This window comes from Colletotrichum siamense (genome assembly GCF_013390195.1).
Source record: "Colletotrichum siamense strain Cg363 chromosome Unknown KSG_Cg363_contig05, whole genome shotgun sequence".
Lineage (NCBI taxonomy): Eukaryota > Fungi > Ascomycota > Sordariomycetes > Glomerellales > Glomerellaceae > Colletotrichum > Colletotrichum siamense.
Genome location: NW_023501018.1, coordinates 1,424,194 through 1,481,052, shown reverse-complemented (window position 1 = coordinate 1,481,052; position 56,859 = coordinate 1,424,194). Strand labels below are relative to the sequence as shown.

General features: G+C 51.0%; 13 protein-coding genes across 13 annotated transcripts; 6 read left to right on the top strand and 7 right to left on the bottom strand.

Moving 5' to 3' along the window:
* Nucleotides 1–3,304: 3,304 nt before the first annotated feature.
* On the bottom strand, nt 3,305–4,966 carry CGCS363_v008021 (uncharacterized protein; the record flags this gene model as incomplete). The annotated part of the gene is made up of 1 exon (XM_036639870.1): nt 3,305–4,966. One exon carries the CDS (start codon nt 4,964–4,966, stop codon nt 3,305–3,307), a length of 1,662 nt encoding a protein of 553 aa, XP_036493975.1.
* A 1,731-nt stretch (nt 4,967–6,697) lies between these two features.
* Nucleotides 6,698–8,402, top strand: betA-6 (Oxygen-dependent choline dehydrogenase; the record flags this gene model as incomplete). The annotated part of the gene is made up of 2 exons (XM_036639869.1): nt 6,698–6,980; nt 7,027–8,402. The coding sequence occupies 2 exons, from the start codon at nt 6,698–6,700 to the stop codon at nt 8,400–8,402; spliced, it is 1,659 nt and encodes a 552-aa protein (XP_036494896.1).
* Nucleotides 8,403–8,522: 120 nt separating this feature from the next.
* On the bottom strand, nt 8,523–12,649 carry Pm20d2-3 (Peptidase M20 domain-containing protein 2; the record flags this gene model as incomplete). Its single annotated transcript, XM_036639868.1, has 10 exons — nt 8,523–9,367; nt 9,421–9,564; nt 9,623–10,007; nt 10,932–11,273; nt 11,339–11,531; nt 11,575–11,669; nt 11,726–11,851; nt 11,902–12,239; nt 12,292–12,395; nt 12,447–12,649. The coding sequence occupies 10 exons, from the start codon at nt 12,647–12,649 to the stop codon at nt 8,523–8,525; spliced, it is 2,775 nt and encodes a 924-aa protein (XP_036494290.1).
* A 636-nt stretch (nt 12,650–13,285) lies between these two features.
* GOR1-1 (Glyoxylate reductase 1) lies at nt 13,286–14,353 on the bottom strand (the record flags this gene model as incomplete). Its single annotated transcript, XM_036639867.1, has 1 exon — nt 13,286–14,353. One exon carries the CDS (start codon nt 14,351–14,353, stop codon nt 13,286–13,288), a length of 1,068 nt encoding a protein of 355 aa, XP_036494291.1.
* Nucleotides 14,354–15,111: 758 nt separating this feature from the next.
* On the bottom strand, nt 15,112–17,125 carry CGCS363_v008017 (Lactose permease; the record flags this gene model as incomplete). The annotated part of the gene is made up of 8 exons (XM_036639866.1): nt 15,112–15,298; nt 15,355–15,842; nt 15,892–16,125; nt 16,176–16,317; nt 16,375–16,527; nt 16,588–16,704; nt 16,762–16,843; nt 16,903–17,125. The coding sequence occupies 8 exons, from the start codon at nt 17,123–17,125 to the stop codon at nt 15,112–15,114; spliced, it is 1,626 nt and encodes a 541-aa protein (XP_036495052.1).
* A 2,852-nt stretch (nt 17,126–19,977) lies between these two features.
* priB-2 (Protein priB) lies at nt 19,978–21,907 on the top strand (the record flags this gene model as incomplete). Its single annotated transcript, XM_036639865.1, has 6 exons — nt 19,978–20,092; nt 20,153–20,294; nt 20,356–20,662; nt 20,730–21,023; nt 21,088–21,474; nt 21,539–21,907. The coding sequence occupies 6 exons, from the start codon at nt 19,978–19,980 to the stop codon at nt 21,905–21,907; spliced, it is 1,614 nt and encodes a 537-aa protein (XP_036495053.1).
* Nucleotides 21,908–24,745: 2,838 nt separating this feature from the next.
* CGCS363_v008015 (Bifunctional solanapyrone synthase) lies at nt 24,746–26,429 on the top strand (the record flags this gene model as incomplete). The annotated part of the gene is made up of 4 exons (XM_036639864.1): nt 24,746–25,069; nt 25,132–25,832; nt 25,887–26,098; nt 26,158–26,429. 4 exons carry the CDS (start codon nt 24,746–24,748, stop codon nt 26,427–26,429), a joined length of 1,509 nt encoding a protein of 502 aa, XP_036495050.1.
* Nucleotides 26,430–30,049: 3,620 nt separating this feature from the next.
* CGCS363_v008014 (uncharacterized protein) lies at nt 30,050–30,388 on the top strand (the record flags this gene model as incomplete). The annotated part of the gene is made up of 1 exon (XM_036639863.1): nt 30,050–30,388. The coding sequence occupies one exon, from the start codon at nt 30,050–30,052 to the stop codon at nt 30,386–30,388; it is 339 nt and encodes a 112-aa protein (XP_036495051.1).
* A 656-nt stretch (nt 30,389–31,044) lies between these two features.
* Nucleotides 31,045–32,595, bottom strand: tpr (Thiol protease; the record flags this gene model as incomplete). The annotated part of the gene is made up of 1 exon (XM_036639862.1): nt 31,045–32,595. The coding sequence occupies one exon, from the start codon at nt 32,593–32,595 to the stop codon at nt 31,045–31,047; it is 1,551 nt and encodes a 516-aa protein (XP_036495048.1).
* A 3,252-nt stretch (nt 32,596–35,847) lies between these two features.
* Nucleotides 35,848–37,311, top strand: argH (Argininosuccinate lyase; the record flags this gene model as incomplete). Its single annotated transcript, XM_036639861.1, has 1 exon — nt 35,848–37,311. The coding sequence occupies one exon, from the start codon at nt 35,848–35,850 to the stop codon at nt 37,309–37,311; it is 1,464 nt and encodes a 487-aa protein (XP_036495049.1).
* Nucleotides 37,312–38,579: 1,268 nt separating this feature from the next.
* On the top strand, nt 38,580–39,461 carry BNA7-1 (Kynurenine formamidase; the record flags this gene model as incomplete). Its single annotated transcript, XM_036639860.1, has 1 exon — nt 38,580–39,461. One exon carries the CDS (start codon nt 38,580–38,582, stop codon nt 39,459–39,461), a length of 882 nt encoding a protein of 293 aa, XP_036495046.1.
* Nucleotides 39,462–45,194: 5,733 nt separating this feature from the next.
* On the bottom strand, nt 45,195–46,341 carry ERG26 (Sterol-4-alpha-carboxylate 3-dehydrogenase, decarboxylating; the record flags this gene model as incomplete). The annotated part of the gene is made up of 2 exons (XM_036639859.1): nt 45,195–45,803; nt 45,880–46,341. 2 exons carry the CDS (start codon nt 46,339–46,341, stop codon nt 45,195–45,197), a joined length of 1,071 nt encoding a protein of 356 aa, XP_036495047.1.
* Nucleotides 46,342–47,884: 1,543 nt separating this feature from the next.
* On the bottom strand, nt 47,885–50,229 carry ccr4 (Glucose-repressible alcohol dehydrogenase transcriptional effector; the record flags this gene model as incomplete). The annotated part of the gene is made up of 2 exons (XM_036639858.1): nt 47,885–49,101; nt 49,149–50,229. The coding sequence occupies 2 exons, from the start codon at nt 50,227–50,229 to the stop codon at nt 47,885–47,887; spliced, it is 2,298 nt and encodes a 765-aa protein (XP_036494966.1).
* Nucleotides 50,230–56,859: the final 6,630 nt, after the last annotated feature.

The following is a 56,859-nucleotide window of genomic DNA, read 5'->3' as shown; positions in this document are numbered from 1 at the left end:
TTTCTCTTACTCTAATATTTTTAATCCTCTATAAACTAATTATAAAGAATCTTACTAAGTAGTTCTTTAAGTAGTTCTATATTATTAATACTAACCTATTTAGTTATAATAGCTTTTACTTATTTCTCTATATAATAAGATTTAATCTTATAATACTTCTAACTTAATATATAGTATTAGTTAAACTTCTTATTACTTAAACTATTCTTATATCTCTAGTATTTTAAATAAATATATATATAGAGAAGTTATCTATATATTCCCTCCTTCTAACGCTTAATATTTATAAGATTATTAGCCTTATAATTAATTACCTCTTATATACTAGCTAAAACGCTTATTTAGCTACTTTTTTAAAATATTTATATATTAGTTATTATACTACTAGAGATTAATATAATATTATATTACTACTTAATAGTAAAGTAGATTTTACTCCTCTCTTTAGCTTATTTAAAAGAGGGGATAATATTAACTTATAGAATATTTAGCTAAGTAACCCTTCTAGTAAATAAATAAACCTAAGTAAAAATTAATATTAGTTTAGATATATTAGTAAGCTTCTTCTAAGTAATAATAATAATAATATTAGCTTTCTTTATAATATATAAATAAGCTACTTCTATTTTAAGTTAAATACTACTATCTACCTCTTAATCTCTATTATTTATATTTAATATAGAAGTAATACTAAATCTATTATATATAATACTCTTAATAGTTAGATTAAGAATAAATAAACTATTACTTTTAAGTATTAGGCTATAAATAACTTAGATTTATAGTAGAGTTAGTTCTTTATTACTTATATTATCCTCCTTTTTAAATATATTATAAAATAATATAAATATATTATTAGTATTATAATAAGAAGTTATAAATATATTATCTATAAATTAAGTAGTTTAATAAGGGGTTAAGTTAACTAAAGTTAAGTTTAGTTAAAATAGTAATATTAATAAAAGTAGAGTACTTTAGAGCTAAATTATATATAGTAGATCCTTTTTTTACTTCCTCTATATTATTATTACTTTTTAGTAAGAAAATACTTTTAGAGCTCTTTATAATAATAAAAAAGCTATAAGTATATACTTTCTTTATAATATAGATTTAGCTACTACTAAATTATTAATCTTAGGTCTAACCTTAGTAATAATAATTTCCTTAGTAGCTTCTTTAATAGTAGTAGCTTAGTAAGCCCTCTTAGTAAGTATAATAATTCTAATTAATAGTAAAGTAGAGTATTAAAAAGGATCTCTAGTAATATCCTATACTAATTATTATATATATTATTATTTCTATATATTATTAGTAATAAGTAATAGATAATACCTAAAAAGGTTATTATTTACTTACTAAGCTATATAGTAGTATTTAGGAGGTATTATAATACCTTTAAATAATAAGATTTAATAGAAATAGATTAATTAAAGCTATTAGAATAGGTTAATTACTATACTATAAATATCTATATAGCGTTAGGTAAATTTTTATATATATATAGGGATTATGCGTGCGTAATTTCAGCAAAAAGGGGGGGCGGACGCTGTCAACGCAATGGAGTGTAGAACTAATCCCTTCACACAAATGCTCTGGCCACAATCCACAGCGGGGGCCATCTGAAGTGGAGTTCCACGCGTGCTCAAAGTCTGGCACGCGGCTTCGCGATGCCGCTCCTTATTTACTCGGTGACAACTTCGGCCGGGAAGCGGCCATTGTGGTGTCAAAATAGCTTAAAAGGAGGACCCTTTTCGGAGTACGAGTCCAGCTGGGCGGTTCTACGCAGTGAGCCGAGTGGGATCACGCTAGTTTTGACGCTACGAGCTTTCTCCCATGTGAGAAAAATCGTTTCCTTCTCCAGGTCGCCCGCTGGAGGACCATCCGATTGCGGCAAGGCGAGTTTCGTGGCAACTTGATCGTCTTCTTTCGGAAAGGTGTTGATCTTATCATGTCATCTGTGACTAAATCCTAGCGAATGTGGAATACCTGGCCGCTTCTCACCACCTAGCTGAACTCCCCACACATGACACCCTCAACATAGCACTCGCCGACCAGGATGTATCAGCCTTCTACCGGTCTCAACACGAAAGGAATATCCGCGCCTGCCAAGGCAACCACCACATCTCCTGATTCCATCCCATCCGGGCCAAGGTCGATCCATCCGTCGTGGGTGGAAAAAGCTGCTGACATGCTGTTCTGTAGACCATGCCATGAAGCCTATTTTGAAAGGGTTTCCAGTGCTTGATCAGTTCCTCAGCCGAGCCAAGGTCGTCGCCCGGCATGCTCCAAGCTGTTTGACCTTTGTCCGCATTCAAATCAATTTGGAATACGGCTCCGTAACTCTTCGGTGCGCCTTCAAGACTGTAGGCGACCTTGTCGTCGATAAGGATACGCTAAGTTGCCTCTCGAAGAGGTTTGTCAGGGCCAGTTTTGAGGTGACAGTGCCATGAGTACTCTGACGCCATGCTTCCCTCTTCATCACCAGCTCAGCCCAACCATGTTCCCCAGTCGTAGACACCCCGGCCCTGAGGTACACCCTCAGAATTGGGTCCTAGTTCACACGCCAGCTGGCGTGATGTGGGTTTCGCGCCAAGCCATGTCCCACATCTTGACGACGTCAATGTTCAGCCCTATCATAGACAGCACTCCCTTCTGTTGCTTTGAATGTAACGCTGGAAGCGATCCAAAAGAAGCGTCGTATATCAAGCCCCGCGGATACAGTTCCTTGACCAGCTGCTCCGGTTGAAGAGTTAGACCACGACTCCACGAACATGCCCAAAATCACGTATCGACGAACAATTGACTTTGGGCCCCCAATTAAACTGGAGTATGTGGAATTCGTACAAACTTGAATCGCCTGAAGCTCGGCTCACGGCAACTGACTGACCTGCCAGGACGCTCAGTCGATGTTGATCCGCGATTGGATATCTGGAGACCTCGTAGAGGGGGTCTTCGTAGAGGTCACCAGCGGGCTTATCATAATCGACAGGCAAACGGCTGTTCCTATATAAACCCAATGTGTCATGTTTGTTAGATAAATTCCCCGATGCCCGTGAAAAACGCAGAATATTTGCGCTGAGATGCTTTTGTCTGATCTATGTACAGGGGCCTGGCACCCCCTCCAAAAGATTGTGCCCGTCGGTAAGGAGGCCGATCACGATGCGGTCGAGCAACCGCCGCGGGCCCACTACCACAGCGTGGCAAAACGGGTCTGATCATTCCTCAAGGACAATGTCAATAAGGCTGCGGATTACGGAATGACTATCCAGTCTCGAGGCTTTCATATCTTGTGCTCGACGCTACCCTAAGCCTGGCCTAATAAAAGCCAATCCAGGTTGAAATTGCCATCATCGTCTTCCTCTTCCACCTCCTGCTTAGCTCTCTTGATTGAACCCCAGTTTTCCGGCCGGTATCCAGATACTTTCCTCTGTGCGGTGTATTCGTCCGCCATTGTATGTATAACACCCTCATCCTCTTCCGCCGCCTTCACCCATCCCCAGAAGTTTGTTTCAGACATGCCTGTCTTGTCTTCATTCTCAGTGCCTCTCATGGTTTGATACTCACCGTAGTCCTCCTCGTCCTCCGAGACCTCTCCGACCTCCTCGATCACAAATCGTCCGCCTGTCGCTGGTCCATACCCGTAGGGGAAGTACTTTGACGCCTTCGCCAACACCGCCTGCTTTGCTCTTTGTCTCTCGCCTGCGTACGCAGAGTTCAAACCCTCGTTAACGTTGATCCTGTTGTTGGCCGCATAGACCCTGGGTTTCCACTGGTATGGGTCCATCGGCAAATCTTGAAAGTGCGCGGCGTTGTCAGCGCCCCAGTCCAGGTGCAGCACATAGACGGGAATAATCTGTGCTGGGTCGAAGACGATGTATTCGAGCTCGCGGTTCGCCACGTGTGACTCAGCACCCTCATATGGCTCCGACTGTGTGCGCCAGTTGTCCCCGACGAACATCTGTCGCGCGCGACCCATGATGGTGGCGCACACAATCAGTTTGAGGCCGAAGTACTCGTTCGGCGACGTCGGCCGCGCCCAAGAATCCGTGTAGCTCAAGGCAAAGTCGGCGCTGGGCGAACTGTAGATGCCGCGACCGTAGGTAGACCCACAACGAACCTCGTGCAGGTTTCCATCGTTTCCTCCTTTGTCGCCCTTTGGCACGCGCGAGCCCGGCTTGAGGAAGCCGTGACGGACGATCGAGGGAACGAAGTGGCGCTGCGTGCCGTGAAACGTCATGTAGGGACGTGTGAAATGCTCAAGCTTGTCCTCGAGACGGGTGTGCTTTGCGCAGCACTTCGGAAGGCTTTTGCGCTGGCGGATGAGCTTTTCGCGCAACCGACCTCGGCAAGCATCGAAGCGGGCAGCTAGATCGCGCCGGATGACACACTCGACGTGAAGAACTCGGTAACACGAGGGAATCGACTCGCAGATCTCCCTAGCCGACCTGCCCAGGTACTCCAAGGCGATCTCGTTGGTAGTAATCGCCTGGACAGCCTTCTGTTGAAATTGGTCCGAAGGAATGCGTTGCGTTTCGTTGGCTTTTTTGTTGGCTCGGTTTCGTACCGCCTTTACCAGAGCATCCGTCTCTTGGGCCATCTTCAAGACCACCTTGGTCGCCTCAAAGATTCCGTACGTGCTATTTCCCCTATTAAGCCATTTCTCGACGCAATTCGTCTCGGCCGACTCCTCGATCACGCAGCGAAGGGTAGCACGAAGGCCATCTATGTCCTTGCGCGAGAGGGTGAGGTTGATGAGGTCAAAGAGAGGTGCCGTGACAGGGTAGTGAGTACCAGCTGTGACCTGAAGTATGAGCTCTTCGTAAGTAAAGCAGAGTACGTCGTCCATGGGTGAGGATAATCGGTGGTCGTTGCTGAGTAAGCCAGCGTCAATGAGAGCGTCTGTTTCTTCATCACGAAGGAGAGCCAGCTGAACGATATCTTCTTCAGAGAATTCGAGATCAGCCATCCTGGTTTCATTGGCGTGGCCTGAATTCGCACGATACGGACAGCCGGTCGATGTGGGACTCTGGGAGGGGATGAAGACGTTTATGAATTCCCACAGCTAGCGTGGCGCTAGTTGTTCAAGAGAATAGTTGACAAAGCCGAGAATCGAAGATGCGAGCTTGATCGATAGCAATGCCAATGCAAGTTCTTTGACCAAAACTTCCACACACGTCGCTGTCGATTCTCGACTCAAGTGGAACCCAGACGATCTTTCTGCGGTAGGCGGCAACGGTACTGATTGATGTAGCTCTTGGGGACTGGCTTGTTCAGGAATCCTAGAATGCAGCTCAAAGAAGATGTGTCAAGTCCCTGGACGTTGTTCTACGAAGTTTGTCAAGCTCTGAGATCCGGGATGGTAGACTTATACGCCGGTTTGATTAGTCGCGGTTGTCAACAAGTGATTGATGTGATTCATCTGAGGCCTTGTGGGGCTGGCTGTATTTCACTGTCTGCCACAGTTGTGCGCAGTAGTGCTGCTCTGAAGTGTATTTAGTCTATGACTCTTCAGCAACAAAAGGCCTGTGCTCATGTTAAATGTTTGAATGCGAGGTTATTCGTAAATGTGTTTCAAGCTAGTAACGTGCTAGAAAGGTATAGCGCACATAGGATGACTGCCTATTTTCGGTGAGCCCAAAATAGTCTAGGTCAATCCTCCGCTTACTAAATTCAGATTAAGACAACCATATTGAACAACGGACTGTATATATTTGTCGCGTTAACATATGCTGATCACTGAAGGATTTTGCTCGAACTAAAATGAACCATTCCCATGTCAGTACGTACAGATGCTTTTGATGTGACGAAGAGCTTCCAACACAAGGTCGTATCACGGGTGGGTCATACGAGTTCTGGGCCCATAATCCTCGGCGGTAAGTGGAGATTGGATTGAGCTATGCCATCGGCTTCAGCCCAGATCGAGGTTGAGCAACCGCTTCTCAGGGGGTTGAATGTCAAGGTCATTGATTCAGTAAGGATAATTGAATGAATCTGCGGATCATCATGTCAACAGATTCACAGAATACAGCCCCTCCAACACCAAATCTGCAGTCACATTCTCCCCCGAACGATCGCCTACGATGACCTCAAGCGATGATGCTGTGTGGGACTGACTTGCATTATCTGCTCCCCAACCAAAGTCTTCATGCCAAGTCTTGTACGGGACTGTGTCGTAGTATGCAGTTCCCTCAAATCAAACTTGAGAAGACATTTCAGTGCGCACTTCATGTAGGTAAAGGCGGCAGCCTGAAATCCGGAGGAGCTTACTGCTTGTAAGCCCGGAACACCATCAATGTTTGGAATTATTACCATGTCACTTTTCGCAAGTAGACGCAGAAAGCGGACCCTGCGCCTCCGGTTCGGAAGACGATCCATATTCGTCTTCTAAAGCCTAGCTGCAGATCCACAGCCTGCAGACTCAGCAGCTACCAACACCAGTAGATGCGCCCGGGGAATCCTCAGAGTATCATCCAGGCAAGCGGTCCAGTGGGCTGACTTCTTGGCATTGAATGCGAAATTTGAACAACTCACCGATGGTATACTAGGGTAGGTAGGGTTCGCGTCTTCGTATAAAAGCTCAGGCTCCCTCAAGAGTCCTATTTTCTGTTGGCCATCGCGATTCTTCCACGTGGTCTGACTTCACCGGGATCCCCTCTCAATTCGCACATCTCGTCGGGAGCCGAGTGTGGGAGTCACAATGCTGTCCAATGTTTGGGATTATATCATCGTCGGCGGTGGCCTCACCGGCTCAGTCATCTCAAGCCGGATGCTGGAATACAACAGCTCTTTGAGTGTCCTGCTCATCGAAGCCGGCGAAGATACTCGAGCTCGAACGGACATCTTATATACCAATGCCACTAATCTCATGGGTGGGGAGCTTGACTGGCAGTACCCGACCGAACCAGTCGCAGCACTTAATAACCGCACACTTGTTTTCAATCAAGGCAAGGGCCTCGGCGGTGGCGCTACTATCAATTCTTGTAAGAGCACATCTTGATCTTCCGGAGTGTCAATTGACGATGTTAGGTGGATACACACGGGGACCTCGAGTAGACTATGACGAGTGGGCTGAACTCGTCGGCGACGAGCGTTGGAGCTATGAAAACCAGTTGCCTTACATGAAAAAGGCCGAAGACTGGTTCAACAGCAACAACACCGCCCAGCACGGTAACGCTGGGCCTCTTCACGTGGCTTCTGTCTCTTCGACCGGTCGTGCGTACCCCTTGCGTGATGTTGTTGCCAGCGGCTGGGACCAACTTGGGGTTCCTGAGCTCCCAGACCTCGACAGCAATGCGGGCGACAACATCGGGCGCGCTGAGCTGACCGAGACCCGTCGCGATGGCATTCGTCAACTGACCCCTGTGGTGTATCCTCTCGATGGTATCGAGGTTCTCACCCAGACGCTTGTTGAGAAGATTCTGCTTTCCAGTGGTGTTGACAATGGAGAGCTGCAAGCTACTGGCGTCCAGCTTGCCAATGGCACCCAGATTCTCGCCAACAACGTTATCTCAGCCGCTGGTGCCTATCGCTCTCCGCAACTCCTTATGTTGTCTGGCATTGGTGAAGCGGCAGCATTAGAGAAGCACAACATCAGCGTGAGATTGGATCTCCCCGAGGTCGGGAGAAACCTGATTGACCACATGTCGTTCTACCAATATTGGAAGCTCAAAAGCCCGGAGAATGGTTACGCACTCGGATCCAGTAACCCAATTTTTGGCCAGCCCGAGTTCAGCACGGGGTACCCTATTGATTGGGTGACATCAACGGGGGTGGATAAGACTGGTCTTGCTTCTGCCATCGAAAAGGATGAAGGAGTTGCCCCAGACGCTGCATCTCACTCTCTGCTCAGCGCCAACCGCACCTTCCTCGAGAACTTCGTCATTTACCAGGCCTATAGTCCTTCCAATCCCTCTGTTCCGATGGACGGTTCGCATATCTACACCAACATTGTCTCTTTTCTGCCTACATCTCGCGGAAGCGTCAGTCTTGCATCCGCTGACCCTGCAGATAGTCCCGTCATCAACCTCAACTATCTTGATACGGAGGTCGATCGTCATGTCTACCGAGAAGGGATCCGTCAGATGACGAAGCTGATGCTCGATACTGCCTTCGGAAAAGAGTACATTGTTGGAGAAACTGCTCCTGACAACACCGAGCCAGTCTCGCTGGATAACACTGACGAGTACCTTGACTCCCGTCTGGCCGAAAGCGGCGTCACTACATGGCACCCCCACGGAACCTGTGCGATGGGCAGTGTTGTCGACTCCAATTTCAAGGTCAAGGGCGTGAAAGGCTTAAGGGTTGTCGATGCGTCTGTCTTACCCGTCCCCGTTGCGGCTCATTTGATGGCACCCCTGTACGCCATGGCGGAACAGGCTGCTTCTATTATTACTGGCAATTGACGAGAGGCACGGGCAGAAGTTGACATGATCCAAAACGGATGTAATAGTACTATAGTTAACCGATGTCTAAGCGGATATCCAAACTTTAGAATTAATAAACTACCATTGGCGTCAAAAACACTAGAAAATAGCGCGACGTCTTCTGCGCTTCTCCTGCGTAGCTTCAAACTCCTCCTTAATTTGGTCCAAAAGACCGTCAACAGTCAGCACATCAACAGCAACACCAGCAATACCCTTGGCAACCATGATGGCCTTGTCAAACGCCGCTCTGCTACCAGCAGCAACCTCAAAAGCCGCAGTGTGGGGACCGCCATCAGGTACACTTCCGTTCTCGTTGGTGATGCCGAAGAACGGGCTGATACTAGGGAAGTCATGGCTCAGGTTTCCCTGGTCAGTGCTTCCACTGGGCTCACGCAGCTTGTCGACTTCGGCGTCAGGGACCTCGCCGCCAAGCTCAGTGAAGTACTTGGAATACGAGCTCGCCAAGAGGTCGTTGCTGACCATGTTGTCGTAGCCGTACGGCCTCATGGTCAGATTCAGCTCGGCGCCAGTTGCCAGAGCGCCGGCCTCGAAGCACTTCATCACGCGATCGGTCCACTCCTCCAGAGCAACGTTGTCTGCGGAGCGGATCTGGAAGGAGGCTTCAGCAAGGGCGGGAATGACATTGATGCGAGAGCCGGCAGAGCTGATGATGCCGTGGATCTTGTCGGTGGACCGCGTCTGCTGACGGAGTAGAGCAATGGCGTTGTTCGCAACGATGAGGGCGTCTTGAGCGTTGATACCCTCCCAAGGGGAGGCAGCGGCATGAGCCTCCTTGCCGTAGTACTCAACTTCGAAACGGTCCGTGGAAGTGGTGATCATGTAAGGGGAATCGCCGCCGTTGGTTGGATGAGTAATGAGGGAAATGTCGATATTGTGATCAGCGAAGGCACCGGCTTCGTGAAGCTTGACCTTGCCGCCGAGACCTGAGAATGATCAGCTTCGTATCCAGATTTCGACTTTTCAAAATGCATCTCACTCTCTTCAGCGGGCGTTCCGAACAGAATGACCTTTCCAGGGAGGCTCTCAGCACGCATGATCTCAGCGGTGGCAAGCGCACCACCGACGGATGCAGTCGCGATCAGGTTATGGCCGCACGCATGGCCGAGACCAGGAAGAGCATCTAAGCCGAGGGTCAGCATAATCCTGATGATCATTGTTCCAATTGAGTGCCCACTTACCATATTCGGCATTGAAAGACACGATAGGACCATCTCCGCTTCCCTCGAAGACAGCTACGAAGGCAGTGCTGATGTTGTAGATGGACCTGGTCACGTTCCATCCCTCATGAGCCTCCATGAAATCGGTCAGGAGTTTATGCGCTTCCACCTCCTCATATCCAAGCTCCGGATTGTCGTGGATCTCCTGGTTGATCGGCCACAACTCATCGACAATGGAGTCGACATAGTCGGAGATGGACTGAAAGTACGGGCTGATGTCGGGGCTCGAGCTGTTGGACTGGCGGGGCAGGACAGAAGATGCTGCTGCCGAGCTCGCGCCAAGAGCCAAGATGAGCTTGCTTGAAAGACCTCTGATACCCATGCTGTCTGACTTGACGATGACGTCCTATGTGTTCTTGAAGACAGAGCTTGACGGAAGGACTTCAAAACCAAGTCAGACATGGTAGACGGTCGCCTCTTTATACAGCATTTCCCATCCAGACTCGATGTCTAATCAATAAATGTCATGATTATCTTCTCCTCCAAAATACCGCCCGGGCAGACGTGTAATACCGCCGATGAGCGGATGACGAGCATCATGGCCCTCATTCTAAAATCTTGGCCCTCGTGGCCTTGAACCGCTCGTCGGCTCTTCGTCGATCATTTCAATTCGTTGTTTATCCCAACGGTGGGTAGTGCGGGGAAGTGTCAAACTGCTCTGCCAGTCAAATGTGCGACAGAAACCCAGTGTCGCGGCCCTGTTTACTTGAACGGATGACTGCCAAGAACCCAGCCAGCAGTTTTGATGCTATCCCCACCTGCAACCGGGGCCGAGGGACTTGGCGGTAGAGATAGGTATTTATTCCCTCGCACCACTGCCGCCGACATCTGTCCCGACATTCTTGGCTCCGGGAACGTGGTAGACACCGACCGGAATACTCCATGCGAAAGAAACAAAAGCAGCCGATGTGGGTAGTTTGCCGTGGACAAATCTCCCCACTGTGCTCCTGTCCCCCTCCGCACCGCCATGGGGAAATGCTGGGGGACGGGGTCGACCCTGGTGAGTAAGCTTAAAAAATAGCCGATCGTCTGTTCTTTTGCCGACGGGTTATCTGAAATCTAATCACAATGACTAAAATCAAGTTGGTCTTTGATTACACCATTGGCGGCTCTCTCCAGCCACGCAATTCAGTCAAGAACAGTAAAGTTTCAACGACTTGACATCATTGATTTATTCAGGAGCGTGCAGCAATTAATGCACATAGCGAAAACTGACAACCCCCTCCCCGCCGTGTCCAGCCTTTGAGCCCGAGATATGATTGTGGCTCACATTGCCGGCCCTTTCTTCCTCCTCGAACTTGGCATTCTGCTTCTTCAAATAGTACTTGATAAACAACGCCGTGCCTGCACAAACCAAGCAAGCACCAGACATGACTCCGCCGCCAGCGTAGTATCGAGGCTTCTGGCTATCGGGAAACATGTAGCTGGTGTAGAAGTGTGCAACACCGGCAGCCATGAAGTTTACGATAGCAAGTGCAGCAGCACGCTTGGCCCGCGGACGAGGGAGAGACGCTGATAGCCAGCTAACGCAGAGGTTGTAGGGTGCATATGAGCCAGCAGTCATGAGAAACATGGAGAAGTAGCGTCCACCCAGTGAGTCGACGAACATTGCCTGCTTACAGTTAGCTCAACTGTCTCCACAGAAGATAAACGGAAATTTTGGAAACGGAAACGTACCAAGATGTTGCCGAGGAGGGCAAATACCATCGGGATCGCGATATGGTATCCACGCTCATCCTTGTGCGCAGCGTGGAAAGAAACGCAGAGAGACACGATGAAGGCGAAGAAGTAAGGCGGCGAAGTGAGAAGAAGCGTTGTTGTGCGACCATAGCCAAGGGTTCCGACGATAAGGAAAGAAGTTGTTGAATGACTGGGCTGTGATGAGAGCCATTTGTTGGATGATGAAAAGGTACAGCTTGGGGTCGATAAGTGCTTGCTTGAGACCCCAGAAGATGGACTCTGGGTCCTCATCAATGATACCTGCGTTCTCCTTGCGAATTCTCCACTCCTGTTGTTTCACAGTCAGTCAAGCCAAATAGGCCAAGAGATAGCACGTTAACTTACGGCGTACAACTGCTGGTCGTGAGAGATGAAGAGATGTTTGCTCTGCAGGGGGTAATCTGTGAGGAGAGGGAGAAGCAACAGCGCAATGACCACTGTCATGGCGCCCTCAATGATGAACAGCCATTCCTGGATCGCATTAGTATGGACGCGCCTTCTGAAAACTGTGAAAGACTCACCCATGCGGGCTTTCCTGCTTTGCATTCCATTCTCGAGATAATCCCAGCCGCAATGAGTCCAGAGAAAGCAGTCGCGACCATGTTGCCACCATACAGAATCGCAATCCTCGGCGGCAGCTCTTTACGAGTGTACCAGCACGACATCAGGACGAACACAGCCGGAAGGAAGGGCGCCTCTACCAGTCCCAGAATGAAACGAACGGCAGCGAGCTCCGAGAAATTCTTCACGAATCCTTGGCTCATAGACAGAATGCCCCAAAGCGACGTGATGAGACAGATGTAAAGTGATGGCCGGACCTTTCCAATGATGAGGTTTGAGGGAACTTGGGTAATGCAGTCTGAAAGAAGTCAATCATGGATACCAACAGGTACTTAGCAGAAGTGCCATACATCCAACGTAGAACATGAGAAGGCAAGTATTGTACTCGTTGTTGGTCATATTCAGGGTATCTGTGATTCCTGCGATCTTGGCACTGGCGATGTTATTTCTGTCCCTGATCAAGAAGTCAGTGCCAACGACGTCGCTTCTAGGTCACATCACTCACAGAATATTCAACAGGAACAGAATGAAGACGGTGGGCATGAGGGTCAAGTCCAGCCGCCGCGTCAAGCTCATATCCAGTAGCCTCAGCTCGTCGCCACCAAGGTGTTCCAACTCTTGCGGGAGCGGCAGCTCGTCAGGCTGGAGAGCGCGACGCTTCTCAGCGTGCTCGGCCTCGTACTTCTGCTCTTGAATCGCGTCTGCCATTTTGGTGATCGGATTCGGGGTCGTATCCAGCAAAGTCTGGTTCACCTGCTCCGTCTGAAAGACGAAACATGTTCACAGCCCCAGCGTATTTAACAGAAGGCCCAAACAGCTTGGGGAGATTCATAAACATGACAAGGATTGGGCGAGTTCCGGCGAGAACGCCGGTGGATTTCATCGAACCGTGGGGGCTTCCCCATGTTGGGGCCCCGGATTCTTGGCTTGCGGGGAAAGAACGGGTCGCGGGTACTGAATCCCCTTGAAGAAGCCTCCCGGGGGAGTCACCCGAGCATCGGTGAGAATGCCGATGGCTACATATTGGCAAGTTGATGACCAGATTGGAGAAGTGATCGAATGATCTGCTTTTCCGTCCACACGGGACATTTATTCGGAAAAGAGCCGATGAAACGGTCGGCACTTAGCTTGTGTTGTGCATCTTGGTCCTTCATCCAATAGCAGATAGCTGCAGATGTGCGACACCGTGGTAACTTTGCCATACAATGTTACAAATTAGAGAAGACTCGATGCCCCATCATTGATGCGAATTGAAGCAACATAGAGCCTCGAGAGCGTCTTTCATCGGCAGCTTTACTGCTGTTGGAATCATGTCGGTCTATTCGAGTTTAACGCTAAAGTCTTCTATTTAGATGCAAACTCAAATCCCTTCCTGTTGACTGGAGTCAACGGCTCGCCAACTAAAGCACCGTTTGCCCCCACAACTTCAACAATATTCTTCATAGCATTCAGCTCGAAGTTCATCCTTGTCGTCAGGGCTGCACCACCATTATGGCATGTCAATGTCACATTATCCATGTCCGCAAGCACCTTTGAAACCTGCGGCTCGTGGTAGTGTACATCCAGCGCGGCAGCCGACAACTTTCCACTCTGCAAGGCCTCAATAAGCGCATCCTCCTGTACTAGCTGCCCCCGTGCCGTGTTGACAAGTCTCGCACCATCCTTCATCGCCGCAAATGTCTCGCGGTTGAACAGATCTTGGGTATGCGCGTTCAGCGGGGTATGCAACGTAACACAATCCGATACGGCCAACAGCTCATGCAAGTTGGAATGGAAGGTCGCTTCCAGTTCCTTTTCAACTTCGGGCGGCGAACGAACGACGTCAAAGTAGTGGATCTTCATTCCCAGCGCGGTGCGAGCCTTGTAGGCGAGCTTCTTGCTGATGTTACCCAAGCCCACGATACCGAGGACATGGTCTCGAGGGTTCCACGAGATACTTCCAACCAATTTATGCATGGCTGTGAACTGCTCTGGGTCACATGTTCTCGCTGCCCGCTGCGCTCTCCAGAAGTTGCGGAATACCGAGAGAATCATGAAGAGCGCTGTGTCTGAGACGGCTTCGTCGCTGGCGCCGGCACCGTTGGCGTACCAGATACCCCGGCGGCCAAGCGCGTCGACGTCCGCCCAGTTGAACCCCGCACCGGCGGAAGCGAAGATGCGTACCGACGGTGGCAGAAGGGGAATCAGTTCGTCGTCCCATTGGCCCATCTCACCGCCCGTTTGGAAGTGTGGACGGAAGATCGCTGAGAAATCTCCATACTTCTTTGACTTCAAGGCTTCGATGAAGGATGCCCGGTCGGGTTCTTCGTTCGCCACGACATCGAAGCGATCTGTGAAGGTGTTCTTGTAGTAGTCGTGATTGTATTTGATGTCCTCGCCAAGGCGCAGGACGATGGGTTTCTTCCCCGCCATGTTGGAGTATTTGGAGATGTTGAATACAGGGATTGAAATTGACGACAATTGGGATAAGCGCCGGGCCATAAACTTGTGTAACTCGACCTCTGAAGGTGTGGCTGGTCAAGGAAGTATCCAAACGAGAAGTCGGTAACTTTAAGTGCTCATTTTATCCGCTTGTATTGCGTGCTTTGTGGATCATGTTCACGCATGTTTAGGTGATGTTGTTGGTAAGTTGGCAGTTCCCCGCTCCTGGACAGCTCCGTGTTGTTTCCATGCGGGAAGATGCGTCGGTGAGAAAGCCGACGTCTTCTATCCCCAACTTTCGGAAGTTGTCCGACCAGTAGATGCATTATGAAATACGATGCCGCCACAAATTGGTCACCAGATCGTAAACCAAACTGTTCCGGCTACAGCCTGCTCTCTCTATGACGGCCGGTCGTGAACGTTTCCGCATCGGCGCGGATGTGACCCAGTTGCTGGCCCCAGCTCCGTAGCCCGCTACATCAGAGGTGACTGAATCAATATTTTTGACGTGTGTACGTCCTGCTTGCAGAGTACTCATAGATAGGGACGACGAATGACAAGAACCGCAATATATCTATCAGCCTTGGTTATAATATTGCGAATCGAAACCCGAAGGGTCTTCAATCCAATTATGTCATAGCTCATCTACCAATTACTCGATTACACATCCCTTTGCACGGGTATCCAAGCCTCATTACCAATTTTTGACATCTAAGCATCAACTTCGTTCTGTGATTCGAGTTGTAACATTAAACGTGCTCAACATCAAACTTCTCGTTCGGAACCTTCATTGTCTCTAGCACCGTGCTGGCACTGCGGGGTTCCAAGCTCTTCTTGACAGGGTTTGGTGCGGAGAACACCTCCTCCAACTCCTCAAGAGTACGATGCTTGGTCTCAGGGAAGAAGAAAAAGATGAAGATGGCTTCTAGAATGTCCCTAAATTGCCATGTCAGTTGTCTTTCTCTATAATTGATCCTCCAGGTGTTGCTTACCAGAAGACGAAGACGAGATAAAAGTAGTATCCAATCTTCTCAAAAGCAGGCCCAGAGCTGTAAGCCAGGACAAGAGAGATGGCGGACGACGCGAAGTTGCCGACGGCAGTTCCCTTGGCACGGGTGGTAGTCGTCAAGGTCTCAGCAATGTACATACTCTGCTGAGCCGTCCATCCGAGCGAGAAGACAACACCGAAAAGATACACAAAGGCAATGGTAGTGTTCGCAGCATTGGTGTTGTCCGGATTGTCAACAGCCATCTTAGATGTTCCGGTCATAACAGCGAAAGTCATGCTGCAGAAGAGAATGCTGTAAATGAGCAAAGGGCGACGGCCAACCCTGTCAGTCAGGCGGGCACCGACAACACTGCCGAGAAGACCGAGAACACTGTTGACTGCGTTAAGAGCGAGGACCTTCTGCTCTTGGACGATTCCGGCCGTGTTCATCATAGTGACAAGGTAGTAGCTGGAAAGTGAGTTTCCGGAGGCCTGCAGCTGTTAGTGATGAAATCGGAAGAATGAGCTGAGCCGTAAGTACCTGTCCCATAATGGCCATGCCAATGACGCAGATCAATCTCCTGCGCGCAGAATGGGTATTCCAGAGTTCGTGGTAATCCCACCACTTCTTGTCACTAGCCTCGCTGGAAATCTGCGCCATCATCTCCTTCATCTGCAGTTGTACAATCGGGTGCTCGGGATCCTTCTCGCCGTGAAGCCTGGTAAGAATCTTGGCAGCTTCTTCATGTCGATCGTTGGCAACGAGCCACCTAGGCTATTTACACCTGTCAGCAAAGTTATGGAGAAGGTTAGACAGCGACTTACGCTCTCAGGGAGGAAGAAGACAAAGATGAGAACGATGCCGCTAGTGACCATTTGGATCCAGACGGGGATTCGCCATCCATCATCTCCGGGGATGAATGAAGAGCCGTAGACAACCCATCCTGCAATGATTGATCCAACAGGCCTATTCTTGGTTAGAATATCGGGACTTCAAATGACGCAGGTCTTTGTCTGTACTTACCACATGCAATTGTACAAACCAGTGAGCGTTCCTCTCCACTTGGGATGGGCCAGCTCGCTCACGTAGGTCGGCGCAGAAACGCAGCAGAAGGAGACACCGAAACCAAGAATGAAACGTCCACCCAGGAAGTGAGGAATGTCGTGGCTCGTTGCCCTAATATTCTTGTTAGTAATGCGGATTTCCCAATGTTCAAATTGCAGAGGGTAGTCTTACTGCACCGCGGTGCCGACGATGATCAACGCCGCACCCGTGAACATGCCCCAGCGGCGGCCGAAAAGATCATTTACGGGTCCAGTAAAGAAGATGGCAGCTACAGAGCCGACGTTATACCTAAGATCCCTCGTCAGAAACCAAGTCCTTATATTCATATCGCAAAGCGTCGCTCACATCATGAAGACGATACCGGTGGAAGAGCCCGAGGTTGTCATGTTGAAAGTTCGTTGGTACGAGGTCATGCCATTAAGACCACCTGGCACACGATTAGCGATCTACACCCCATGTTACGCCCACATCTGAGGCCTGACATACCCATAAGCGATCCATCGTAACCATTGAGGGCACCGCAGCAGTATGCGACGAAAAGAACGCCATAGAGGGTGAACATCGACTTGGTCCAAGGCGAGTACTTGCTATCGTCGACTTCGTGCGCGATCTCGTGTGCGACGACCGCGGCGACCTCTGCGGGGGGCGCATCTTCTCTCACGTCGCTACTGGTGTGGTCATATTTCTCGTCGTTTGTTGGCGCAGCCATGTTGGCAGGCAGGAGACGGAACTCGTCAACTTCTTGTTACTTCAAAAGGTAGATAATAAGCTCAGAAGGGCAGACAGTCAAAAAGCCAACCACCTCTCCAAATCCTCCCAGGCGCACACCTCTTTATAAGCTCCAACTGCCTGATCCCAATGGCTCGCTTCTCCCACGCTCCCTTGGCTTGCAACCATGCCACCCAAGAAAAAGCCATGCAACGCCAACGCGTGAGGTGCCAAACCCACCGCGTATCCACATCCGTGGGTTCATCGAAACAGCTGAGCTATCCCCGCAATACCCCAGACCGCGCGATCCCCCGGCCGATCACATGAGGAGGTTGACGGCGTGTGGTGCTAGGGTGGGATGCGAAATCCGGGTTGTGTCCGGCATTGCACATCGGAGCGCAGCGAAGAGCCGCGGTAGGAAATTGAACCGGATCGCCGAGGCGCGTCGTGATTGGAGGGGTTAAAGGTGTCGAGCAGACGAACGACGGGTTGGTCCATGGCGTCGCTTGGCGATCCTTTGCCGATGGGGTGAGCGGTGCTGTCGGCTCCGGGTTCCCCGAGAGTACGCTGCTAACTATGCCGCGGCGTGGGTCAGTCGCAACGACTAGAACATGTCTTCACACTGTTTGGTGAAACTAGGAACCATATTTTCTGATGGCTGATCTCTATTCCAGACTTCTGGTTGACCTCGGCAACGTTCCACGTTCTCGGGATGCGCCACGTTGGTTGGCCTCTGTTAACCACCTGCGCGGGAACCTTCATCAGGTGGCGTGCGCGAGATCATGGGATAGGTAACGAGATTCAAATACACGAGATCTTCTCAGGGCGCTTGGGTTTCTGCGTGTTTTGCCGACATCTGCCGGATTCTGCGGCATCGGCCGGGGTAACCGGGCCGGACTTGAATCCTGCTTCGCCGGCTCATGCCAGGCACAAATCATAATCTGCAGTACTGAGGGAGATGCCACAGACGATTCAAATACGTCCAGATTGGCTCTCCGTAGTACATTGAGTAGGTACAAGAGCCTGGCTCGAGGTGCAATATGTACAGCTGGAGAGGCCAACTCAACCTAGATCCGCCTCTCGACCCTGGTGTCAGGCAACCAAAGTCTCTTGCTTGGCATCTGGTTTTCCATCTGTCTCTCTACATTGGTACATCGTACCGGGTAAAAGCTCTTACCACCTACTTAGCTCAGGGTTATTGTCCCTGAAATACGAACTCTTATTCTCGTTCGACATGAACATGACATCATGAACTTATTGGCCTGTCTCCTAGTCTTTGCAGGGGGCCCAACCGACCCATCTCGGCTCCGGCCGGCCTTCCTCGGGCCACATCCCCGCGTTGTCGTTCCCACTGTCAACCGCCTGCAGTCATTTGAAAAGCGGGCGCTGTGGGTCGTTTCCACCTTCTGACCCGAGGAATCTTTCGTTGCGAAAGTCTCGACTCGGTGTCGGCGATGAGCACCGATGTTGGGCCATCTGAGCAGGCGACGACGAAAATCTGTGTTTAGGGGATGGTTGTGTTTGTCCACTCTCCCGGTCATGATCATTTGTAATTCACTATGTTACTTGCTATTCAAACGGAATGCTAGCGCTACCACAGTGTGCAAGGAAAGCAGCATTCAGTAGCCTCAACAAGTTCCCAATCCCAGTGATCTGACGTCCGGGCAAATTCATCCCTTAGCCGTCCTGAGTGCCAAGTTTGTTCAATATGGTGTTTTCTTGGAACACCGGCTGAATCTATGCATGCCAAAATTGGCTTTAACCCGACGAACGAAAAGAATTGACTGGGCTCAGAATACTGTCCTCTATCTGGTCTCTCCCGCACTTGTGTGGGTAGGACGTGATCCTTGGCATTAGTCGGTTTACAAGGTTTGAACATCAATTCACTACCTTATCTATTCTCATATGAGATGCTCATCATGTCGACAACATGTGCTTTAATCGATCACCCTTCGCTAGGTCCGAATTTTTGTGGCTGGACACTATAGTCGAAAGAGACAAAGGCGCACGGCCACATGATTTAAGCCCCGCGGTCATTTGATCTGAACCCCGCGATGAATCACACATCAACTACACGCGAAATTCCATCAATCGCAATCTATTGCGGCTTGCACAACATTGCCCCTGTTTGCGCAATCTTATAGTCCAATGGGATCAGACGGTTTGGAACAGGAACCGACCGAGGGACAACAGCCGCCGCCGCAGGCTTCGACTACCTCTGCACCAGAGAGGGAAGAACAGCACCTGCTTTCAAGAGGCTCTGGAAGTGACGGCGGCGTTCCTTCGGTCCATCCGACTGCGTGCTTCAATTTCCGATCAGCAAGACAACGATGCGATCGTCGCCTGCCTTGGTAAGTCGAATATTCATCTGTTCGCAGCCAAGATGGAATCAACCGCTGACATCATGAGGCAGTTCGCGATGTGTTTCTCAGGATCGAGCCTGTCGATATCCATCTGGCTCTCAAAGAGGTCGCAAGCACGGAAGTGTAAAGTACGAAGACTCCTTGCGAGAGTTAACATTCCATTGGCTGATTTCGGGCCAGTAAGCCGGACACCGTGGAAAAGATACTCGCACGCATCAACGAGAGCCCCTTGCGTGCTCAGGTCATCGCTGCCCTCCTTCGCGAACACAGCGGACAGACATTTCCAACGACACCACCGATACCTTCAAGACCTCATCCTGCCCCTACCATCGCCGAAGATGCAGTCTCTAGTTGCATCCACGTTGCGACTCAACATCATGAGTCATTCCCCCACGACAATCACCGACAAAGCCTTGGCCGAGTTTTCACACCAAGCGATCAAAGCTCCGTGGTGTCACCTTATCATATTATGGCCGCAGCTGCAGCAGATATGACTCCTTCGCAATATGGGGGAGCTTCACCCATTCTCGACCCAGATTTGACCGCACATTTCAGTCATGCTGAAACTCCAGACCCCATTTACAAACGCCTCGAAACATACTTCAGTAACAATTACTCGTCTGGTATCTCCTGTGACATGACATTGCTGACAAGATGGTGGCCAGCACCTCGGATTACTTACCCTAAGGACTGGCAGATCTTAGCATCCCAGCCGATAGACAGCACTCTCAAACTAGAAGCCGATGCCTGCGACCCAATTACTGCCCGTTTGATTGACAAGGAGGATGTGGACCTGTACTGGAGTCTGTAAGTATGGCCCTTCTGGTGCTGCATCAGGGTTAGGACTGATCACGATGTTGGGTTCAAGCTTCTTCCAAATACGCAACTCTTTCGTCGGCCTTCTAGACCCTTTACTCCACACCTCCGAATACGTCTACTCAATTTCGTTTACGCTGTTCTCAGTTGTTTGCGCGATGGGATGCGGCATCTCAGGTCGAGCAAGAGACCGGATTCTATACCCGACATTGCTATCGATCGCGGAGGCCAACGTAAGATGGTCCATAGCCATGCCCGTCAGATCAGTGGAGCTGATTCAAGCCATCATCAACTTGAAATACTGGGCACCTCTTTGCGAAAGACATGCGGATGATCCTTACTGGCTTCAAGTCAGCTATGTAGGTAAATGGGTGCAGCATCTGGCAACTGGGCACTGTCACTGACTACTATCCGTGAATTCACTAGATCGCACCATTGGCAAGAGAGATAGGCATCAACTCCCCTGATGCCGTTGTAAAGCTGGTGAACGCAGCCCAGCCAAACGCGACCAGTGAGTGGAAGGAACGTCTCATGCGAAACTTTGAGAGAACTTGGATCTATGTTTTTCTTGCTGAAAAATCGTTTGGGATCACCACTGGCCGTTATCTCAGTGTTTCGTGGAGCGAGTTGCCCCAATCCGTACCTGATTGGTGGCGGAAACCGATGACAAGTCCCACCGATCGTATGATTTGCGGTATCATAGAGATCAGAGGAAAGCTTGTGAGTAAATTGCTACTGGACTCTGCCTAGATGGAGCATCAGTGTCCGCTGACCAGTACCACAGTTGACAGCTTTAGGAAAACATTCGCTCGTAGATAGAAGCCTTTCAGCCCTGTTGGGCTGGCACTCGGAAGCGTTCGGGATCCTTGAGACTACTCGGGATCTCCGATGTACCCCAGACGGCTCACCTTCGTCACAGTATCTTCCGATTCTCGATTTCTACATGGGTCATTCACTGTTGGTGCTCAGCGCAACTGCGTTGAAGGACATGAGATCCCTTGACAAAACCGAAGCATCGACAGAGATTTCAATTGTCACTGAACGAACGTTCAAGGTTGCTTTGCGCGCGCTCAATGTCATTCTCTACGATGCAATTCTGCATGAGATGATTCTCGGAATCCAGAACAACATGTATATCATGATTGCTCACGCCATTACCGAGATAATTCAGGTGGGTCTCTCTTTCAGCTCATATGCTTCCCCTCGGACTGACATTGAATGCACTGCTTTCTTAGGCCATCAAGCGCGGATGCATCGCATCCTCCGACGCAATTGAAGCTGCGACCAAAGTTCAGGCGACTTCGAGACGACTGGAGAAGCTAGGCCAACAACTGCCTTCGTCGTCCCCGATCCATCTATATAAAGGCCTCGCCCGTGTTTTCGCAACAGATCTGAGGAGGACTATGAAGTCCAAAGAAAATGATTTTGCCCAAGACGGGGAAGAAAACACGGATGAGCCTCCAGATTGGCTTAGAGCATTCGATGGAGGATCGTTGGACTCTGCCGCATGGCTGGACATGGGCTTTCTGAGCTCTGGGCAACCTCTTTCCGATCCTACTCAATTCGCAGGCGCCGAAAGTCTCAATGGACTGTTATTTCCCTAGACCTCTGTGTCCCCCTGCACATGCTGAAAAGGGGCATTACACGCGAATGAGGGCGCCATCTGTGGAAATCGACTTTCAGGACAGATAAACCTAGTTGAAAACGCTTAACACGACTTTATGAACCAGTCTAGTGCAATTGAATCTCGTACGTCACACTAATAAACAACGGGCCGCAAATATGGAGAAGTCTCTACTCGTAATTACAATACCAAAGATAAGCTTTCGCCGCAAACTTTGAGTTCAAGTTCCCCATGGATCTTGAACCTTAATTACATCCTGCCCCCGACCACTCCCGTGGGACTAAAACGTGACTTGTATTGGCCTTAGTTCTTTACAGATATAACATAGAAATGGAAAATAACTTCGAGCGAATATTGACAAGTTGTGATTTGCTCAGGGAGTATAGCTGGTTGTTGTGTAACTACATGGGCCGTTCACACTTAGGCTTTCCTCTTCATCGAAGCTGCAAGAAAAAGACGCATGTCTTAATAATGTTATTGAGATACCAATTGATGGAGTGTATCTCAATGGATGTGCTAGTGTGCCTGTTGCGCATTGTGTCAAGTATTCAGATTTGATGCAAGCACTCGCGGCAAGTCCACAAGTAAAGCTTCCACCAGTATCCATGATGCAAATAGTTCAGTAAATTTCAAGTGAAAGAAAAATAGTGCTGCCTTTCTTAAGAACCTATCTGCTGTCTATCTCGGTTCTGTTGATTTCCCAGGCGATAGCGTCTCCAAAGAGCTTTGCCAGCCTCCGCGAAGTGGTGCCAGAGCCTAGATCATCAATCAGTATATCTCTTCAGTGGACGAAACGGATACGACGTTACCATTCATGGCTTTCTTCAATGAAAGGACCATTCGTGATACCCTGATTCTTCGACTTGGAGTTCTCAAGTGATAAATGACGGTAGGTTATGATCGATAAAAAGCATAGTCAAGCCACTCGTGCATGTCGATGGTGTTCAAGTCAACTTCCGGGATTTCGAGGTCGGCAAGCATTTCGTGTAGCTTTTCGAGCCCGCCGTTTTGTCGTTCTTCCCATACGCCAAGTCGTCGGCGCCGCCTCTCATCCAGAGCTCGCTTTGCCGCACCTTTCTGATGATGGCGCAGCACCCTGTCAAGAAGGCCATTCAAAAGGGACAATACAACGCATGCGAGCCAGCCTTTGACCGTGACGGAATTCGGCAGCAGGGTACCACCTGTCGCGGCACCGATAGTGCCTCTGAGTCTCAGTTCGGACATGGCCGCGGGCCATGTGTGATTGGAGGCGGATGCCATAAGCCAGCAGCGCAACGGCGAGGGCGGAGAAAACGATGAGCTGTGCAAGGATTATGTCACTCTGTCATGGGCTCGATGCATGGAGTCCACAGAGGGTATAAAGTCGGCGGCCAGGCCGCGAAGTCGGACCTGCGATATGGTGGATTGGAGATGGCGGAGTACCGGCAGTGTCGGACAACAAAAGTTCAGCTCTGTGTGAAGGCTCTCCAAGTGTCCGACCGCCGGCCGGTGCGGCACGCGGACCATTGACGTTGTTCTACGGCTAGAGTCAAACTTTGATCCGATGAAACAGCGCGCTCGAATTCTATTACCTCCACCAACTAACATTTCTGCTGAGCTTGGATCAATTGATCCGATGTTTCTGGACTCACTGATTGGTGACGACAGAGGCCTGGAAGCCGGCCCCGCCGCCCCGGACATCATCGGAGGCCGGTTAGGGCAGAAACAAGATGAGCGGTAGATCACCTATTGGAACTGAGTCAAACTACTTGTCAAATGTAAGTTTCTGGTCTGGGGTTGTAAAGCGTTCTGGAAGAATTCCGTCCACTTTCTTCTTTGGTTTCAGAGAACGACGCGAATTCCATTCCAAACGCTACAACGATGCAGCAATACACGTAAAGACGAAGCGACTGATTGGCCGCATTGACGTCCGTTTTGATCGCCAGCGGATCTTTGGGATCTTTGGCGGACCAAGCCCCATCTGCCAAATACGAGTGCGAACAGTGCAATACGACGGAAATGCAGTGTGGCTGACTTGCCGAAGTGGCGCCGAACCAGGACTACTCCGTGAGAAATTCTCTAGAAGGCGATCCTATACGTCGTAAGGATTAGATCGCTAACGTGTAAACCCGCTTATTTCCTTCAATCGAATAGCCCTGTTCGTCTCAACGCTTGACGTTAGGATGGTAATGTGTCACTCCAATTTCCAAAGCCCCCCCGCATTGGGTAAAATGTGATAGCAAGCCGCATTAGAGACGCGGCTTCAGACGAAAATCGCCTCGTCTCCGATGCCACTTGCGGGTTGGTGTTGTGGAAACAGTTCCCCAACCGTGGGCCACGTCGCTTTCCATGTATTCGCTTAGGTATGGAGCACCTGGAGATGCATGCTTAATCGTCATCAGGCTATGAACTACGTATGACTGCCGTGCGCTAGCGCAGGTTCGTGGATGACGACGGGGGCCAAATGGAGGCTGTTGTGGACTGGTTCCGCCCATACTCGCGGTACCATCAATGCCATCGGTATATCCATTCAGGTAAGGCTGAGCAGCATTCGCCGAGATTTCACAACATGCCGAGACCGATTGCGATCCAAGATGGGTGATGATCTAGAGATGGGACTGATGGAGAAATTCCGAGTAGGGGCGCAGTAGTGGTGTTGAGCAGCATCTTGGGGAGTGGAGGGTCGTACAGATGATCAGATAGGGGTATGGTTCGTCTCTCACGATAATAGATAAATATCATCCTTTCTCTGTTTGTCTTCTCTCGAAACACTCACCATCCCATCTTCTTTCGTTCCAATCACATTTCATTCATTATCCCCAACCCCAGACCGCCAACCATGTTGTCTCCCCCAGTTCTTTCCGCCCTATTACTGGCCGGCTCTGCTGCAGCCGGAAGCTCGAAGTACGGGCGCCGTGACTTGTTGGTCACCGACAGCGTCAGAGCTGCCTGTGACCAGCTGAGTGCCATCGCCTCCAACGCGACCCTCTTCCCCAATTCGACCGCCTACGAGACCCAGCGTATCAACGTCTGGGATAAGAGGGCCAACCTTTCCCCTGCGTGCATCTATATGCCGAGTACTGCGGATGATGTTGCCAAGGCGGTTCAGATCTTCCACACCAACAAGGCCCCTTTTGCTGTCAAGGGTGGTGGTCACATGAACGTGGGTGATCCTTTTGGCGCCGACTCTCCTGCCCCTTATCCACTAACGGAATGTGTCGACAGTACCCCGGATCCAACACGATCGACGACGGTATCCTTCTCGCCTTGAATGGATTGAACGCTCGCAAAGTCAACGCCGACGATAACAACATCGAGGTTGGACCTGGCAACAAGTGGGTGGATGTTTACCAGGAGTTGGCACCCTATGGAAAGTACGCCATCGGCGGTCGTCTCAAGACCATTGGTGTCCCCGGCCTCACCCTGATCGGTGGTGTCAGCTACTTTCTCAACAAGTATGGCTTCTCTATGGACAACGTCCTCAGCTATGACGTGGTTCTCGGAAATGGCACTCAGGTCGTCGCCGACAACACCACAAACACTGAGCTCTTCTGGGCTCTCAAGGGTGGCGGCAGCAACTTTGGAATCGTCACCAAGTTCACCTTGAAGACCTACGACATCCCTCTGGTCACCAGCACCTTGCAGGTCTTCCCCCAGGATGCCATCCCCGATTTCATCAAGGCCGCCTGCGACATGGTTCTTTCTGAGGATGGAAGCGTCGGTGCCGGAGCTGTCATTAACATGAACTACAACATGACCACCAAGGAGACTAATCCCCAGGTCTTTGGTCTTCAGGAGACTACCGAGTCGCCCCCTTCTCGCTTCGCCAACTTCACCGCCATCCCTAACGCTATCACTCGCGTCCACAATGTCACCAAACCCATTTACTGGCATGCCCAGATGGAATCTCCGAACCAGATGTTCCGGTAAGCTTTGAGCGTTGATGATCCTTAGTAGCAGTAGCTGACCTATCCTGCCAGCATCCAGTTCGCTCACCAAACCATCAAGCCCGATGCCGACCGACTCTACGAGATCTACCAGTCTTGGGTCGAAGCTATTCAGGATGTTGCTGATGTCGAAGGCCTTCGCCCTACTTACATCTTGAACCTGCTTCCCGCATCCGCTTTGACTCCCTCCAAGACCAACGGCATTGGCAACACCTTCGGTCTTGAAAATGATCAGCCCTACATCTGTATGTGACATAGTACGAATCTTAGGCTCTCTTCGTTCTCAACTAACACACCAATGCAGGGTGGCAATTCACCACTTCTTGGGCTCGCGCTGAAGACGATCTCCGAATGACGGCTTGGCACGAGTCTCTTCTCGCCCAACACCACGAGATCAATAAGGCCAAGGGTCTCGCTACCGAGTTCATCTACATGGGTGACGCTGGCGAGTTCCAGAAGCCGCTCCCTCAGTATGGCGCTGCCAATGTCGAGAGAATGAGGTCCGTTCGTGACCAGTACGACCCTGACTTGACCTTCACCAAGCTCAGCTGGGGTGGCTTCAAGCTTGGTTACTGAGAGTAACTTTACCATACCAAATTCTCGATGGCTTCGTAGCTGAACCCACCGCATTTGTATAGACATCTTTACCTTCTCTTCTTTTACATAGTTACATACATTTATTTGAGGCTTCTATCGCAATTGTGCTTCTTAATGGCTTCGACGTGCCTGCATTCTGACCAAACTTTAATGACATTACTTTCTTACATTGGGTGACTTCTTTCCTCCTTATTCCATTCCGAAAACAGCCTCCTCTTCTACGCTATCTGTCAAGTAAGTGAAGTCGTTGACCAAACACTCCCCAATCAGTTTGCACCTCTCAAATCGCATTCCTCTCAGAAACGCACGGATTTCGAAAGGCAACTTCGAAGAGACTCCGGTCTTCTCGGAATAATAGTTGGATGCTTCTCCCAAACGCCGAATGACGAATGGCACCCGTGCTCCTCTAAAAGAAATGACAAGGTCTCCTAAACAAGACCCAGGTGGCAAAATCACCCTGCAGCTATCGTCGCGAGTTACGTGGTTGTCGAATGTTCCTATTCTTTTCCTTTCCACTGCTGAGGACCTGTCGGTGATGAAGTTCACGTGGCTCCCCGCGTCATTGGACCAAGCTGTCCTACCGGATCCGCCGGTCGTCTTCCTACCGCGATCGAATAAATGGCCTTCGATTGTGTCATGCCCCAAGTCAACGTCATCATTCAGAAGACACCAATCTTCCTCATCAATCGGAATATCAGATATGTCTGGGTCTTCATGAGCCTTCTGCCACTTGCCAATGTGCTTCTGCATGAGAAAGCATCTCCATCGAGAGATGATTTCCCGTCGCATCTGCCCGAGGTCGTCTTGTAGTCGGTCCCTAATGTTTTGGAACGACGCTTCATCCACATCTCGAAGGGTTATCCAAGGCCCAAGGAAATTGATCTGGCCTAAGCATGAACCAATCGCGTCAAGACGGGAATCATTGGCGCCTGCCCACCTCATGCTATCTTTTGTGATTTTCCTCCGCTTGTCTTGGTCTTCTTCTGTCTCCTTGTCGAGGAAGCTTAGAAACGTAGGCCCAATGAACCCTGATAATGGCAAGTCTGGGAACATTGGACAAAGTCTTTCGTTGATGCCAGCCTGGACCTCTCTAATATCAAAGGTGCTAAGCTTGGCTTGTTGCGAATTCTGCCACCTTGTGTGCCTTTTGATCATCTCAACGCCCATCTGGCGCCTCAAAGCTTCGATTCTTCGTGCCGCTTCACTCCAATTCCAATCTGGAACCCATGATGGGAGCCAACCATAGGGGGAGGCGAAGAAGGGTTGGAAACGGACAAAGTGATTGACATGACTAAGCATGTCAAAACTCTCACTAGTGGTCATCACGAATCTTGCCAGATCTGCATACACCTCAGCTGGATGCTTGCTGTAGTCAACAGCCAACTTCTTGTCGTCCAGATTGATGTTTGCTGATATTCCCAGGAGCGCGAACACCTTGTCCCGGGGATCCGATGCCTCAAGCTGACGCGCTCTCATGAGCATCTCGGTAATGTCATCACTTGGCGCCGTGTAATTTGCGATTTGGGAATACCAATAGGGTCGGAAATTCTGAAGACCGTGGGTGACCTGGTAGGCGCATCGAGCTTGAAACATTTCCTGTACAATATCGATTTTCTCTCTTGATTGAATCGTCAGGCTGTACTGTCTCTGATAGCTTGGACGAAGAAGAAGCATTTTGCAAAAGTCGTCCCATGGAATCCTGCGGCAGCCACACTGGATCGAGACGAGCTTCGAAACAACAACCTCCTGAAGCACCCACACCCTCGAGAACCATTTGTGTGATAGAACAGATGCCTCAACATCTTGTATGGTGCCTCTGAAGGTTGTCAAGCTTTTTTGAAGTCGAGATGGTCGATCGTAGTCTTTGTTGCCATGATTGTCAAGAGCCCACATGCTGTTTCTTTCCAAAAAGTTCCAAGCGCAGTGAGTTGTCGTTCTCCCGTTGTCATTCCCAAGATAGATTATCGTGTCACTGGATGAGGCGTAGATATCACGCATCTGCTGAACTTGATGGTTGCGCTCATTCACATTGACCTGGTTGATGCAAATGGCATCTGCCCAGACTCGAATAGGCTTATCTCTTCGGCGTGTGTGACGGAGTGCATCGGAAATATTGCGGCCGATTGGCAACTGTTGCCCATTGATTTTAGCCGTACCACCATTTGTCTTTCGACCCCAAACGTATGACAGAGTGACATATGACGTATGTTCGTCTTCGCAATCGGAAAGTCGTGTTGATATCAGGCTTCCATGTAGTTCCGCATCAATCCTGTCAGCAGGGAGCAAAACCAGAATCCTGATTGAGTCCGAATGTGGCAGTGGGAAGTAGATATCAGGGATGGGTGTAAGCGGTGCTTCTGCCATATTAGATGTCACAGGCAAGAGTAGCGGAGAAGTAATTGATTTGAGTTGTCTTGGGAGACCCTTTCTCAGCTTAGCACACTGGTGGCTGAATTCGAAGGACTGCCAGTCGAAGACTCACTTTGTACACACATCGTGATCGCAACAAAAGGACACCTTGGCACATTGGAGGCGGGGAATTGAAAGCAGCCTGCCATCCACTGTGGATCATGCTGCTGCGATTGGATCGGGGACTGCGAGACTGGGCACTTGTATCGCGATACTGTTTTCCATTGGTCGACCAGAGGGTGAGAAAATAGCGCGGATCCTCGCCGTGACAGTTGTGGTGATGTAGATCCCGTCAAAGGATTGATCTGCCTTGGCAACTTGAGTGGCTGTTCAATTCACAGCCATCCCACAGCCGCCCAATAACTGGATGATCGCTTGGCGAGTAGCACCAGGTCACCTATGTTCAATTTCACATTTCCGTGATCTCTAGTCACCACCGTAATTCTCTAATCACTGCGGGCTATTGACAGTGAACAACAACGGTACACATTGCACACCACTTCGAATCGCTTGATGGAATTGAAGATGTTTGAATATTATGGCCCTTGAAACACAGTCTTCAGCAATAACTATAGAATTTATGCTGCTGATAGCTGAGTCCAGGCAGTCATCGTCTCATGACGCAGCCGCTAGGCAGCAACAAAGTCTCAAAAGGGCTATGCCAACGCAAGACTGTCTCATTTGCGTGGTGAGGCGGCAAATTGTACCCTGTAGGTATGCTGTCACACTGTGGCACAGGTCACAGTTCCTCGTAAATCCTACACTTTCTTGGGTCTACGCGCCTTTTGCCAGAAACTTCGTCTTTCGCTTAATCCGCCGCAACGATGTCATAGAGCCGAAGTGGGCGATTTGCCAAGGATTGAAATGAGAATAACTATCTGAGTCTCCCGGCCACAGTGAGACTAAATGGTCGTATTCTGGCAAAACCTAGGCCTCGCTCTTTTTAGGTCTTTTGAGCTTAGTCCATAACCTTGCTGAACTCGACGTTCCTACCACCGCCTCCCCACAGCTGGTTCTCTAGTCTCTTATCTTCTTTTCTTTACCAACAAATTGCCATGGAGATCAGCCGCGTGTTCCAACGTGACAGCGACTTCGATCGAGAATACGAGTCTGGCAAAACGGCCACTCAAGTCATTGGCGGAGGCATCATTGCTGTCATTGTCATTGTCATCGTGTTGTTCATCTCGTCTATGATAGCCGCTTGTTGCGTATGCAGCAGGCGCAAGGAAAGAAGACGTCAGCACGACTTGGAGATGAGAAAATATATGGGCGAAGACCGATCAAGCACAGCGTCCAACAATGCACATTCAGCTGGAGCAGGCGCTTCCTCCACATCACCCTATGGTCAAGGGACTTATCCTAGCCATGGATATGCCTACAACAACAATACAGGCTACAGCTACAACAAGAATAACGGGAACACGTCGAATGATGACAACGGAATGCCTCCAGCATACACAGCCAGAGATGGGGGCTCGACCAACGGAAACAATACCCAGTCAGGTGGAGGAATTGGTACGGCATTGTAGCAGGCGGTTCAGTCAAACTCTAGCAGTCATTTGTTTAGTGAATCGCGGACAGAAAAAAACTTGTTTAATCTTGAAGATACCTCTTAGTTAATTGTCCTCCCGCCCAGCAATACACAATGCCCGACCACACATTCCTCTTTGACACATTGGCTCTCAGTCGGACAGGCCCTAATACTTAGACAATGATGTATTTTTCCCGGTGCTTGTTTAATTCATGCCATGTTGAATAATACCGTCTTCCGCTGCTTATCGCTTGTGAGGATGTGCACTTTTGAAATTTCGGCGATTAGTAACACAGGGTCTACGTGAAAATCGGCCCAGGACGCACAAGAGATACGGCGGAATCAAGACAAATTTTCGAGGCGACTGAGATTGCATTGCTATAGTGGAAGTAGACCTAGACGACTTTTCATTCTGCCTTTTAATTTTCCATGATTTTCCGTTACACCGCCAACTTTTCCTGGGGCCCAGCAAAGGCAATAAAAAGCAGCGACACAACTTTTTCCCAGGCTCAGAAAAAGTGAGCCCGCAAAGTGCTGCAGGATTGAAGCAGTAGGAAAACACGAGACAAAATCATACTCCAGACCGCAGTTGCCATTAACGACAGCCCCACCCCTCCTTGCAAAATAAGTGACCGGTCACTTATTTTGCAACATTTACTTGGCAACACCGATGTGCGAGAAGCACTTCTTGAAGGAGTCGGCCTCAAGAGCGAACAGACCGCCATGGTCAAGGAGGGTGGCGGGGTTCCAGATCTCGGGGTCGAGGCGGCCGAGAAGACCGGTGTAGCTGGTGAGACCCTGGGGCTCGGTGACACCCCACGGGTTGCGGAGGACGATGTACTGCTTGTCGCCGATGACGCAGTATCCGAGAACGGAGTAGGCGTGGTTGGCAACGATGTTGGCACCGTGGAACTCGCGGCCGGTGGCGTAGGTGAAGGCCGTCATGGGGTTGATGGTCTTGTTGTTCAAGCTGTTGGAACGAACCAGGCCCAAGAGGGTGTGGGCAGAGTGGTTGTTGCACTCGTAGTAGTGGGGAGTGCGGCCGTTGATCTGGGCCATGGCCTTGATGGGGTCACCGCAGTGAGTCTGGGTGATATCGGGCTGCTCCGAGTTGGTGCCAGTGATCCACTTGGCGAAGGCCTTCTCGTAGAGCGAGGGCCAGATGTCAGCGCCGTCGCTGGAGCGGCAGTAGAGGGGCTCGTTGTCGGAGTTGTTGATGGGGATCTCGTAGTTGACCTCAACAGTCTCGGTGCGGTTGTTCTGCTTGCCTCCCTTGTCGTGGAACTTGATGGACAAGAAGCGCTTCTTCTCGTTGCCGTGGGTGTGGACGCGGGTGGCGCGGTTGATGGCGCAGGGGTCGGCCCAGAAGACGGAGAAGAGGGCAGAGACGAACCAGGAGTTGCTGGAGCAGCCCTGAGTGGGGTCGTCGAAGTTGCGGAGGGTCTCGCGGCGGTCACCAACGCGGAACATGGTGATGTCGGAGATCAGGCGCTTGTTGACCTGCTGGAAGAAGTAGTCGTACATGTCGCGCCATGAGGCGTTGGGTGGTTGCCAGCGGCCCTTCTCGCGCATTCTGAAGGGGGTAACCAACTCGTTGATGGACATGGTAACCTCGCGGTTGGAAACAGTGCGGGCGAGCTCGTGGGCGTGGAGGACCAGGCGAAGCTTGCCGTTCTGCATGCGAGCAACCTTGACCTTGGTCTCCTTGATGTCCTTGAGACCAATCTTCTCGAGGTCGTCCAGGCGGCGGACACCAGAGAAGTCGGGGGTCTGGAGATCACGCTCATTGAGGATCTTCATGTCCTTCTCGTCGTACATCTCCGCCTTGCGCTCCTTCTCGTTGAGCTTCATACCGGCGTACAAGACGGACTTGTGGCGCATGTCGAAGAGCTCATCGTAGTCGGTCTGGAGGACATTCTGGAGGATCTGGGCAGCGGCCATGGACTCGCGATCGATCTTGCGGCCGATGAGAGCCTCAGCGAGGGCGTACGGGTTGACGGCACCAACGCAGGGATTCTTGGGGGGAGAGTCGGGGCGGGGCTCCTTGCTGAGATCGTGATCCTTGCTCATGTCGACGAGGTCCTCATACTCGTCGATGTTGCTCTGGGTCGAGGAGCCGGGCTGGCTCTCGATCTTGTGTCCGAGGATGGCCTCGACGAGGGCGAGGACATTGCTGTCTCTTTCGGTGTTGCGAATGTCACCCATTTTGAAGTTAAAAGTTATGTAGAGTATGTTGTAATAAGTTGATAAGATGTTGTGCTTGATGCTGCTGTTAAATGAAGACTAGAGCTGAGATCCTGCTGAATATCCAAAAGACAGCTGAAGGCCGGGGTGTTCGTCAAGGTTATATACTCTTCTTGAATTGCTTTTTGACCACACTTTCTCAGCCTACTTCTCAAACTTCGGCCCTGCAAGCCTGTAAGGTGAATCATGAATGCGCAAACCCCAACTCAAACAGTGTTATGCGTGTTCGCTATCGGTGCGAAAGTTTTCGCATGGTATACTGCGGAGAAAGTCGAGGTGAGATTCGGAAAACAGGCGCCGAGACTTTCCATTGCCGGACTCCTCATACTACACCACAATGTCTCCATCGTCGTATGCAATCTCGTAACATCAGCGAACTACTGGTCTGAGTGTCAGGTAGCAGTTTCCAATCAGATGCCCAGACGTGAGCTGTGTTTTCACATGTGAGTACTACATCGTAAGCAGGATCTCCACAGATGCTGAAGCAGAATTAGCGCTAGATGAAGTCAAAGGCTTACGAGAATTCGTGCCTAATTGTCCGTGAGGGGGTGTCTGGGTTTGCTTTCAGCACGAACTAGAGCTCGCAGGCAGCGTGACGACTGGTGATGTAGGTTTTGATGAAACCCCGAGGAGGAGAAATTCACACAGCTCGCCGACGAAGCGGGGCTCTCAGATGTTGAGGAGTCCATCTCAGGAAGATGCTTGGATGCAGCTTCCCCGCGCTGATGTGAGAAAGTGGTAAGAACGTACGTGTGGAGTTATCATGAGGCTGAGATGCAGTCCCAACAAACTCAACTCTGCAGCTACGAAGGCTGATCTACGATGCAGGGGTCTCGCAAGGACGGCAACATCGGAAGAAGCATGGGGAGCTGGTCCGGTTTGAGGTGACAACCGAGCTAGCCTCAAAACGTCAGCCGAGTGTCAGGTCTATGACATTGAAGTTGGGTGCCACCGATGCTACCGATGAAAAGCAAACTTCGAATCCACGTGGCTGAACGGACCTTCGTGGCGTCAAGCTCTGTCTCCCAATCCCAGCCATGTTGCAACAACATGTCAACAACGACCACCGTTGCTATTTGACTTTAACAAACCCCTCACTCGTGCATTGAATCTCCAAATTCCCATTGGGTTTGCTCTTGCTGCAGCTCTAACGTAGCAAACGCAATTAGATGTTACGGCCGTGTCTTTCCACCTCGACTAGCTTTTCGAGCTGACGTTCTCCTCAAACAACCGACGGTAAGCGACGCGGAGAATGGAAGTGAAGCGGAAAGCACGCTTTGATTTCATCACGAAGATGCAAGGCAAGGCTTTCAAGGTTGCTTCGAAGGTTGCGGGGTACTGGCAAGGCGCGCGGGGTATGTGAAGTCTAAGAACACGAGGCTATGCGCGGCATTCTGATAGCCTCCAGACGATTTTGACATATGTGACACTTGGAGCCAAAGACGGCCAACGAGGGCCAGATTCAGGTCCACGATGATGATGGTGGCGGCCGCCATTTCCCCGCAATTGTTCGGCAGCCGGCAATCTTGATCTCTCCCCTTGAGGCAATTCGTATGTCCGATAGCTTACATGAAGTTTCAATGGCTGTAGCTTGTGAATGTTTGCTATGTAATCACGCAGCAGCTTGGTCCCTGAGTGCGTCTGCATACGCACAAACGCGGGGCTGAACCCAAGCGTCGTGAGGCAGGCGTGCGTGGCTCTGAAGGAATATGGGGCATTGATGGCCGTTCGCCGACAGGAAGATGAGATATGCAGCACGGTCTGACCAAAGGTCCAAGTCAAGATCCTCCCCCGCTGTGAAAGTCAGGACGATGTCTCAAGAGGCTGTCGGGCCGGGCGGGGAGAGCGGCCCGAGCCCGGTAGGGCGGACCCCGCCCGGCCTGAGTGGGGATTCGAGTGGGGATCGTGGCCGCCCAGCCGGCCGGGTCCAACCGAGAGCCTCAGAAAAGTCCATGTTTAAACGTGTGTCTGCTTGTATCACTGAAAATTAATTATACGAACTCGAAGACTCGGGTTCCTCGCTTGCAAATTGGTGTCTACTCAAGCCTGAAACGTTGCCCATGCATTCAACTTGGCATCAAACGCTGAGCCTCGATGCATCATTGTCTTTGAGATTTGCGAAAGCGACAACAACTAGCGAAGAGCTTTGGCACTTGAGATCTGCGGGAAATCGATCTCATTTTCCGTGCCTTAAGATCTATATTGGGGACCGCTAGCTTGGGCCCATTCACGGGGCTATTTGCGCCCGTTGCTATCAACTCACTGAGCATAGAGTGGTCTGTTCCACGCGTGAGCTCAGGGCATGGACTTGTCTCGACCATCGGAGGAAGTGAATCAAAAACATACGTCGGCCAACGTCCAGAATCCCTTACTTGACTGGTGTGTTTGCGTCTCTAGCAATGCCGTTGCTTTTGGAGCGATAGCAGAGCATGATCATTTGTTTGCCTAGCCTACACTTCTTTCATTACCTATCGACCGAGATTGAGAGTTATTATCAACTCCCTTGGTCTAAGCTCGTTCAGTGGCTATGCAAACCTACGCTCGACAAGCGAGATGCCTGGACTCTGTGTTTCGAGCAGCAAAAAATTAGTTTCCACAGAGTCTAGCTCGTCCGAGTTGGCATAACAGCTAGAAAACCAATGTCTTATCTTACACATTTCGCTCTAACCTGACTTTTTCTGCCCCCGATTAGGGCCGGAGAACTTGCGGATAAGTGGAGTTGTCAAATAGCTTTCGTGAGTCGTGAGCGTGCATTAGTGAATATTCATGCAATGCATTTGTAACCATGGGAGTACGCGGCGCTGCAGGTTGACGATATGAACCTAGCCGGCGTCCCACACGCCCCGAAAGTAAAGATATCGCCAACTTCGTTTTCATACCATACCCGCCGTATTAAACGAATATGCGGAGATGTTGATCGAAAATACGCTGCAGGTAGGGCCCTTTGCCCATATTAATGACCTTCCAAATCTGGCGCGGACGGAGCACCGGGCTTGTCACCGAATCGGCTCCGAAGATCCACGATTGCCGATTCATCGCCTCATTGGGTTCCACTCTGGTGTTTCCCCGCCGCGCTTATCTCCAGTGCTAAGAGCTGTCCTCTTTAGTTCCCAACGATGAATGCGTCAATTTTTGCTGTTGATGGCCGGTGATTAGTATTTCCATCGTCAACCTTCTTTCAATCAACACGACCAACGGGGACTACGTTTAGAAATGGGTTATGCAGTCAACCGGGAGGACCTGCCGGTTCCCGGCCGAGACACCTACTTTTGGCTCGGGGAGATCAACAAGGCCAGCGCTGTGATCAATTCAGATGAAGGACTCCTCGAACCAGACGTCGCTCGACGCATCGCTCACGGTCTCCAAAAGATGCTCGATTCCGGCAATCAGCCAAATGCCCCGCGCCCGAGCCTTGTCATTACGTTCGAGCCCCTGCTCATTGAAGCAGCAGGCGTCGAAGCAACCCTTCTCCATGCTGGGCGCTCGAGCCAGGATATGCTCACGACGGCTTCTACTGCCATCACCCGCGATGCCGTCCTGAGGCTAGCCTCGCAACTACATGCGACCACTCGTCGCTTGCTTGTCTTGGCTCAGACTCATAAATCGACACTTGTGCCGAACTACACCAATGGCGTCGCTGCACAGCCAAATACCTACGGCCATTACCTTCTTGGACATATAGCCGGGTTTCATCGGGACGCCGAACGATTGCAGCAGTTTGATGCCAGGCTTGATCGATGTGCCATGGGGACCACTGTCCTTAATGGAACAAGTTGGCCTCTCGACCGCGAGCGCATGGCGTTGTACCTGGGCTTTCCAGCTCCCGTCGACAATGCGTATGATGCAGCTCAAATCTCAGCAGCGGAGTGGCCTGTTGAAATTGGATCAATAGCATCTCAGATCGCTCTCCATGCAAGCGCCTACATCCAAGACTTGATGGTACAGTATGCCCAACCGAAGCCATGGATTCTTCTGCAGGAAGGCGGAGAAAACACATATGTCTCAAGCGCAATGCCACAAAAGAGAAATCCAGGGCTCCTCATCAGAACTCGAGCCGAGGCTTCGAGAGTGATTAGCTTGGGCGTGGGTAGAGCAATTCAGGGACATAATCTCCCTCCAGGCATGTTCGATGCTAAGGACTTGGGAGATAATTTGGCTGTCGTCAACGGTGCAACTGGTGTCCTCTGTGACTTGCATCGTATTCTCGATGCTCTGGTCATTGACGGCGAGAGATCCCTGAAGGAGTTGGACCTGGACTGGACCGCGTCTCAAGAGCTGGCCGACATACTCATGCGCGAGCACAAGGTCCCTTTCCGCGTCGGACACCACTTTGCTTCAGAAGTTGTGAGATACGCAAAGTCAAACGACTTGTATCCTAGCAACTTTCCATACGCTGAGGCCTCAAGGATATTCGCCGAGACGTTAGCGCATACAAATCTTGTCAACGAGGGCTATCGATTCTTGAGCGAACAAGAGTTCCGCGAAGCTCTTGATCCAGCAGGTATCATCAAGCGCCGTGCAACTTCCGGTGGCCCTCAGCCTCAGGAGATGGAACGCATGATCAGTGGCTCTCAAAAAACCCTTAATGATCTTGAATGCTGGGTGCAGGAACGCAAGTCACATATTGAGAACTCTTTGGGGGAGCTGAACGCGGCATTTCAAACTTTGCTCCAGTAGCATAAGGTCGATAATCGTAACACATTGACGAGTAGTGCCTCATACTCCTTCAACAGAGCGCCAGTTTACCTGTGCTAGAGCGACTGCTTTTACTATGGGGTCATATATACTTGCCATTACACCCTTATCGTTGACGTTGTCGTCGGCGCCTCTACTATCATCCATTCTACTGTCGTACTCAACCAGATCAAGTCAGTACACAGAAGACATCGCAAAGATAAGGCAAAATTGGGCTTTTTCTTCTTCAATCTTTTCCAGTCTAAATGAGAACCTTGGCTCGCTTAAGACCGCTCATGACCCCGTCCACATCCATGCTTAGAGCTTGCTTTTGATTCGCTTGCTCGGACTGAGACATTGCAGCGATTCGAATTCAGCGGTGAGAGGCAAACTTAATCTATCTGTTAAAAGTGTCGGAAATTGCAAGATGACAGGCTAGTAAGAGGGGCACGAGAAGCAAGAAGTCGATTCAGTGTGACAAGAAAGCAACCTTAATGGCATCCGTGGTGGACGTGATGTCGACGCTAACAGAAGAGGTCATAGCGGACTTCGAAAAGGAAGCAAGCGTCAACCCGATCGCAAGGTTGATGTCAGAGTCTGAGAATACTTCAAGTTTCCCAATTTGAAGGGAGCGTTATCCTCGGAATGCCGGGTCGTGTTGTATCGACTCCAGCTTCCGAGAACGTCATCCATATTCCCATAGTACCATCGCGGGGTCAGCACTAGCCAACCCGGATCTTCGATGACCCACCCGGAGCCGATACCGAACGTGTCAAGCGATATGATGATAAGTAGCGTTCCATCCGTAAAGTTGAGGAGGGGCCGTCGGAATTCCTTCTGCTTGAGCGATACAGCACTTGGCGTCAGCACTTTGTGGAACTCAGCCACCAGCAATTCAGATACGTCCAAATGATGGGAGATTTACCCCAAAGTGCACTAGCCGCCATGGTGTGATACCCGCATTGCGCCGTATCTATCCCCGCAAATTGCCGCGGCCAAAGGTCCAGGTGTTGGGGTATGTATCTAGCGTGCGGCCTCGACGGGAAGATCATGGTTGATAATTCCTTATTAGATCCACGCTGCACTACACTGAATCTCTACCCCAGTCGGACAAAACTCACATATCGAGTTTAGTCGAAAGAATCTGAGTGCAACCCACCTTTCGTGATCAGGCAAACGTAGCAGGGTAAGTCATATATCTAGGGCCGCCTGGGACCGCATTCCCAAGACCTTGGGCTCGGTACGCTCAATACCAAAGGCCATCACTCACCATGCGTCTCTCAGTAGTGTCAGTCGCACCGTTGCTCGCGATGGCTTCCGCCGCCAACTTGACGAGCTACTCGTACGGCTCGAACGTTCTCCAGTCCTATGAGGTCTACATCCCGCCATCCTCGGATGCGACCACGGCTTGCGACAAGCACTGGATCGTCTGGATCCACGGCGGCTTCTACCGTGACTTCACCAACAACGCCACATCCTCAATCGAACCCGCCATCGCATCACTTGAGGCCAACAACTCCGATACGGTTGCGAACCAGATTGCCGGCATCGCCTCATTGAACTACCGTCTATCCGCCCTTCCAGGCGTTCAGCCCAACAACACCCCGCCAAATGAGCTGCAGAATGCTAGGTGGCCAGACCACTTGAACGATGCCATCGCGGCGATCAAGGACCTCGGCAAGCGCTACCCTATTGATGGAAAGTACATCATCAGCGGTCACTCCGTCGGCGCGCAGATTTCGGTCTTCTCGATCTTGGAAACCTTAAAGGACCCTTCCATCCCTAAGCCTGCTGCCGTTTTGGGCGTCAGCGGAATCTACGACTATCCGCTCCTTCACATTAGCAACCCTGAGTACGACACCTTGGTTCTCAACGCTATGAGGGAGGACCAGCTGGTTGAGGCAAGCCCAGCCAAGGTTGATGCTGAGAAGTATGCCTCGAACGATCTCAAGGCATTTGTTGTGGCTCACAGCAGAAATGATGGACTTGTTCCGTGGGATCAGGTGGAGGCCATTGAGGCGACGCTGGGTAGCGTGCCTGGGCTGAAGAACAAGACGACCGTTGTAGAGCTGGACGGCCAACACAATGAGATTTGGAAAGGAGGCGTGCAATTGGCGAAAGCCTTCACGGGCACATTGGCGCTTCTGAAGTAGAAAGAAAACAAATTAACGCTGGTATTCATAGCGTACTGTGTCTATTCGTAATGAAGAATCAGCAGAAACCTTGATCGTATGTATTTTTTCAAAGTTCTCGGAGCCTATTCCCAACCTTATTCTTATTCCAAGGAACTGAGCAACGACCTCGACGGGTCGCATTGTCCGGCGAATGGCTCGAGATTCTAGATTCCGTGGGCTTGAGTTCACTCCTAGTCATAATCTTCAGAAAATGTTAGCTTCCCTTTAATTGAGAGGTTTTGCTTTTGGAGCGAAAAGGGATCCGCGCCCGACGACAAGCAAGACGACTAACAATAGTAACCATAACAAAGGCGATAATAGAGATAACAATAAGGATGGTGAGAAAGATTATGTATGTGTTTGCTGTGTGGCAGAGCCACGTCTCTCTTATCACTTTCCACGTGACTCACTTTCAGAAACTTCTTGTGCGGAGATAATTTGATTGGTGTTCTTACCTATGTCCTACTGTTGGGAGGCATCCCACGCCGTATTATGTAACACCTGCATCCTCTCCAGAATCAGGCTGCGCTCCTGACAATTTGTCCTACCGCCAAACCAACGTCTTTCCTCAGTCGACTCATCGCTCGTCCTGACCTGGTGGCTCTGCTTTTGCGCAATGATGCAGCGCTTACTATCTTTTTTATTCGTTCGATTCCATAGCGAAAGCACCTACTACTCACCCAATGTTGGAGCTCGATCGCAATCTCTACACGGTTGCCTGGATTGCTCCCCTCTACATCGAGGCCAAGGCAGCCTTGCTTATGCTAGATCAGAAGCATCATGGACAATTTGCAGTGTCTCGGGGAGATGACTACGTTTTCCATGCGGGCAGCATGTGCGGACACAATGTTGTCATCGCTACATTACCTGCCGGCCAGGAGTATGGCACTGGATCGGCAGCAGCTCTCGCCAGCCAGGTGCGGAAGTCATTCCCCAATCTCTGGTTTGGACTTCTCGTTGGCGTTGCTGCCGGACTACCAAATCTTTATCGTCAGCCACCACGAGATATCAGACTCGGAGATGTCCTGGTCGCTACATCTGATGGCGACACCGCTGGCTTGGTAGCCTATGACTTAGGGAAGGACATAGGCAACGACGGCTTCCAACCCCTGCGTCTTGGGCACGTCCTGGCTGAAACCGAAACGATCGTCAGGTCTGCAATCGTCAAAATTCGCCTCAACGATCCCAATGATGCCGAGTCATTTCTTTCGTATTACCAGCAAATACGAGAAGAAGAGCATGACGATGGAAACTTCAAGGACCCCGGTCAAGATCGAGATATACTTTACGAGTTCAACCAGGATGGAACTGAGCACAGAGTCATGAGAAGGCCACGGTCAGATCGAGAACGCACCAGAGTTTGGTATGGACCAATAGGCTCTGGCGAGAAGCTGATGAGAAATTCTCGACAAAGAGATGAGCTGAGAGACAAGTACAACATCATAGGGCTTGAGATGGAAGCGGCCGGTACGATGAACCGCATTCCTGTCGGCGTTATTCGCGGCGTTTGCGATTACGCGGACAAGCACAAAAACAAAAAGTGGCAACCATATGCCGCGGCTATGGCGGCGGCATACGCCAAAGCCGTTCTCCAAGAAATACTACCTGACAGGCAGGATAAGTTGTTAGTTTCTCATGTCGACGGAAGTTGTAGGTCTAAACTATCTGAATGCGTATCCGTCATCGCCGTGCTAATCTTTGGATGAAAGCGACTCACTCGGGAAGAAGCGTTGATTCAATACAGCAAGACCATTTTATAAGCCGTTACATCGACTCAATGCCGTCTAGATCTGCAAAGAGACGTCTTATCGACGACGAGCGCGGCTTTGAAGTCGAAGACAGTCTTGATATCTCTTCTGACACAAGACGAGCTAGATGCTCTGATATTTTACCAACCGGTATGCTTCAGTTCCACACTCACTTCTAATGGTTGCTTAGACAGTTTGTAGAATCTAGCTCGAAATCTGGATTTGCCGACACGTCGAAGAAAGAATGGCCAGAATACCAAACTGAGCGACCACGATTGTCCGCCAAATACGTGGACCGCTGTGACACACCACCGAAGCTCTTGCCTCAAAGCGAGATCTGGGATGCAGCGAATACGAGAACGCCATTGAACGTCCTCTTCCATGGATTTTCTGGCGTGGGAAAAAGCCAAATGTGCTTGAAAGCAATCTCTGAACAACAACACAGGTGAGTCTGACTGTTCATCCCTACCTTACTTGTCACCATGAATGCTAACTAACTTCTAATAGATTTCGAAGTATTTTCTACGTTGATGCAAGCGACAAGACTGCGGCGGATACTAACTACGTTGAGATTTCTCGGGTCTGCAATGTCCAACATCACTGGGAAGACATCACCGTGGACGAGCAAATACGTATCACAAGAGCATGGCTTGCTTGCCAAAACGAACCATGGCTATTGATGATAGACAACGTAGATGATTCATCGCTACCTTTGGATCGATACGTACCATCAGGGGGCAGCGGCACGGTTCTCATCACATCAAACAACGCAACATGGGCGACAAGCTGTCACACATCTTGTGAAATCAAGAGCATGGCTGACGATGAAGCCTTGGAACTCTTCTTGAAATACAAGGACTCAGAAGCAGAGCTAGATATCCATGAGATCCAAAGGGCCCGAATTATTGCAGTTGAAGAGCTCGGCGGCTTGCCTCTAGCCATAGCTCAGGCTGGCTCTTATGTATTCAACAATCGCTGCACGTATTCTGAATACCTCGAGGAGTTTCAAGAAGTCCCCCAGGAACTGCTCGATGAATACTTCCCAACTCTTACGCAGAAGCAACATCGGCAAACAGTATGGTCTACTTTGTCACTGTCAATTCGCCGAATACAGGAGTCGTCAGAGAAAGGATCTGCTATGGCTATTGAGCTACTCAGAATCATGAGCTTCTTACATAACGACGGCATCGACGACCGCATGTTCCAAGAAGCTTGGAAAAATATGCAGGAATCTCCGCTAGTATCAAGACCTCTAAAGTTTCTGGATCCATCAAAGCCTCGTTGGGATACACCTGTTATTCGGGCAGCAATCGGAATCTTATGCCGATACAGCCTCCTTAATTCAGCCTCTTTTTCCAACCGACAATATTCTCTGCACAAAATTGTTCAAATAGTATGCAGAAAGATCTTGTGTGCGGATGAAAGTACTCGCTATGCTTTTCAGGCTATATCCCTAGTAGCAACAGCGTTGGTTAGCATCAAGAACCCATTATCCTGGATAGAAGATCCCGCTGGGCTCAAGTTACAGAAGCTTTTGCTACCTCACGTCACTTCACTTGTCAATGTTTTGCGAATCCAAAAGATTCTAGACGATCTCAGATTGGAAGATGCAGAGATGGTCTTGGAGATCATTTCTCTTTTCGCCAAAGCATTCGCAGCCACGGGTCATTACGAAGATGCTAAAAGCCTGATTTTGGAGAGCCGTCTGAAAACCCGCCATTTTCGTGTCAATATGCGGGTCGAGTCTAAACTGATGGAACAAGAGGCTGCTTGCTCAGCTCAGCTTGGAGAGCATTGGACTGCGCGTCGGTTACGCGTGACTATTTACGCACGGCAGGAGTCACAAGATCGCACCGATTCACAAGACCAGTGCGCTGCGATGATGAACCTTGCGGACAGCACATGGGCTATGGGGGCGCGAGCAGATGCTCTTATGCTTTGTCAAAGATGCCTTGACATTCGCGAGAAGACTTTGTCGCCGCAAGATCCAAGATTGTTTCGAACACGACGTAAGGTTGCCGAGTATCTCCATGGAATGAACCACAAAAGGCGCGCTCTCGATCTACGGGAATCAGTCTTTCGTGCTGCAGAGTTGAACGACCACCTGTCTGATGTTGAGCTGCTTGACTTCCTAGCAACAAAGACAGCACTAGCAGATAGTTATCAGTGGGATGGGCGTTATCGCCAGGCACTGCAACTACGAAAAGATGTATACGAGGGGAGAAACAACATCCTGGGACCTGATCACCCGGAAACACTACTGGCGCATCACAGGCTCCTTTTTACTCAAAGCACGCTAGCCAACGAACCAGAGGAGCATCAAAGGTTATGCCTACTCTGGGAGAAATCCATCAACATTTGGGAACACACACTTGGCGAATTCCACCCTCATACCCTTGAAGCGAAAGTCAATTTGGGTCTTGTTTACAGCAAGCTGCAAGAGTTCACAAAAGCTTTGCACGAACAAGAGGGCGTTTTAACTTACCTCGAGCGCGAATGCTACAAGCATCCCGAGTCGAAAATGGTTTATCTCCTCTCTTACTTATCATCGATGGGAAAGGTTGCGAGCATTTCCAGCAAGACTGGCAAGCTGTCTAAGGCCCACGATATCAGAAGAAATGCCGCAAAACTGGCAGAACAGTATTATGGTCTTCGTGATCCCGTAACATTCACGGCATTCAATAAGTTTCTCAACTCTGAGGCCGCCCTTGGCCACATTACCCTGAAAGAACTTATACAGAAGCGTCAGAAGCTTATATCTGATCAAATATGTTTCTTGCACCCAGAAGGAATTCATTCATCCCCTCAGATGGCAATGCACCCTAGCATCATCGAGACGATGTCATTTTTGGCTGTTGACTTCGAAACAGCCAGACTTAATTCTCAGGCTATGAACCTGCGCAGAGAGCTACTAGCAGCTCAAAAGGTTTCCCTGGGTTCCGAAAATCGGGAGACATTGGGCAACATGAGAAGACTTGCTTTGATATTGACAGCTAACTTTTCAAGGAGTCACGCCCAAATACAAGAAGGTATCGGTCTCTTAGAAGAAGTAGAAACCGCTCAACAGAAATTGTTAGGGCCAGAAAGCTTTCAAGCTCGGGATACCCGCAAAGAATTATCTCGAATTATTAAAACATTCCGAATTCGAAGGGACCTATCTGGGGGCAGCTCTGACTTGACACGGATCGCAAGCTCTTCCGATCGCGTAAGCCAGGATGAAAGGGAGGGCGAAGATAACGAGGCATCTGACAGCAGTCTTTACACCGATTCTAATCACTCTGTTGGTTATCTTTCGAGTCATCTTACGAAAAGGAAACGGGTAAGTAGTTCCGCTGCACCTTTGTGTTGTTGCAATGACTGAAGATTACGACAGAAGCGCAAACCAATCCATTACAGCGATTCTTCTAGCGATAATTTCACTGGGGAATCTGGATCTGAGACGTCGGATGGATGAAAGTTCGAAGCGAAAGGCCAGAACTTGGTGGATTGTGGACCTATATCTGGTGGCGCCAGCGCCCACTCCAAGGCAATCAATCAAGTTTGAGGCCCAAACTCAACTCGGTTGCCTAGCGATTGCTTTATAATTGATTGATTGATTGATTCAACTTGAAAAGTTTACTTGCCTTAAGGTGGGCGCTAGGTAGCGCAAAGGCAGGGGTCATTGAAAAGCCATTCCTGGAATAGACTCGACACCTTTGATATATTATCTCACCCCAATATTCACTTCATTTTCCTGCACTTGGCGTCACTGTCGGTTATTTTGTCCTTTCCATAGTTAGTATCCTCGTGCCCGTTGTCGGCTTCCGTGTCAGTGTCCTTGTCGTCACTATTGCCGGTGTGCTTGACAATCTGTGAGGTTCTCGCTCTCAAATCATGACCAGAACATTGAAAATGATTCTTCTTCGTTCACTCCAGACCATGTGTACTTTCGGTTTGCCCTGCGGCCCCGACAGATATCATTGACTCAAGCGCTCTCCTTCCCCTTCTGCTTCTTCTCGTTCTCCAAAAACCACACCACAGCCCTCCTGATCCCCTCCTCATTCCCAACCGCCGGCTCCCACCCAAGCCTTTCCTTCGCCTTGTCAATGACATACCACCGACTCATACACGCAAACCGCACAATCGTCCGATTCAAAGGCGACACCTCCCCCTTGAACCAGTAAAACCACTCCATAGCCCACGCATACGCCAGCGCCATGTTTAAACTCACAACCTTCACATCCTCAATCTTGGTCTCGTCCCCGGCAGCCTTCCACATCGTCCTGCTGAAATCCCAAAACTTCATCGGCGGCCCATTGGTGATGAAGAAGGCCTCACCGGCAACCCCCTCAGGAGAGGTCAGTAGCTTATCCGAGGCAGCGATGTGCGCGTCCGCCGCGTTGCCGACGTACGTCGTCGAGAAGAGGTTCGAATTATCCCCCAGCTGGACTTTATTCCTACCCAGACGGTAGTTGCGCATCAGATTCGGCGTGATGTCATTGTCCCTCTCACCGTGCACCGCCGCCGGACGGAGGGTACACGTTCGCATGCCGTTAGGGTCGTCATACTCCAGCGTCATCTTATCCGAAGCAGCCTGTCACACCATCGTCAGCAACCTCCCTACTTCCCTTCATCCCCTCTCTCAAGTAACACAAAGGATAAAAACACACCTTCGTCTTGGGATAAATCAACGTATCATCCCCCTCCTCCGCCAACCCCAACCCCTCATCCCCTGCCACAATATCCCGAAACATCTCCTTCTGCACCACGCTCGCACTACTCGTCGTCACAAACGCCTTCACCCCCACCTTCTTGCCAGCCTCCAGCACGTTCCGCGTGCCGTCCACATTAATCGCCCGCACAAACTCGTCCGCCATCGTCTTCCGCCCGACCGTCATCATCCCCGCGCAGTGGAAGACGACCGTTGGCCGCACCTCGTTGACGATCCGCGTCACGTCGTCCGCCGAGGCGACGTCGCCGGCGTGGTACGTGGCGCGGGGGAAGGTGTTTGTCGTCGGGTTGCGCGAGAGCACGGCCACGCGCGCGGAGGGGTATTTTTGCAGGAGCTTCTCGACGATGTGCGAGCCGATGAAGCCGCAGCCGCCGGTGACGAGGTATGTTTCTTCGGCCATTCTTTGGGTGTTTGTGCCGGAAGCTCGGGGGATGGTGTGTGGTGGTGTTTGGGGGTGGGAGCTCTAAGATTCCTGTGGTACGCGTGTTTGCTTTTTATTCCCCAATATCTGTCTCGACTAAACTTTCCGCGAGGGGAAAGCACTCAGGCAGAGATGAGGTGGAAAACGTGGCCAGCTTTTATTCAAAATCCCCCGCCGATCGTCCAATTATCCTTCCGAATTGACCATTGATAAACAGGGGCTCTGAGACGGGCGCGCGTCAGCAAAATCTGATATAAGCGCTTGCGAGCCCTGACACTCGGATCGTTCTGCCGGACAGGTCGTCAAGATATGCTCCCTCGCACCAAAGTCCCTGGTACCCCTGATACAGGCCAGCCCTTGCTATTCCCGAACCTGAACAGGCGTATCTCTACGGTGCTTCTGCTTGTTACCTAGAGCTATAGGCGAGTGAGCTTCTACAGGCTGATAAGAAATAAAATAATCAACTCTTCTCAGAAATCCTTCGCGAAGCCAACCGTCAAAAATGGTCTTCATCCCAAATAAACCCCTTGACCCCATCCGGCCGTCCCGCAAAGCCACATCAGCCATAAGGTCAGCACTAAATCCTCCTCCCGTGCCGAATTATCAAATAATCCCAGGCAAAAGTCCTAATTGTACATATTGTCCAAAGAACTTTGCTACCGTTACTCGATGTGATGCTGTGCTCGGCGCCGCGCACGTGATAATCAGCTCATGCACACCTCGTTAAAAAAAAAAAAAAAAGGCTGAAAAACACCGAAGACTCCGAAAAACCAAATAGCCAACTCCAATACTGTCAAAAACAGCGTCGTCCAATGGTTGGTGGGCCCCGGGGACTAGTGCTTAATCAGACGAAAGGCCGGCGGAGGCACCGGAGGGCGTCTACGCGGTCGGCCGGGGATAATGCACGATGAAAGAGAAGAAAGGCAAGTCCGATTGCAAAGTTAACCAGGCATGGCTGGTCGAAGAGGGGACGTCCTGGGTGAGGTGGTGGAAAGCTTATCACCTGTGCCGCGTGGGTTGGCGGGATTACATCATAGGTTGGGTATCAGACTTTTGACAGTCGGTTTGCGGTCGGGAAGCAGATCAATTGAATATTGATGACCGGCCCAGTCCTAGATTAAAGATGAGCATGTCAGTCTATTCATGCCGGTCGTCACAACAAGAGTAGCATCGCACCAAGTCACAGGAGAAGCATGAACAAACATATAACGCAAGAGAACGCAGCTGGTTGGAATATGTAAACCCTTCCATCTACAAAACCCCCCCTTTCACTCCGCCGTATCCACAGCCCACCGATACACGCCTGACGATGCATTTCCGACGACGAAAGACCCCGGTCTGACCCCCTCCGTTTCTCGTGTGGTTGGGTTTTTTGTAGAATGAGTGAACATCGCCTCCGGGCCCAAAAAAGACCTTTCACCCCCTGCCTAGTCCTCCGAGTCGCGAAAACGCAAGTATCGCAATCCTAAACTCCGGCACAAGAGATTCCCTGAACGCACAAATTACCGAGAGAAAACCCCGTCTACCGGCCTTGCCCCTGGCTTCCTGATCCAAAATCCGGTTCCGGGTGCGCCTTCTTGTCCTTCCTCGCCTTGATGACGAACTCGGCCATGATCTGGATGTGATCCGCTGGGAAGTGGTAGTTGGGGAAGGCAGGCACGCGCTTGAGGTATTCCGCGTCGGGAGGGCCGAGGAGGTCCACCACTTCAAGCGTGTTAGTCGAGTACCATAAGTAGTCAATGACGTCTGAGAAACCGGGCGTGTAGTTTGTGAAGGGCATTTCGTCGGGGGTGTTCTTGAGGTGTGCGTAGGCATCCCGCAAGCTGAAGGGGTGGTCGATACCGTCGCGCGTGAAGCTACCGTACTGAAAGCTAGACAGTTCGGTGTGGTTCGGCGGGACTCTTCCGGTAGACAGGAGCTCATAGACAGAGCTGTCTTCTGTTGAGTTGAAATCACCGCAGACAAGCAAGGGGATGTCGGTGTTGTTGCGGTACTCCTGGCTGGGGCCGGGTTCCTTGGCGGGCGGCGGCGGCTCCTCTCCATCCTTGGCAGTAGCAGAGAATACGATGGGCTTCTTGTCCTTGAGTGCCGGCCAGCGAACGTACTTCTCAGCCAACTTTGTAATTTGTTCCATCAAGATACCGGTCTGGATCAGCTTGACGTCTGCCAAAACCGATTCCCAGGCCAAATGTCCGTTGACAAGGATGATGCGTGAGCCTGTGAGACGGCTCTCGAGGAAAGCGACCACGGCGATGTTGTCTTTCGGCATAACACGGTTGAACACATCGTGTTGGTTCTTCATATCCGGGCGGTTGATGGCGATGGCGGCGAACTCAATGACTTGCTTGTCGAGCAGAATCCACTTGCTCGCTTTGTAGAACGTAGCGCAACCGTCAACTCCTTGCGCGTCCTTCTCGGCCATGGTCTTCGCACGAGTCTTGGGCCAGTGGATACCTCGGTAGTCCATCGTCGCCAAGTCGGGGCTGAACTCCTCCTTGAACGCCTCGGTCGAGATTTCCTGCAAGCACAGCAGATCGGCGTCCTTCTCGCGTAGCTCTTCCATAATGCAAGCCTTTCGGTAGTTCCAGTTAAGAGCCTCCGTCGGCGTGTATCCATATGTTTGCGGCGTCGCATACTTGTCGCACAGAACGTTCCAGCTAAAAACTCTGACTCTTTCCAAGGTAGGCGACACATCTTCTTGCACAGTGATGCACTTTCGAGGGGACGGGGGAAGCGGCACTACACGAATTAGCGAAAGAATATCCAAATCCACCAGCAATGCTTACCTGGAGCTTGCTCCTTGAGGAGGTTGATCAAGCTCTTGGTGCCCTTCTCCATGATCTCCTGCTTCATGTCCTGGTCGAGAGGGTTGCCCTCAATGCCAAGGACTTCCAACAGATGTAGGGAGCCCAGCTCGAAGGGCAGGGTCGCGATTTGGTTCTCAAAGAGGAGCAGCTGGTTGAGGTAGGTGCACATGCCGAGCTCGGGAGGGAGGATCTTGATTTGGTTGAAGGAAACGTTGAGGTATCGGAGCTGGCGAAGCTGGCCGATGGCGGGAGGGAGCGTCTGCAGGCGGTTGGAGGCGATGAAGAGGTCGTGGAGGAATTGGTAGCGAAAGAGGGCGGGGGCGAGGTTTCGAAGTCCTTGGCCACTGAGGTCCATGTTGTGCCAGTTTTGCCTTTCCTTCTTTGCTTCCAGGCTGTACGGCCGTCTCCTGTCGTCCGCCTCGTCATCACCGTTGTTCTTGCCCGAGGTGGGCGAAGGCCCGGCGATGCCACGGTTCTCGGAAGCCTTTAGTCTGGCGTAGTAGTGCGGTTGGTTCTGCTCGGTCATGGCGCGGTGGGCTTGCTTGGACTCCTCGAACAAGCGAAGCTGCTCGCCCCAATGCTCGGTCATCTGCTGTGTTTGTCCTCCCCTTGCGGCCCCGCCCTGGCCGTTCTGCAAGCCGTTGTTGCTGTACGGGCTGGAATTCCCCATGACGCCGGTGAAGGCCGAGTGGTGGCCCATGACGCCGCCATTGCCATTGTGGGCGGCATGTTCCGCCTGTTGAGCCTGGTGGTGCTGGAGATGGGTCTGGTGGTGTTGTTGCTGTTGCTGTTGGTAGTTGTACAGCATGGGGATGCCCCGGCCGCCGGGGGCCCCATTGATGCGGGAGTTGTGGCCCTGCTGGTGATTCTGGGAGAACATCCCTAGCAGATTGGCCCGTGGGTTCGGGTTGGAAGAGTGGTGTGGAGGTTGGTCTTTCGCGGCGAAGCGGCTGAGGAGATTTAGAAGTGCGGCGTCGTTGGTGGTGGTTTCTTTGGGTATGATAGAGTTGAGGTAGAGGTCTCCGACAGGGTGGTCCAGATAGCGAGTACCATCGGCCATCTACCTGACATTCGAGATTGAGGTGGTGTCTCGATCAGGATGCGAGCGCTGACTGGACGTCGGGAGGGCAGCAGCAACTTATGTGAGATTCGAAACGAGGGACAGCCAGGGTAGCTCGCGTTTGCGCATGGGAGTCGATGACCGGGTCCAGCTGCATCGAAGGTCGAGTTCAGACAATGGAAAGTCCCGGCAGCGCAGAAGCTGTGGTGTCTTCAGGCGCCCATTCACCGCGTCAATGGGAGTTTTGGGGTCGGTGTCGATTCTCGTTGCGGGTTCGTAAGGTGAGGTGTACGTGTGTTGGATTTTTTCGCTCTGATGATGTAGCCGGGTTAGAGGGGGGTTCTGGAGCCAGGCTGAGTCGGGGGAGGCTCAATGGGGCAGCAAGCATACGTTGGGGGGCGATATCTGGCACTATCGTTCGGCGATCGACGCGCTGGATGCGGTGGTAGAGTCTGCAGAAGATAAAGATGTCTTGTCAGTTCTGGCAGCTTGACGAAGAGAGACAGAGAGAGCGAGAGAGAAGTAGGTATCAGGTAAGACATGAATGGGGTCGACCTAGGGGCTGGCAGCTGGGGTTCCGTGCCTCGTGCCTGTTGCGACAGACAAAGGCTCGGCTCTCGTAGCCACCTGTGACCCCCCCTGGAGGCCTTGCCATGGACCTTGAACCTTGGGCGGGGAAAGGGTGGAAGGGGGGCTGATGACATACCGGCACGGCTGAGCGCGAGACTCCAGTGGCTGTAGACGATATCTCTGGGGGCAGCCAATGAATACTGGAACTGAAGAATGCGGGCGGAGATGCAGATGATCCAAGGATTGAGCTGTGGTGGGCGTGGACTGGATTGAATCGACCTTTGACGATAGAGCGACACAGGACACAACGCCCGCGATGTTGCGAGCTCTTAGCGCGGTCACGTGCGAGAGCCGCGTGCACGAGCCTTCTAATGATAGGATACGTACCGCCGTCGACAGGACCAACGTGACCTCTCTCGTGATGGGGCCAACAGTGCGATACAGTATGACATAAAGTAGTGCTGGAGGACTCGGGCGAAAGTGGTCCGACTTGTGGTGTTGTTTACAAAGCAGAAAACGTTTAGAATGGCAAGAGACAATGGAGCACATTTGGTTTGATAGATTTTTCTTGCGGTGGCGGTGGGTTATTGGAAGATTCATTGACCGCGTGGCACCTTCCACACGGTGCCGTTGGCCACGCGCCGTGGGCTGATGGTGACGAAGAGGTTATCCGTGATCTTGAAAAGCTTAAATGACACTGTGGTTTCTTCTACACGATTTTAGTGTCTTCTTTGGTTGCTTTAGAAGTTGTCAAAGTTTTATCTGCTTATTCTCTACGCGATGACCTGGCGAGTTGGTTCTCAACGAGGCTGCCATGAAGTAATATAAAGTACACAGGGAAAACGAATCTCGTGGCAAATAATACGCGTAACTCAAAAGAAATCTCTACAAATATACTGCCTACCTTGCAGACTGTCTTGGTGTCCTTTTTTTACCTGTAACTGCGCACCTTTGCTGTTGGAACGCTCTTCAACTCAAGGACCCGGCTAGCACGAATCTCCAAAGGTAGACATCAAAGCTGCCCGCCATGGGGGTACATACTATTTCTTTTTAATCATGGAAAACCTCAATGCCGACTTATTACAGGTCAAATGTTTGAGGTTGCCCTCCCGTGATATGCCGCGTTGAAATTGTTTCTGATGTTGATTAGGTCTGCATTAATTACATGACATATCTGCAATCGCCGAGTGATGTACAAAGGCAGTAATTTTGATTGTAGGAGCAAAAGATTTAAGTTTAATCAAACCTCAAAGTCTTTCCATTTCTCAGATCGTCTCTTTTTGAAAGAAGTGTGTTTTCTCTAATAATCAGGATTGCTAACTCTTTTAACTGGTCTGATGCGAGCCCTGATTGCAGCATATCCAAATGCTTCACAGTCTGGATATCTTCAAGGAAAACAAGAGGCTTCGTAAGGGCTACTTCTTTGAAACATTCAACCTCTCTGCAATAGCAGCTGCCCCTCTCAAACGCCTGCGGTGAACAGCTCTAGGGGACAAACGGTGTAATCGCAACACAAACCTCAAAACTGCATGAAGAACAGCAAACAGGTAAGCCGGAAGACCTTTGTGTGTGAATATGAAGAGAGCAAAACGATCAGTCTGTTTGGACTTACGTGTCAATTTGGGTCGCTCTCTTGGGATCTTCCACCGGGTTGTATGAATCGCATAGTGAAAAACAGGAAAGGAGAGAAAAGTTGAGAACTTATCATCAGTTAAGTTGAAAGTTCTCAGACATATCAAGAGACTTTGAGAAGAGAACCGGTATCTGGTAGGACAGGAACGGGGAACAATGGTAATAAGGATGGCAGGGACGGCGATGACGGTGTTCATGACGACAACGACGATGAGCATACCTAATAACGAAGCACTTCTCTCAGCTTTCTATAAGTATCTATCCGGTTATGAAATGTCTTCCAGAGGCGCAGTGATCCATTCATACTTCAAAAAGACGATGCAAACGCTACATCACTACCAATTACATGAATATCGAAATAAAATGCAATTAGCAATGCTGCGACCCTCAAGAAAGTGGCCGCGAGTATCGTCACATTTCACAAAGTTCAACAGCTGAATTACGATTTTGTACGTTCTTAGCATTGATATATTCCCAGGACTTACACGCTCAAGCGAACTCTGTGGTAGTCCGCCAGTGGGCGGTCATGCGTGCAGGCTTACGGAGGCTCCAAATCGAGAAGAAGTCTCCATTGACTCCAATATGACCTCGTCTTACCACAGTAGACCACCCTTTCAGAGGGCTTCTGGGTCAAGACCACACAGCTGGGTGGCCTACATACCACGCACCTTCCCCCACCATACCCATCAAGCCGCAGGGTCACCAACATGATATCCATACACACTTTCTCCAACAGACAATTTGAGAAGTCGAACCACGTCCCGTGCCGCAATCCTACACCGGGCTCTGACTTCAGCCTCATTAGCCGACCCAAGTTTCCCATGCGAGCTATGCCGTACGTGGACCGTCCACGCGGCACAGCACAAGTCAGCGTCGCACCCTTTCCCGCTGCTCACCATCAGAACAACCAAAAAGGCGAATCAGCTACCACACACATCCCGTCTCTGGTTCCCCGGGCCGTCAATTGTCATGCTGCGTGGCGCGAATCCGGGGTGCGTCCAATGAGCAGTGTGAGACGGCAGGGCGGCCGGGATTGCGGGGCATCTCGACCGGAGTCCCGCCGGAGAACCGGCGGGCTGTGATGGATTTGACTTATCCGACATTTGCCAGACTGGACCTACGAGTTCGACTTGGAAATTGACAACTGATTGTTGAGATTGTTGAGCAAAAGAGAAGAGAAGATGCGCCTTGCAAAATTGTTACCCACTTTGCTCTACGTCCGCTAGATACAAAGTAGAAAGTGCGATTGATTAGCTACCACACTTTTGGCCAAAATCCCTCTCAAACCAACAGACCGAGAAGTGCAAATCCGGGATCCCGGCGCCCCCTCCCCCTCATCACGACCACTGGCTCGACGGCAAAGACGGGAAGGACACTCAATTTGGCCAGGCCATGCCGGGTTTCGATCCCTCCCAACCACTCAAATAGCGACAACGGTCCGGGGATGGATGCGGGGGGACCTGATCGAGACCACAGCCGTTATCGCAGCAGTTTGGTTGACAGAGCAGAGAGCTCAGGGTCACCTCCCCTTCGCGTGCCCTCCATCCCATCCACTTCCATTCATCCCATCCCGCTCCCCCATTCTTCGCCTAGCCTCCGATTCTATTCGACCAGTCAAAACTCGCACAGATGCAACCAGCGCCGGAGGGCACATGCCATTATTGCCAGGACCATTTCATGCGCCCGCCGCGTTTTGCAGCTGCGCGAGATGGTGCTTCTTCCTTCTCCGGGCATCGTCTCCGACATGGGGCCAGCTCTCCACCGCGACCCCTCCTCACTTGAGTGTCCTCTGCCCCGGGCGGCACGCAATATCTCGCCGCGAATCGTGACACCCGGCGAGGCGGGGGAGAGCGCCAGAATGACTTAGATCCAACCAAGGGCCAGAAAAGTAACACATATTGCAGACGCGCAAGTGAGGCAAAAAAGCAACAGCCGGACTGCGGGCTGTTGATTCGATTCGCAGGTTGCATTCGCTGCCCGCCCGCAGTGCCGGACGGCGTAGGCCCGAATCGGGTCTTTTGGGATCCATGACAGGCGCCGCTCTCACCCTGCATGCATGCTGCTGGTGTCGCTTGCTGCTGCTGATGCTGCTAGTTGCTGGTAATTATTAGTTGCATGGCTGGCTGTCGTATGCGCCGGCCGCCCACGAGACCACCAGCAAGGCCAACCAGGAGCTCAATAGCAAGCTGGGACGAAAGCTTCCTTTTTTGCCAGAACTTGGTTGGGGGTGGTGCCTGAGGAGAAATCGTGGGTGTCCTGGCCTGCGTTGGCTGAGCAAGTCGGAGGCATTGGTGTATATAGAGAGATAGCCAGCCGCCGGCCTCCGAAGATGTTCATGACTTGGCAACAGATGCTGACTTGCATCTTGAGCGTCTGCTGGCCATTGGCAGCATCATTCATTACCTTTGATCATTTCTTGAGATAAAGGCTCCCGGGTCTTATTTGCATATACGACTCTGCAGGTCTATCGCCGACGACCGACAGCAGCGTCTGTTCGCACTGAAGAATTTCAACCCAGGGACCAAAGCCACACCACACCACACCACCTCACTCAGCTGCCCTTGAGACCGAGTATTTCCGGGATTCTTCACCAGGTGGCCATCCGTAGATCGACTCGCTTCTCCTTCGGTTCAGGCATCGGACTCAAGCATAGCAATAAGCATATCCGTGAGTCGAGAAAGTCGGAAAGAACGACCGGTGAAAGAGAGAAAGAGAAGGAGCACCCGCCGGATTAGCGCCTTCCCGGACAGAAGCCACCCAGCGCCCCTTCTCACGCAGCCACCACAGGCAGCCACCACAGGCAGCCACCACAGGCAGCCACCACCACCACCACCACTTCCTTCCTTCCCGCCTTGTGCTGTCGCTGCCTCTGTCTCTCTGTTTCCGCCCAGTGCCTTCCTTCCGTGCGGTGGCACCGACCGACACCTCCAACACCAGACATCACCTCTCGCCACCACAGATCGGACGGGAGCTTCTTTTATTTGCAAACTCGCACGACCTCCTACTCAAGCTCATCCGAGGCTCAAGCCATCCACGACTCGTGCACTGCCGGCGGTGGAGTTGCGCACCATCGGGGGGCTAGCACTGCGAGGTCGCCGCCAGCCAGACCGCATCGACGGAGTCAACCCCCGGAGAACCGGGGTCGTCACCTCTCGGACGCCGAGATCGCTGGAGGAGAAACGACTCAGGCTCACCGCATCCGACTTGTTGAAGAATTGGCGCCGCGGCAATTTGCACACGCAATTAATCTTGCCGGGCAGTCATCACTCAAATCAAATCACCCGCCAACCCGGCAACTTCATGTGATATCTGAGACACCGGCAGAGCCCTTCCCTTCTCCATCGGGTGACGGGAGCCTCTTCTTCGGCTTCCATCCTTGTCTCGGCATCCCAAGTTGGTCTTCATCCCATTTGCATTCGTATGGATGAAGGGATTACCGACCTGGACGCCAGCGATCCCAATAACCCCAGCCGAAAGACCCAACACCAGCCGAAATACACTTACAAGCCACAACGCCGCCAAACCGCCAGTACGAAGTACTCTCGTTGCAACTTCGGACGTGTCCCGATCACCTCGGGCATCCATCATTGCAACGCCACAGCTTCTCAATTGCAGAGCCCGACGAGAAGGAGGAACGCCCTTCGTCGTCAATCGTCATACTGCGTCGACGTTGCGTCGTCTTCTGTTCCTTCAGCGGACCGCCCTCACGGACCACCTGGCAGCGCCGATCTCAGAGGGACCGCAGCAGTTTGCAACGTCCCTTTTGTTGGAGGTCGCAGTTGGAGCGGAACCCGCCGTCAAGGCGCGCTACCTATCATCTTCGCTACGCTATCGGCAGCCAAAAAGATACACAACAAACCTGCCCAACCGTGAAGGGAAGGTCCTCCCACGTTGAAACCCGCAGAAAGATACGTGATTATCTCGCAAGAGCACGGGATCCTGCGCCGGACGCTGGCCTCAGTAACGAGACCAGAGGCGGGAAGAGTGACGATCAAGAAGGAGCTGCCCGGCCCTTCTTTTCTCTGTCAGTCTGCGGCACGCGACAGCAGACAAGCACATGAAAACCGCGGGAAAAAAGAACGCCCTGCCCGCCCTGCCAGAAGGATTCACTCCTCGTACGTAACGCAACAGCTGCGTATCCCAGGACCGCCGACGAGACGCCGTGGCCGAGCCCTTGGGCGAGATTTGATTCACCCGTTCCCTCGGTACCATTTGTCTGCGGGAACCGAGGCGAGGCGAGACGAGGCGAAGCGACGGAAAGGCCAGCCAGGCAAGGGACAGGCATCGCGACGACGGCAAGGGCTGGGCCTGTCCGAGAAGTGAGGCCGAGCAGAATTCGCGGATTGCGTGAAGTATATTCCGGCAACTTGCAACTGCAGCTCACCGGCAAACTACGACGGCAAAGGCTTCCCGCCTTCTGGATGCTCT